The following is a 72,089-nucleotide window of genomic DNA, read 5'->3' on the forward strand; positions in this document are numbered from 1 at the left end:
ACCAAATTCATATTGTCCACCTGCTGTCTACTATTTATACTGTCCGTCTAATTGTCCGCCCGGAAGGGAACATTATTATTAAACGTCCAAGTCACTAGTTGCTGTGTCGGCCCAAAGAATGTTCGGCTGTACACGTTATTATCTAAACTGTTACGGCATATTGAGCTATGTGAAATGTGTGAACAGGAGTTCGATCATGCTGAAGTGGTGTCTGAGATGTCAGGTGTATAATATTTGACTTCGTTAATATTATGACATTAAGTTGGTAGTAAAGTGCGCCCATGGTTGGAGCTGCCGAACGGGGATGTTCAGTAAAAATTTCCTCCGTTCCTTCGTCGGTTGTGGTCTTCGGCACCTGAACTGAACCGGAAGCGATAACACTTCTTTCAGCTGTCGCTCGCTCAGGCGAGAATCACTCTGTTCTTGTTATTGTGCCGTACATATGATGAGTGATGTGAAATTCTTAAACGTTTATTCAATTTCCTGTGACTAAAATACAAGTGTTTCTCTTAATTGGTGTGACGAAGTGTCAAGTAACTGTGTCTAACACTTACAGTACAATCTACTTCAACTATTGGTTTATTGACAGTTCTGTTATGAAAGATGAACAATGGAAATCTGATAATGGTTTATATTGTAAACGAATTTGATATGAGGCTGACAGACAGAATCCTAATTGTATTCTCTTGATTTTTTTGATGTCCATAGGTTATAGTATATATGTCAAGGCACCTTGCGCTGATTGTAATATTTTGGTTAACTACAACGACAGTAAGAATTGAAGTATTGTTAATAAACCATATCAAGAAATGATTTTTTTTTCAAAAGTACTTAAGACAAATCAAGGTAAATATAAATATATACATATATTCAAGGTAAAGCTTTATTAACCCATTTAGGACCAAATTATTATTTTTCTGATTTCTTTCACTTTATGAAGCTAATTTAGTTTATTATTGCGTAAGTATCATGAAAATATAACATGTTGATTTTTCCTGTGCATCAGATGTGACTTACGCCCTGTCCTATAAATAGGACGCTGGTCCTTTCTGATATACTAGAGAGGACATATTTTTAACTAATTGCAATTGCATTCTATTGTTTTAGTGAAGCAATTCAAATTTTGATCGCTAAGTGCCTCAAGGCATTGAGTGATCACGGCCGGTCTATCCAAGCACGAAGTCTTCCTGATTATATATATATCTTCACGTTAATAATTTGGGTAAATATCACCCATTGCCTGTTATATCAATATGTAGCAAATTGAGATGGTCGATACCTCTCATCTGGTTGCTATAACGTGAGGAGCTCAATTCTAATATTTTCATGATGTAGTGGGCTCCACCTCTTCGTTAGCGAAACAGAATGTATGCTTTCAAAATTCGTGCCAATTACAACACGTCGATTGTCATGCCATTTGGCAATATGATTTTACCTCCTAGTCGTATTCATGTGAACTCCGTGCATATTTACTCAACTCTTTTGAATCAGTCAGTGGATACTGAGAAACACAATTGCTTTGCAGAGTAACGGTTGGTCTGAATCCCAATTCACGAAGTTGAATTAGCAGATCTCTACTTGCGAAGAAATGCTCAAAAAAAAGCACAAGATTTTTCGGATCATCTATGATGTGTGGTATATTGAGAACCACTCTGGAATCTAAAGAAAAATTTTCTCTATCATTATGTATATTGTCACGAGCACTCTCCTTTTATCTTCATATCATTTCCGTAACAGATATCAAATTTTTATAACAAGTTTTATAACCGCACAACAGAAAATGATGATCGTTCTTTATCTCCACACCATAAAGAACCGTCTCTCTCATTATAGCTTTATTGCATTGTGTCTCTGTTGAAAATACAATAGAATATCTCTGTGATTTGTTTACAACATTTCTCTTTCAGTTCGCTCAAGTTTCTGTCAGTTTGTACACGAAATTGGGGAAGGTTTGTGTATGATGCGTCCATTTTTCTCCAAATTTGAACATTATTATAGAGCAATTTTCTTTTTCTACCTCTTATTTCTGTACTGTAGCTATACTAAAGCTTAAATATAAATTGCATTCAATTGAGAAAAGCAAAAAATTGATGTTTTCAGGTGTTGAACAATGAATAAGCGTAAGAACGCGGAAAAATAAAGGGCGTTGGTCTATCTATATAATCGCTTTTATTACTTGGTAATATATTGCTTTGGACCAGCGTCCTATTTATATGACACTAATATGTCAACATCTATAGCACCGAAAGTTATAACAAAACTAAAATAACTTCCCTACAGTCTGATTGCCGCATACCTATTGCTACCTGACACATATAAACCAAATGCATTGTTTGCATTAAAAAAAAAAATAACGTTCCCCGTACCATACCCAAATAAAGTAATTCACACAGGTAATTTTAAGCGTCCATCTTTTACAGAGGGGAAGGAAAAAATATATCAAAAAATTACAGTGAATTAGGACAGGTCTCCAATTGATCCCTGTAATTAGCAGAACTCGAAATCTTTATTCTTCTTTGTTATAAAAAATAAAATATCAAGTGTCCTAAAAATAGGACGCTGGCTCCAAATGAGTTAAAAAGGGATTAATTGATTGGAGCTAGTACTCTTTCCTCTAATCTGCATCCGCTGGAGGTAAGTTTCTGGTTCTTCATTTTCTCTTTTTCTTTTTCCATTCTTTCGTTTTATTTTTCCGTTGCGCGAAGAATTCCCTTCTTGGTTCCTTTCGAGGTTGCTAGGACGTCGAATCAGGGATCAAGAAGGTGAGTTCAAGGGAGGCGGTCGTTACGTATTGGCAATAGTCAGGCCTTCCCTTGAACTAGGCTTTAGATTGTAGTAGTGGTTACAGACGTTAAACTGAAAGATTTTATTTCGATTTCGTCCCTCTTACATTCTTCAATTTATCGATTTATTCGTCTCACTCTCGAAAGCGACACAGAGAATATGGAGTAACAAAATAAATAAATAAATAAATAAATATGGAGAACACTGAGAGAGTCATCACTAAATTAAATGTCTGTGAAACATTTTGTATGAGAGGAAATATAATTAAATTAAATGACATTTTCATTTATTGAAATATTTAATTTATTGAAACATAGTGTTGTACATACAACAACTTGGTTATTTGCTGTTGTGTTGCTGATGATCCAGTGTAACATCAATCCTTGTGGCCTTTCTTCTTTCCCTTGCCTTTGCCTTGACCTTTGCCCTTGCCTTTGCCTGGAAATAAAAGGAAATATTACAAAGTTCATTATTGGTCTCACAAAGAAATAGTCAAGAGGTAACTTACATTAAGAACTTCCGCTACACACTATCTTCCAGGTTTACAAATAGTATGAGTTTCACTGTAAGGATTTAATTCACAGAAAAGTTGGTATAACAGTAATTAGACTGATTAAAACTTTCAGAAAATCTTATGAAAGTATAAAAGAAAATTATCATAGAATTTGTAGGAAATAACGTGTATGAACAATAATGAACTAAGAATATTTTCGAAAACATCTAAACGAAAGGTAATAAAAATTTTTGATGGTGTTCATAGGAAATAGTGAGCATAAAAAATAAGTTAAGAAAAAAGTCCTGAAAAATCTTATGCAATTGTAATAAAATATTTCTTGTATTTATGGAAAACAACATAAATGAATAACAAATTCACGATTTTTACTTTAAAAAATCTTATACAAATGTAATAAAATATTTCCCAGATTTATAGTAGGTAACATGCACGAATAATAAATTCAGTTTTTTTTTTTTTTTTTTTTTTTTTGCAGAATAATCTTACAGAAATATTACAAAATGTTTCAAGGAGTTTATGGGAAACAAAGTATATATATATATATATATATATATATATATATATATGAAGATTTGAGAAAGTTGTCGAGAAAAATCTTAGGCAAAAGAAACATTTTACGTGAAATTTGTAGAAAAACAAGAAATATAAATCAGAATTAAGATTTTTATTTCGTCAAAAAGCTTATGGAAATGTTATACATTTTCTCATGGAATTTGTAGAAAACTAAATATGTTAATAATGAAATCAGATTTTTAAAAGATAAGTCTTCTTTATATGTAATAAATTACTTCATGAAGTCTATATGAAATGAATGAAGTATATTAATAACAATTTCAGATTTTGGGGAGAAAAAATATGGAAATGTAGAGAAAGAACCCCACATATTTCTTATAGAAAAGGGGTTTTCGTTAAATTGTTTAAATGTGCGATATTTGATTTTTCATTTCCTTGTAAACATAATTTATAATAGGCAGAACCTCTGAAAAGCCTTGATTAAGGGACTAAATGGCGTTTCCTACCAACCAATTTTCTAAACTTCTAAATCATAAAATTCGCATATCTCTTTTAAACCATGTACTATATGCTAATTTCTGTACATATTTGCACTTAATTTCATTTGAGTTAATTAATAACAGTTAATGAATAATAATGTATGTACCTAGGTATCAAAAAACATTCTCAATATACTCTACCTACCAAGATAACGTAGTTTATATTTCATCTATACCAGATTCGTCCCCAATGACTCTATAACCATTCGGGGTCATCACAATCATTGCTGGGGCTGCGGTGGCTCAGTGATAGAGCGTTCACCTCTGGTGCTTGAGGTCCAGGGTTCATACCCTGCTCAAACAAAGTCAACTTTGTGGTGGACAAACACCTGTGTGGGTTTTTTCTCGGGGTTCTCCCGTTTCCACCCACTTTCTTCATTCCACCACTTCATTCATCTCTCATCATCACCGTCTCCTTTAGCCTTGCCGGCATAAGAGTGGGACGTAAAACTAAAAAATTTCATTTCATTTTTCACAATCATTGCTGAACATTTCGATGTGCTATCGATAGATAAATCAAAACAAGGTTGGTACAGTAACTTACTTACAGTCACTATATGTCAGTGGCCTTCTACATTGTTCATGGGTATTTCTCCCATATGTTTGATTTTACAGGTATCCATCGGTCTTTTGTCTTTATTCGTTGTTGGTTTACGATTGAGTTTCTTTACTTCTGGACACTAGTGTACTAAGAAGTCCATGTTTGGATCATCTAGTTACCTAGTAACTAATTATGCAACTATTTGATTAATTAAGTGTCTCAAATAACGCCAATATTTTTTAATGAAGTGACATTTAAGTACAAACGACCATATTGAAATTTTATAGAAAGATCGCTTGCTAGGAAACCGTATTTTGTGCAATCAGGGCTTTTCGAGGGATAGTGCCCATTACGACTTCTGTTCAAAAAGATGTGAAGAATCGAAATATTGTACAGTACGTGACAAAAGTCTTTTTCCGTTTGATTAAATTAGTTTCGTAAATGACTTTAGAATGGAAGAACAATTTGAGCACAGTTCTCAGTAAATTAAAAAAGAACGTAATTTTCTGTACGTTATCACTACAGTTATTACCAAAATACTAGCCATACCACCGTTATTGCCCCCCCCCCAAAAAAAAATACCAAACGGGAAAGCATTTTAACGGAAGCTCCCTTTTCCATAAGAGTCATCAATCAACGTGAATGAAGAATTAACTCAGAAATTTCTCGAAAAGAAATCTTATGAAAATAATATCTAAACTTTCTTATGAAATATGAAAACAAAGTGTATAAGTAATGAATTAAGACATTTTTGAAGAAAAATCTTATGGAAATGTAATAAAATTTAATTTATTAACTTAATTTATAAATGAAAACGTCGTGAATAAAAACAATGTCATTTTATCATCGGATATACTTGAATACGTTTGTCTACAGTTTAACAATTCACAGAAAATGCCACTGATATTGATAAAAAATAAGTTAAACTCTAGGTTAATAATTGAGGTCTCTCTGTTGCAATTTACACCGAGGTTGTTGTTAGTTGGCGGCGATGGTATTAATCTTCTGCTGTGGGTCTATTCAGAGCGGATTTAAACACTTGGAGCCCCGTTAGTTAGAAAACAAATGAGTGTATTCACGAAATTATGCGCAATGGATGAATGGATGGCGACCACATATATACGACGGCAGGGGTTATAATGAGCAGTGGCCTGACCATGTTCATGGATACCAAGAAGGTAATCTAATCAAGGATGTTATAAAATAGAGGATCTGCCCATACCACAAAATCGTGAAGCCATACGTCACAGCTTCGCCACACCTACTCTGCCCACTCCGAACCACTAAGATCGCAATGTTTCGAGCCAACAATCATGGTGGAAACGAGAGTAGCCAATCAGACTTGCCGGTTTAGACGATGAATCTAACGGTGAATATGCGTAACGTGGTAGAGCTGGAGTCTCGCCTAAGAGTTCATGGAGAATCGGATGAGCGTCCGGTATGCTTCATTGAATGTAACAAGAACAAAGACTGTATAGATGTGGTAAGAGTGTTGGTATAGATGTGCGACGATAGACATCTTGTGATGACATCAATGGTGGTCATGAATAAGCAATGTATAACACATGCGTTCCAGGACTTGTAGTTTATCATAAAACATCTGTGGAGCCGATAACCAAGCAATATGTCTATCCGTAAAAGCAGGACCAACAAATACATTATATGTATAGAGAATAACTTTGATGGTTATACTGGGAGGTACTACGAGGTATGATTGATGCTTTAAGGAGACCTCAAGAATAATTCTACACATGGAGAGTTTTGAAACATTTCTGCATACAATGTAAAGATATAACACGAGATAACACGAGAAGAAAATTCTTTCATTTCGGTAGAAAGTATCATCGTTTGTATATTTAACTTATGAATTAACTCAAAAGCTAGGAATCTTCTCTGAACATATTAAGTTGAAGTAGTTGAATTGTTTAAAGTGCTTGCTTACGAGCGACAGACATGTTAGTTACGAATTCGAATCCTATACCCGAGAATAAGTTGGTTTATAAATCATTTCCAATTGTTTAGTAAAAATTAGCTGGAATACCCGTTGTTTGCGTGGGTAGGCTTGGTTCGTGAAAAGTAATCCAAAAATATATTTGAACTCTATTTACCCTCTTAAGAAGCGTATTCGAATCAAAGTGAAATGATAAAAATAAAATCAACTTGACCTAAATTCTCAATAATCATCAACTTAAGTATTCTGCCATTATTGGAAGGTCACTTGCTGCATCTGAGAAGCTCCCATGCACCACGGTCTTCCTCTAACCTCTTCGTCTTGACGTAACATTTCTTTGTTTTGATATCGTCCGTTAATTGCAGTCTCCTTCGCACCCTAACTATTTTTGCTGCCACCACCTAGGAGGTCCCTCATGATATATTTCCTTCTTAGTCAATGTCCCAACCAGTTTCTCTTCCTCGTCTTAATAATATCGAAAATTGATCTTTTCTCACCAACCTTTTCATTCGTTCTGAGCTCAACCCAACTAATTCTTTCCATTCTTCTCCACACCCACATTTTGAAAGCTTCCAGTAGTTGTTCATCATTTTTGCGTAACGTTCATGTTTCTGATCCATACAGCACAATACTCCACACGAAGCATTTTATGAGTCTTTTTTTTTTTAAGTCTTTATTCAAGGTTCCACAAAATAGTATTTTCTTCCTCTTAAAGGCTTCTTTCGCGATTCCTATCCTTGCTTTTATTTCACATTCACACTTCATATAAGCACTAATAATACTACCCACGTATCGAAAACTAGTCACCTGTTCTATTTTCTCCCCTCCTACTTCTAAACGTGACACCTACCCCTTCCTTTCAATCACCACGGCTTTTGTCTTTATAACATTTATTTTCGTCCCATATTCTTCACAACCCTTCCTCAAGTTTTCTAACAATTTATTGATTTCCTCTTCAGATTCTGCAATAAGTGTCATGTTCGAAAATTCATTCCAAAAGTAAAGCAACCGTCATTCTATTGAAAATATAATGAAATCCTCTTCTGCTTCTTAGAATAAATATTTTAATCAAAATAAAATTATAGAAACATAGATCGACCATGTTAAAAAAAATTAATTTTAAACGTTTTAGCCTTTTCTTTACTTTAGTCATTTTATGATTACAAAAACGGAAATTATAACATACAAATCGCTCGCCTTCCTTTTTAGAAGCGGAATTTTCGAAAACGATTAGACACACTTCAAATAGCACTTAATAAGGAGCTTATACACCAAATTTATCAGCCTAACTTTGAAGGTCCGTGATGTCTATTTTTGAAACTAATCTGGAACCCCTCTCCCCTTTAAGATATACATTTTAATTCAGGTAACATCAGTTTAAAAATCCAGCTCGCGTCATGTGCTAACTACATTTAAAAAATTTATTTCAAACGGTTCAGCCATTTTTCTTTCGAAATGATGTAACAGAAAACGTAGATTCCATTTCTATACAAGTGTTCAATACAATACCGACAACGTTTGAGATGCACTAATGCTTCTTTTCGGAGTTATAAGCTGCCGAAAACATAAAAAAATGAACTTTAGAGATCCACAACTCCAAAATTATGGAGCCTCTAAGGTTGGGTCAAGACTTCACATAGGAACGAAGTGCCCTATCCAAAAATCCATATTTCAAAATCCTGAAGCACTCACGAGATATTTTTTATAGAGAGAGTTTGGATACAGTCATAATTTGAATTACTCACAAACTACCTATATAACAGTTGTTGTGGAAGTACCGCAGGATTCTGAAACATAGATATTTGGATAGTGCACACACTAGTTTCTGAGCGAAGTCTTGAGCAGACTACGGTAGGTCCCATAGTATTGGAGCTATGGACTTCTAAACTTCATTTTTTATATTGTCGGCAGCCTATAACTCTGAAAGGAAACATTCGTTCGCCCAGTTTGGTATATATTTTTTTGTCTTGTCTTGGTGTCAGGAATCATGTCCCAAACGTTGTCGGTGTTGTTTTGAAACACTCTGTATATATGACAAAATCAAGATAATGTATTTTCATGTAGAATTTTAAACATAACAGTTAAAATTACAAGTGTAATTACAAAAGTAAATTGTAATTATGTATTTATCGTCTATTTGTAAAAAAAATGCCCTCTCAAGTTTCGAAGCTCTATAGTGTTTGGTTGGCTGATATGATACGAACTTATACGACTATTAAAGAATACATATTGATAAGTAATATTCCTTTATGTTTGTTAAATTCAGAATACTTTACCTTTTCCCTTCCCTTTACGTTCATTGCTTTCTTCGCTACTACCACTTTCATCACTTCCTTCTTCTTCAACTTCTATTTCTTCTTCTTCTCCTGTTTCTTCTTCGCCTCCTTTCTCTTCCACTTCTATTACTTCTTCATCTCCCTGTCCTTCTTCCGTTTCTCCTATTACTTCTTCACCTCCTTGTTCTTCTGCTTCTCCTGTCTCTTCTTGATCTCCTTGTTCTTCTATTACTTCATCTTCTTGTCCTTCTGCATGTTCTATTACTTCTTCACCTTCTTGTTCTTCTGCTTCTCCTATTACTTCTTCACCTTCTTGTCCTTCTCCTTCTTCTATTACTTCTTCACCTCCTTGCTCTTCTTCCACTTGTTCTATTCCTTCTTCATCTCCTTGTCCTTCTGCTTCTCCTGTTTCTTCTTGACCTCCTTGTTCTTCTATTACTTCATCTTCTTGTCCTGCATTTTCTACTACTTCTTCACCTTCTTGTTCTTTTGCTTCTCCTATTACTTCTTCACCTCCTTGTTCTTGTTCTATTCCTTCTTCACCTCCTTGTCCTTCTGCTTCTCCTGTTTCTTCTTGACCTCCTTAGTAGATGTACCCCACTTGGGACGGCATAGTCAGCGAAATTTGATCCTGTTTTCCTGGAATTGGGAGGCAAGTTTCGACAAGCCTTTAGTTGCTATGGTCATAGCCTTTTACGGCTACCACAGAAGTGCGTGGGAAAATTTTGGTTTATTTGACCCCCCGTCACCCCCTACTCCTCCTGGAAAGCCAAAGAGCATAAGCGATTAAGCCCCTTGGTCCTATTCCCACGAGATGTCTGGAGAATATGAACTGAAAGCATGATATTCAAATGATCGAAGCTTCTCAGGAGATTGTATGAAATTGGTCTTAGTTGCTAAGGTAGATATTATATGTCATGATTTTTTTTAAAGCGTGAGATGAGACACATTATATGAGTCTCAGAACGAAACACATACCCATGCAAAATCGTGTTGATTAGTCCCTTGGTCCTATTCCCACAAAGTGTCTGTAGAAGCCGTGATATTCAAATGATCAAAGCTTCTCACGAAATTGACTTAGTTGCTAAGGTAAATATTGTATTTCACAATTTTTTTAAAGACATGAGAAAAGAAACCATATATGAGCCCCATAACGAAACACATACCTATACACTCCTCCCCCAGACCCCTGCGAATGGATTCTAATAACGGTAGCTTCTCATAGCATATCATATTGTAGAATGTGAAATGTGTTATATGAATATTCACATGATGTCTGTTATGACAAGTAATTAAAATCACTTATGTAGAGAAATTAAAGATCAGATTATGCCAAATGAATTTGCTGCTAAGTCGTGACGAGAAATTGCAATATAATATATTCCCATAGCAGAAAAAACTACGTTAACGAAATTTAGAATTGAAATACAGTCCCATATAGATACCTGTGTAAACAAAATGAAACATGACTTTCTCAAGTCTTGATGTGAAAGATATTATCTTTTGTATTGAAATCGTAACGACATATGTTTTCGATTATGGTCGGCATGATCGAACTTGTTGAAACATGTTTCTCTAAGACAAACACGTGTGTGTGTGTGTGTGTGTGTGTGTGTGTGTGTGTGTGTGTGTGTGTGTGTGTGTGTGTGTGTGTGTGTGTGTGTATACAGAGAACATTTGTGATTCAGAGTTAGAAGAGTAAAGTGTGTGTCGATCCTCTTCCACGTAAAAACTTTCACTTCATATTTGTAATAGTGAGTGAGTGTGTGTGTGTCTTTGTACGTGGTTGGTCCGTTGGATGCCTAAAGCTGAGAATAAGTGTTATCATCAGACGGTTTTATTAAAATAGGTAAGTAAAAAAATATATTATTAAAAATATTACGGTCTATGATTATTCCTGAAAGAATAAAACAATATGTTAGGTTTTCATTTAACTATAAATGTACTTCAGACAATGTATTTACTTCGCGTTTCCGTGTTCGATAGAGAAAGCTAGTTTGTATTATACTGAACGTTGATTTCTGAGAAAAAAAGATAAGATGAAATTCTTGAATGTTTTCTGACGCACATTGCAACTAGATAGCAGTTGACGACATATATGTGAATGTCTGTTTTGCTAGTCTCTTTCAAGTGAACTTCTATGATGGTTCTGAGAAAAATGATAAGAATGTTTTCTGGCTCGCATTGCAATTGACGCAAGAAGTGTCTGTAGACTTGGTATTTTAATTTTGATAATATGATGTATACGTCTGTCTTTCTGTCTGTAAATGAAATCTTTTAAACAATGAAGAGTTTTACGTCCAACAATAAAGCCAACAAGGTCTGTCTGTCTTTCTATGTCGGCTATGCTAATGGAGGCGATGGTAATGAGTTGAGTTGATTTTAGTTCAGCGTCCCTTTCAGCAGCGAGGCTATATGAGACGTGGACCTACTGATTAACGTGGAATCTGAACCACTAAGTTTTACGTCTTACAGTTATGTCGGCTATGCTAATGCAGGCGGTGATGATGAGTTGTTGAGTTGAGTTGATTTTAGTTTAGCGTCCCTTTCAGCAGCGAGACTATATGAGACGTGGACCTAATGATTAACGTGGAATCAGAATCACATGAGCTCCAGCCGGGACGATGGTAATGAGAAATGAATGAATGAAATGTTGCATTAAATTCACGTACACGGTGTTTGTCCACCGAGTTTTACGTCCTACGGTTACGTCTACTAGGCTAATGAAGGAGAGGTGATAATGAAAAAATGAATGAAATGATGTAATGAAGAAAGTGGAAGGAAACTGGTGAACTCCGAAGGGAAATCCAGCATACGATGTTTGTCCATCACAAAGTTCATAGGGCACGAACTGGGATCGAATCAGGGACCCAAGCACTTGAGGTGAACGCTCTACCACTGAGCCCACCGTGCCCTCTGGAACGTAAAAATGAAATGATAAGGACGGTTTTCCGGGGACAGTCAATAGCATCTTTTCGTTAAGTTGTAAAGGAAGCAGGGAATTTGTGGTCGCTAAAATTAATGACAAGTATATAGAAAAAAAAGACGTGATTTGAACACGGGCCCTCATGCACCAGAGGTAAACACTCTACCACTGAGGCACTGAAGTTAATTTCATAATTTTCTAATGTTAATAAGAGTGAAATCTAACGTTAAATACACATACATAAGTCAACGAACTGAGAGAGTTTTTGTATCTGCACTGTCTACTTGCAAAGAGCAGAAAAATAAGATAACAGAACATGTTTTGTATTTCAATGTTGTTCTCCAGCTATCGCGTCAACATTATCTTAGGTCATGGTTTCAGACAACACGAAGCGAAGATATGTATGTGTGTGTGTGTGTGTGTTTTAGGTAATATTAAAACAGTGTTTGAGATCTAAAACTTGTCAAAACTAGTGTTGCTTATACATCTCGGATGCTGTTACCTATGTACACATGATGTTGATTGATTTTTGAGTTTAACGTTCCGTTCAGCAGCGAGGCTATATGCACCACAAAGTTCACACGGCAAGAGTTAGGATCGAACCAGGGGCCCCCAATCACCGGAGGTGAACGCTTTACCACTAATCCACAGCACCCCACGATTTCAACATGGGGGCACAAATCTTCAAGTTAAAACAATTGTCTATTCTCAAATAAGAGAACATTTCTCCATTTCTTTAAGTTGATCTAGGAAGTTGAACTTTATACAGTTTTCTCCATATTATAGTCTAAGCTGTATGTGATATTACTTTAAAAGGACGAAAGTAGTTAAAATATTCCCTATTATTATCATCAATTTCTTCTAAAATGCTCAGAATCCCGTCATAGAATTCGTATACTAGCTATGTACACAGGCGTGCATTAAGAATTTTTTTGTTGGGAGAGGTCCAAGCTTTGGGCGACGGGGCTCAAACACTACAAGCCTCTGTGTAGTATTGAACGCGTATTATTTTGCACTCGAAAAGACAATAAGTACTTGTAAAATACTTTCATCTATATTTTCATAGCGTCCCTTTCAGCAGCGAGGCTATATGAGACGTGGACACTAAATCACCAAGGACCCCTATCGCATCACAAGTGAACGCTTTACCAATGATTCACCGAGTCCCCTAGTACTTGTAAAAATTCTTTCATCTATATTGTCATAGCGTCCCTTTCAGAAGCGAGGCTATATGAGACGTGGACACTAAATCACCAAGGTCCCCTATCGCATCACAAGTGAACGCTTTACCATTGATTCACCGAGTCCCCTTAGATCAAAGTACGGTACTCATGTAATAATATTATCTAACATAAAGTTTACTTGTCGAGGGGCTCCCTGGGGGGTAATATTCATACACGTAAAATATTTTAAAATAAACAATATTAGTACCGATTCCATAGTTTTCGAAGGTGCTGTATTCAATAAAGACACTTTGAAAATAGTAACATGACATCTAACGGGTAAAAATAGTGATGAGCTCACGGGGTCTCCCTAGGGGGTAATATTCATACACGTAAAATATTTTAAAATAAACAATATTAGTACCGATTCCATAGTTTTCGAAGGTGTTGTATTCAATAAAGACACTTTGAAAATAGTAACATGACATCTAAGGGGTAAAAAAAAAGTGATGAGCTCACGGGGGTGATATTCATACACGTAAAAATAATTTAAAATAAACAGTATTAGTTTCGATTCCATAGTTTTCGAAGATGATGTATTTAATAAAGACACTTTGAAATCAGTAACATGACATTTAAGGGGTAAAAAGTGTTAAACTCCCGGGGGTGATATTCATACACGTAAAATAAACAACATTAGTATCGATTCTATAGTTTTCAAAGGTGTTGTATTCAATAAAGTCACTTTGAAATCAGTAACATGACATCTAAGGGGTAAAAAGTTGTGGGCTCCCGGGGGTGGTATTCTTACACGTAAAAATAATATAAAATAAACAATATTAGTATCGATTCCATAGTTTTCCTAGTGTTGATTCCATATCGTGACAGGATTCCAATCTGTGACTTCCCGTGCACTAAAGATGAACGCTGTATCACGTAAGAAAAAGAGATGAAATCTTTTAGTTTAAAATGTCTTCCCTCCCTCATTCACACGTTAAGGGGAGCATATGAATAAGACAAGTAAGACACATGTAGGAACGGTTTTCCAGGGAAAGTCAATAGCATATTTTCGTTAAGTTGTAAAGAAGATAGCATTGAATTTGTGGTCGCTAAAATTAATGACAGTATAAAAGAAAGACGTGTAGAGAGGAGGAGGAGGAAATACGGATTTCGCGTTCACTAAAATTAACGATAAAATTCTAAAACAGAATAAGTATAAAAGGCCGTGTAATCTACATATCTTCATTAGTCAATACATTTGAAAGAGATTGTGAGCATACATTTGTTTCACTCCTCATCCCATGGAATAGGAAGAAAAGTTAAAAATATTTAAAAGGTATGATGAGCGATTATTTCATTGACATCATAAAGTTCTGTCTTATATAGTATATATTTATATATCTAATATATATATATATATTGATTTATAAGTAACAAAATTCATTTCTTTTTTATTTTAGGTTGCATACAAATAAAGATAAGTGTAATCCTTTTTCCTATTCCCGTTGATATTATTATTATTATTCCTTTTTAATTACTTATATATTACATTTTACTTATTCGTATATTCTTTTAAACACTTATATATCCTTTCAAAATATTTATATACATATATATATATTCCATTTAAATAAGATTTATATATCCTATTATATATCATATTCATATACCGTTTACACATATTGCATTACGTATATACATCTGAGGAAGAAAAATGGCAAAAGAGAGTACGCAAGATTTACTGAAGGAGATTACGGTCTTCATTAATGACATTGAAGAAGAAGAAGAAGAGGTAGTGGGCGTAAATAATGAAACGCAAGTTCTTTTAAGTGAAATAAATGCCATAATCGGGATAGAAGAAGAAGAAGAAGAAGAAGAAATGCAAGAAGAAGAAGAAGAAGAAGAAGAAGAAGACGCAAAAGAAGAAATGGAAATAGATCATCATGAAAAAATGCAAGAAGAAGAAGACGGAGAAGAACAAATGAAAATAGAAGAAAGAATAGAAGAAGCAGCAACAGCAACAGCATCAGCAACAGAAGAAGAAGAAGAAGAAGAAAGAGAAAGAGAAACTAATGAAATTCAAATTCCAGTAGAAAAAGAAGAAGAATATGATGAAGAAGAACTATTACAAATATTGAACAGTGCTAGCAATAGAACGATAACAGAAGAAGCATCAGGCCGTATTAAAGAAATTATAAAGTGGTTACAAGAAGGAACAGAAGAAGACGTCGAAGAAAGGAGAAATGAAGAAGAAGAGCTGCTAAATTTCACGTTTTCCCAAATAATAGGAGAGGATTACAACAATGAAGAGATGAAGATAGAAGAAGAAGATGATAAGTTTTACACGAATGAACTAGAAAATTGGATTAACAATTTGTTTCCCGATCCCAGAAAAGAAGAAGAAGAAGTAATATATCCCTCAATTATGGAAATATTAGCAGAGGCTAGTGCAGAACACGAAGAAATGGAAGTCGATTTAGACGACATAGAAAAAAGAATGGACGAATTGCTAGCCGTATTTCAAGCACAACGAAATTCAAATATACAAGTAGGATTCGGAAATAACAACCGTAATGATGGACACAATAGATTTCATATAATAGAAGAACGAAGAAGACAATACAGAAGATACAATATGGAGGGTAGAATGCTACGATTCCGTCTAGCCCCCGTGTGTGCAGATGAAAACCCTTTTACGGCAATTGAAGCAAGTCTACGGGCACTAATAGATTATTTGCTACGTAATGTGGACCAGCATGATTACGTAGGAATAACAATCACAAATGAGAGAGAAGGACACCGTCCATTTTGGTTGTCATTCAGAGAAGCAAGAAATCTCTCAGCAGAAGTTCTATGGATAAGTTATGAGAAAGTACTGCAAAGTAATGCGGCTTTTCTTATAAATGAAGATTGCATCGTGAATTTTCATCATGTACGTATGCCAAGAGGACAAGGACGTTTGAAACAACATGTTATGAATACTGATGAATATGTACAGGCAAAACGTGGTATTATCACAATTAAGAATAAAGGCACAAGCTGTTTAGCACATGCAATCGTCGTTGCCATAGGACTGAAAAAATACAAGGGAAGAAATCAAACTGAATACATTAGATATGTAAAACATCAAAGTAAATATATCATAGAAAAAGAAGCAGAAGATCTGTGTGAAGCTGCCGATGTAGATCTTAGTCATGGTGGTGGAATTCCTGAAATTCGTAAATTTCAGGAATATTTAAAGGATTATAAAATCACAGTGTATAGGGGTTTTTCAGGAAGTGATGTTATGTTTGAAGCTCCACCAAGTGATAACGAGAGAACTGCTTTAAATTTACTGTTCATAAATAACCACTACAACGTCATTGAAAGCTTGACAGCATGTTTTAGCTGTAAGTTTTATTGCGAAAGCTGTCATAAGAAATATGAAAAGAAGCATGCACATTTGAAACATTGTACAGCTGTATGTTTTCGTTGTCATCAGAAGCCACCATGTAACTTTAAAGAAACCCATATTACTTGCAATGATTGTAATCGAGAATTTTATGGCCAGACATGCTATGACTATCACAAGTCAGCGCCGTATCAAAATGGAAAGCCTTTATGTTCCATTGTGAAATGCTGTACCCTGTGTTTGAAAATTTATGTAGTGAAAGAGAAAGGTTCTCACGTATGTGGAGAAACTTATTGCAATATTTGCTATGATATAGTACCACCCAATCATGAATGTTACATGAAAGTGAATGAAAGAAGAAAATCGAAAAAAGCCAATGAAAAAATTATGATGGAGAAGAAATCTATGATTGTGTTTTATGATATTGAATGCACACAAGATACGAAAATAGAAGAGGAGGACGCAAACATATATGAACACATACCTAATGTTTTGGTTAGTCAACATGTATGTTATCAGTGTTATGAAGATAACAACATCAAGAATGATTGTGTCATTTGTGGAAAGCGAGAAAATATTTTTGACGGAGAAAATGTAATAGAAGATTTTCTAAAACATCTTCAACAACGTCGACCAAACATTAAATCAGTAATCTGTGTTGCCCATAATTCAAAGGGATATGACGCACATTTCATCATTAAGACCATGGTTGAGAAGATGAATTGGACTCCAGAAGTAATCATGAATGGAGCAAAAATTCTCTCTCTTAAAATAGGAAACGTAACCTTCATCGATTCACTAAGCTTTCTTCCTATGCCCTTAAGTAAATTAAGTGGTGCATTTGGGCTTCAATCGTGCAAAGGATATTTCCCACACTTCTTTAATCGACGTGAGAACCAAACCTATGAAGGGCCGCTTCCAGACATTAAATATTATGGAGCAGATACTATGAAAGTAGACGAAAGACGTAAGTTTCTCCAATGGTATACCGAACATCAAAACGACATCTTTAAAATGAAAGAAGAACTCATCAAGTATTGTGTACAGGATGTCGAGGTATTACGTCAAGCCTGTATTTCCTTTATGAATACATTTGAATCTGAAACTAATGTCAATCCCTTACTTGAATGTATTACAATTGCCAGTGCATGTAATTTAGTGTATCGTAGAAATTACTTAAAGGAAAATACAATTGGTATCATACCAAAGAACGGATATCGATGGAGAGATGTACAATCAGTTGAAGCAGTACAATGGATAGCTTGGGAAGAAAAAAACAGAAACATCCAAATTACCAATGCTGCACGTAGTAAGGAAAAACGAATAGCATCAATGAAAGTAGATGGTGTATGGACAGATCCCAATACAGGAAAAATACACGTCTGGGAGTATGAAGGCGATTTCACACATGGTTGTATCTACTGCTACCCTAACGACAGAGATAAACCCATCTATAATAATGTTACAGATACCATGGAATTTCGATATGAAGCAACAAAGAAGAAAATCCAAAAATTAAAAGATTTTGGTTGTGAAGTGCATGAAATATGGGGTTGTGAATTTAAAAAACAATTGGCAGGAAATGAAGAGATGAAGAAGTATGTTAGTAATCATCCGTATACAAAGAAAACACCATTAAATCCTCGTGATGCTTTTTATGGAGGACGTGTGAATGCCATACGTTTGTATCATAAAGCACAAGAATCTGAAGGAGAAACCATAAAATACAAAGATGTTATTTCATTGTACCCATTTATCTCTAAGACTAAGAAGTTTCCAATTCGTCATCCTATTATCTATCTGCCTGGAGATTCAAATATTCCAACCATTGAAGAAGTAGAAGGATTAGTTAAGCTCAGTATTTTGCCTCCAAAACAACTGTTTCATCCTGTCCTCCCTTATAAATCAAATGATAGATTGATGTTTCCACTCTGCCGTTCATGTTGTGATGAATTAAACCAAGCACCTTGTAATCACAACGATGAAGACCGAGTGCTACATGGAACATGGGTAGCAGATGAAGTAAGAAAGGCATTAGAAAAAGGATACAAAATAATAGATATTCATGAAATATGGGCATATGACGTTGTTCAATATGATGAAAAAACAAAAAGTGGCGGCTTATTTGCAGAATACATAAACACCTTCCTGAAAGCAAAAACAGAAGCTAGTGGATGGCCATCATGGTGTGAAACAGATGAATTAAAGAAGAAGTACATTCAGCAATTTTATGAAAAGGAAGGAATACGTCTAGATGAGAACAAAATTAAACATAATCCAGCACTTAGAAGTTTAGCTAAATTAATGCTAAATTCATTTTGGGGAAAATTTGGTCAACGTGAGAACATGGGTCATGTCAGCATTATTAATGAACCCAAGGAATTATATGAGAAATTAACATCTCATGATATAGATGTTCATCAAATATTTCCAGTAAATGATGACATGTTATATGTGTATTGGCAATACACCGATGACGTTCCTGTTTCACTACCAACAGTAAATGTTGTCATAGCCGCATACACAACAGCACAAGCAAGATTAGAATTGTACAAATATTTAGATCAACTACAAGAAAGAGTATTATATTTTGATACTGATTCCGTCATTTATACGCAAAAACCTGGTGAAAGTACAATTCCAACTGGTGACTTTTTAGGCGATTTAACAAATGAAGTCCTCGAATATGGTAAAGAAGCCTATATTTCAGAATATGTATCGGCGGGCCCGAAGAATTACAGCTTACGTATTTTTGATCCCAGCACGAAGAAGGAGTTTCAAGTATGCAAGATACGAGGCTTTTCATTAAACTATGAATCTTCAAAACACCTAAATTTTGATGTAATGAAGAAAATGATAGTAGATAATGAAGAGGTTGCAGAAGAAGAGGAAGAATCTCGTCCCACGGAAGTAAAAATTACCAATGAGAAAAAAATTTGCCGCAGGAAAGACCATACTATCGTCAGTATGCCCGAAACAAAAATTTATAAGATAAATTATATTAAACGACGTAGAATACCAAATTCATATGATACTCTTCCATATGGCTACACTACTTCCAACAAAAGAAGAAGAGAAATGTAATAAGGCCCTTTATAAATATACGTATGAAGAAAGAATGATCATATTCTTTAACATGGACACGACGTGGAAACATCCCTTTTCATGTATTGTTGCCGGACCAAGTGGATGTGGAAAAACTTCCTTTGTAATACGATTCCTGTCCAATTTATCACGTATGGTTAATACATCGTTTCGTCATATTTATTGGTACTATGCAGAATGGCAAAATGCATACAGAGAAATTTCGACAAAAGTACAATTTATTGAAGGATTACCTCGAACAAAAGACTTTTTACCTGAAACTGGACCACATCTTATTATTATTGATGATCAAATGTGTGAAGTGAACCGCAATATAGTTGATTTCTTTACAAAGGGTTCTCATCATAGAAATCTTAGTGTACTATTTATTACACAAAACATATTTCATCAGGGAAAAGGAAGCAGAGATATGAGCTTAAATTGTTCTTATCTCGTATTATTTAAAAATCCAAGAGATAAATCACAAATTAAACATTTGAGTTATCAATTAACTCCTGAGAATCCAAAATTTCTTCAAGAAAGTTTCAACGACGCAACAAAGTTACCATATGGATATTTCTTTATTGATTTAAAACAGGATACGCCAGATGAACTTCGTTTTCAAACAAATATTTTTCCTGATGATATTTATCATTACGTTTATGTTCCATCGAAATAGAAAAAGAAGAAGATGTGTTTATAATGTTTGTTTTAAACTGTGTTTCTTCATTCTGACAATATGTCTCCAAGAGTAAAACACGGAGATCTTCTTCGTACGCTGAGCAAAGCAAATCCTAAATTACGTAAAGCTATACTGGCCAATGCAGACTCTTCAGTGATTCGAAGTATTTGCGAATGTTGTTATAATGTATTAAAAGGGAATGTACCTCTTACAAAGACACAGAAAGCAAGATTAAAGCGATACAAGAGGACGCTTCGATATCTTGTGAAGAAAGGAAACTCCATCCAAAAGAAGAAGAAGCATTTATTAGTACAGCAGCAGGGTGGATTCCTACCGGCATTATTAGCTCCTATTTTAACTGGTGCATTATCAAGTTTACTATTCCGTTAGTACAATGGAACACGCAAAGAAGATGATTTTAGTTCCACCTGAAGTTCTGAATCGTATACAAACACCAGCATCATCATCATCATCAGCCCTGGAGAAACGTGAATCTAGTTTGGACCAAGAAATGCAAGAGATTTTACAGTTATCATCGCTTAGTGATGAAGAAAAGTGGAATCAGTATAATAATATTCTTCAAAAATATTTACATTTAATACGAAAACAAGAAGAACCTGTGACACTTTCAATTACGTCAACTAAATCAGAGAAGCCTGAAGTAGAAGAAGAAATATTATTATCTATACCCAAAATGTTTCGTAAAAGAGCTGAATTACTACTACATAGAATGAAACATGATGATAATATCACGTGGGATAATAAAGGAACTGTTTACATCAGAGGTGATAAACTAGAAGGATCTCACATTGTAGATTTAATTTCTGATGTGTCGCGACCCCGGAAACACACAAATCCACCGGGATGGGAGAAATTTTGTAATTATTTATCTTCTAATAACACACCTCAAGAACTTATTGGAAATCCAAAACGTTTGTCATATATTTTACGACGAACTAAAGCATCACCAACAGCATCATCGTCAAGGGAAAAAGTACCTCTGAAATCGTTTGCAGAAGACGACGAAGAAGCAGAAGAAGAAGAAGAAGAAAAGGAAAAAGTAATATCTCCTATAAGGAAAAGGAAACGTGCCTGTAAACGCCCAGTATGGTCAAGGTGGAAACCGTAAACAAACAGTTAAGCAAGATTTACTACAACCCTTCACATCCTGCCTCGTTTTCAACTGTTAAAAAATTGTGGATAGCTACAAAGAAGAAAATTCCTATACATTGTATAAGAAGATGGTTACTGCAACAAACAACATATACGTTACACAAACCTGTACGTCGTCGTTTTAAAAGAGATTTCTATGTAGTGAATAACATTGATGATGAGTGGGAAAGTGATATTAATGATCTTCAATCTCTTCATAAATTTAATGATGGATATCGTTATATTCTGACAGTGATAGATGTGTTCAGTCGATATGCATGGGCTGTGCCATTAAAATCTAAAAGTACAAATGATGTCTTAAAAGCATTGCAAATTGTGTTCAAAGACAGAAAACCAATTACATTTCGAACAGATAAAGGAAGTGAGTTTACTAATAAAACAATACAGAAGTACTTAGTGCACAACAAAATAAAACATATTACAACTAAAAATCCTGATATAAAAGCTAGTATTGTAGAACGTTTTAACAGAACTCTAAAAGAAAAAATGTGGAAGTATTTTACAAAGTATCAAACGTATAATTATTTAAATGTATTACCTCTTCTTGTGAAATCATACAATGAAGGTTATCATTCAAGTATAAAGATGTCACCTGCAAATGTTTCTCAAAATAACCTATTACAAGTATGGCATAATCAATATGATAATAAAATAAAGAAGAAGAAGAAGAAGAATCCAAATTTCTCAAAATATCTTAAGATTGGTGATACAGTACGAATTAGTAAAACTAAACGTACATTTGATAAAGGATATATGCAAAATTGGACTTGGGAAATATTTAAAGTGAAGAAGATAATTCCAAGAGATCCACCTGTTTATGAAATTGAAGATTTAAACAAGGAACCACTGGATGGATTATTTTACAGAGAGGAATTACAACCTGTGACGTTATCAAAGACATTTTACATAGATAAAATCATACGTACAAGAAGAAAAGGCAGCAGAAAAGAATATCTTGTTCATTGGAAAGGATATCCTTCTTCTTTCGATTCCTGGATACCTGCATCATCCGTAAAGAAGATCGAGAAGTACAATGGAACCTGATGGAGATTTTTACGTTACGCTTCCCAGTAATAGTTCTATGGAATATTTTCCTGACAACACCTTAACATCATACACTACGAAACTTCATCAAAGAATGGAATTCCATGAAAAGTGGGAAGTGGCTATTGTTGAAATTCATTATCCTCATTCAATATTAAATATTAATGACGAAAATAATAAAATTTTTTACAAACCTGCAAAAAGTGATGAATGGAAATTTATAACTATTCCTGTACGTTATTACACTGACATATCAGAATTGATAAAGATAATAAATACGTACAACAGATTCACAAATTTACATATTTCTTATACTCGTGAGAGTAATACCTGTTTTATACGACGTCTTCATAAAGACATAGATGTAGACGTTGCATTATCACCAAGTGTTAGTGCGATTTTGGGGTTTGATCCAAGCGTTGATTTAAAGGATATGCAACAAGGCCAAAGCATTCCAAATTTACGTTTAGGACTTCCATCTACAATGTATGTGTATTGTGATATAATTCAATCTGTATTTGTTGGAGATACAGTAGCACCATTATTACGTATCATAAATATGAATCCTGTGAATCATACATTTGGAAGTAGTGTTATAGAAATTTTTAATCCTCCACATTATGTGCCTATAGAGAAGATGCATTTTGAACACATCAAAATAGATATAAGAGATAGTACAGGCTCTCCACTGGCATTCACTTTCGGAACTGTATGCGTTAAACTACATTTTCGACCAGTGCGTCAACATCGACAAATATGAATAATCCATATTTACAATATTATCAAAAACAAGCTCTTTCTGGAACTGGAAACGTTTATGTTGGCTCCCCTTATCAAGTTGGACATGGTATTGGAAGTTTCCTTGGAGGATTATTTCGTTCTGTCATGCCACTAGTAAAACAAGGAGCTAAAACAGTAGGAAAGGAATTATTAAAATCTGGAGCAAACGTTATTACTGATGTCATCATCGACAATCAACCTATTAACGAATCCTTTCATCAACGAATGGGTGAAGCGAGATCCGTCTTGCAAGACAAAGCAAAAAATAAACTGAAATCTATGCTAGGATCTGGATATCAACGAAGGAAAAGAAGAATTACACATCATTCCATCTTTAACCCTTCACCATTACACATCATCAAGCGCAAGAAGAAGAAGGGCAAGAGGAAACGTACACAGAAAACAAAGAAAAATCAGTCTTATAAGAAGAGGAAGTTATCACACGATATCTTTGATTAAATCATCACCATTATGGCTTTCTTACATCATCAATCCTGCGAGTGTGTAAAAAGTGAACTAGATATTTTTTCTACAAAACCAACGCAAACCAGTATATTGGATAATCATGTCGTTACATACAAACCAATCAGTTCACTAGCTGATAATGCTCCTATAGAGTTTGTCATCCCAGGAACAAGTGACGAATACATAGATCTACCACATACTCTTCTTTACATTGAAGCTCAAATCGTTAAGCCTGATGGATCAGCATTTGGTGAAAGTGATAAAGCTGTGGCTCCTATTAATGACTTTTTAAATTCTATGTTCAGTGAAGTGGAAGTGTATTTAAATAACAAACTGATTTCATTTCCATCTCATAATCATCCATATCGATCATACATTGAAAAACTGTTAAATTATGATGATTCTGCTAAAAATACTCATCTTCAATGTGCATTCTGGTTTCAAGATACTGCTGGACATATGGATGCAACATCTAGTGGTAATAAAGGATTTCAACAACGTTATGAATTAACAAAAAAAAGTGCAAAATTCGACATGCTTGGACATCTTCATTGTGATATTTTTAATCAAGATAAATTTTTAATCCAAGGAGTAGAATTACGTCTCAAGTTAATTCCTGCAAAGCCAAACTTTTGTCTCATCGCTAGTGATGCGTCTGTTGAGGCTAAAGTGAACATTTTAGACGCTGCTTTACATATTAAAAAGATTAATGTTAGTCCTACAATAAAACTAGCACATAACAAGCTTCTACAATCAACAACAGCCAAATATCCTCTCACAAGAGTGCAAATGAAGTCATTCGTCATTCCAAAGGATCTTCAATCAAAAACAATTGATAATTTATTTATGGGAGTATTACCAACTCGAGTGATTGTGGCGTTTACACAAAATGATGCCTATACAGGAACAATAACTTCAAATCCATTTCATTTCAAACATTTTGACATCAATTTCTTCTCTCTATACATTGATGGAAAACCTGTACCTTCAAAACCATTACAACCAATTTTCGAAAACAACCTCTATGTTTCCTCATATCATACCTTATTCTGTGGATCAGGCATTCACTTTTCCAATCATGGCAACAATATTCCTCGCCTTGACTTTCCTCAAGGATACACTATCTTTGTTTTCGACATTACTCAAGATGGAGAAGCCAGCGCTGTGCAGCATTGGAATCTTATACGTCATGGGTGTGTTCGTCTGGAAGTTCATTTTACGAAGCCTCTACCAGCACCTATCTCCTGCATTGTGTATGGAGAATTCCAATCTCTCTTAGAAGTGGATCATCAGAGGAACATCATCATGGATTTTTAAAGGTACGTTATTTAAATATCATATCATATATGTACATGTCTGCATTTTTATACATGATGTCCTCTACACTAGATTTATTGAATGCTTTGCAAACAAATTCTTTATTTCACAATCATTTCGTTGGCGTATATGCAGCCAATGAATTACCAGCACATGTTCCACTACCTGCAGCTATCATCATAAATACAGATCCCTCGAACAAACTTGGCACACACTGGATTTCCGTATATATTCATACTGATGGCCGTGCCCATTACTTCGATACATTTGGATTTCCTCCATATGTAATGCATCATATTCAATTTCTACGTAGAAATTCCACTTCTTATACATTTAATAATAAACAAATTCAAAGTGTAAAATCATCTCTATGTGGGCATTATTCATATCTTTTCCTATGCTTCAAAGCTAAAGGAAAGTCCTTAAATGAATTTCATTACACTTTCTCATCAACTCCAGAAAAAAATGATCGTCGTTTGCTGTATTTACTTTTACAGGTAACCATGTCTTCATTCTTCTTCTTCGTTTGTTTTGATTACTTTCTTTTCATATTATTGCAGGTAGCCATTTCTTCTTCTTCTTCTTCTTTATTATAATGTGTTTGTATGTATTATTATTTGTTCATGATTATAGATAAAATAAATTTTAAGTTTGTTTTTCAATTTTTTTTCATTTCAGAGAGTAAAAGATCGTCATCGTGTGTATGGACATCATCTTCAATGTAAAGATTGACTTCTATCTACGTTTCATCATCAACATCAACAGCAGTAGTATCATCAGTGAACAGTATATGGCAGTTATGAAGTTATCAACACATGTACAATGGAAACAAAATCTAACGTTCTTTTAAAATGTACTATACCTACCGTCGTTTTAATTGTGTAAATATTTTCATCAACAATAAACACTTTGTATTATTTTTTCTCTTTGAAAACAAATGTTTTATTTCTTATTTTCTCCGTTTCCTAATAAATAAATATGTTTTATGATCAGTTATGTAATTAAATACACATATCATAAAACATATTTTTAAGTCATTGAATTAAAGAATTTAAAAAAAAGATTCTAAAACTGATTTTTAATTCAATGATGTAATCATATAGCTACATAATAATAATAATGAATTCAAATACTTAATCAGTTATTCTTTCGTAAATTAAATCAAGTATGTGAATTCAATATTATTATTATTATGATAGGACTTTTGTTTTTTAAAATTTTAATATTTATTATTTTAGTCCCTTTTTAAAAATTAAAAAAAGTCCTATCATACTTAAGACAATGTTGTATAATAATAATAATTTCAAATACTAATTTTTATTTTAACATTCATTTCAAGAATTTGAATTCATTATTATTATTATTATACGTATCACTTATAATATACGAGGAAAAAAATATGTTAGGATTTTTTTCTTATAAAAAACTTTAAAATCCTATCATATTGAGGTGTATGAAACGAACACAAAACACACACACAAATAAAACATTTCACTTTTCACTATATATATTTTTTATTACATTTAATATTACGTTCTTTAGCATACATGAAAAAAACAAATCAATTTCTCCTTCTTTATGAAGAGTCGTTCACTTCATTGATACCCTCCGAAGGCTGAGTTTCGGTTTCCCCCCACCATGGCTGTGTCGATACACTATCAAATAAATCAGCCATAATTGAATCTATGAGTTTTTGTTTGCAAAATACTTTCATTTCCAATTTTAATCGTTCACCATCAATGTTCACATCACTGTTCTTATCAAGAGAGACACTTGGAAAACTAATGTTCATACCATTAATAATACTCTGTTCATCTACACAGGTATGGATTCCGGCAAGTCCTCTGCATGTAAGACACTGCAATTGTACATGATTACGAATAGTATCTGTACACAAGTCAAAATATTCACGTAGCACAACACTACAAACTTTACTGTTTTTCACAGCATGTTCAATACACGGTAATATTTCCAAGAAATAAAGCCAATCACTTGAAGTTAAGTACACAGTGTTTCGAGGAGCATGAAGTGTTCCTTTCTTCTCTAACATCACTAATTTTTCACCCATTAGTTTTCGTACCACCAGTTCGTTTTTTCGACCAAGAGATTTTATAAATGTAATTTCCACTTGAGAATTTAAATAGTCCGTAACAAATGGGGTTAAATGTACAAGTTTCTCCCACTCTGCCAAATTTAACTCCACTCCAAACACAAGTCCTTTGCCAACACGAATCACTGGTTCAAATGTATCACTATCCAGTCCGATACAAATTAATTTGGTTTTCATTGAATTAAGTCCATATTCAACATTTAACAAGTACTCTTTCTTGGTATCCATAGTTGACGCACAAGCACTCAAAGACATGTTACTCCAGTCGCTGGTCAGCACAGAATAACGACACTATGCATACAGATGACTGCGCATGCATGAAGAGGAGGGGCGAAGAGGAAAATTCATGTTTCATCTTGTTTGTACATGGTATCATACACTTACGATGAGTAAACCAGTTCAGTAAATTCAAGATCGTACATGTTACGTCCAGATACATTAATCTTCATTCCTTTATATATTAAACAGACATTCCCACTTTGTAAATACGTTAATAATGCACCATTATCTGCTTCCAATTTTTCAGTACAACGTCCAGGTAAAATCACTTTTTCACCTCCTTCAAATGTCACACAGGCCTTCCTACCATATACCGTTGTAATTATCTCACAGTTTACAATACGAAATGGTACTCCAATCTCCAAATCTCGCATTTTTGTAAAGGGTACCATTGATGGCTTATTAAGCTTATCTAATAAACTCATTGACGATGACATCTTTAAATTTTTGACGTTTCTTCCTTTGCAACAGCTGCTAACAGAATGATCTACACAAGCACATACGTTCCGCTTACGCTCTTCGCAGGAGGGGTGAGGGGTTTGGGGATTCAAATTATTAACCAATAAACGACAAGAACACGAAAATTCATGTTTTATCTTGTTTTCTACATCTAGCGGGCGTCCAAGACTATGAGCATAGCAACAGCAAACCAACATTTTCCCACGGGCTTCTGTGGTAACCGTAAAAGGCTATGAACATAGCAACTAAAGAGGAGTAGGGGGTGACGGGGGGTCAAATAAACCAAAATTTTCCCACGCACTTCTGTGGTAGCCGTAAAAGGCTATGACCATAGCAACTAAAGGCTTGTCGAAACTTGCCTCCCAATTCCAGGAAAACAGGATCAAATTTCGCTGACTCAGCCGTCCCAAGTGGGGTACATCTACTTCCTTGTTCTTCTTGCACTTCTTCTATCACTTCTTCATCTCCTTGTCCTTCTTCTATTCCTTCATCACCTTGTCCTTCCTGTTCTTCTATTCCTTCTTCACCTTCGTTACCATCAGTTTGTTGATCAGTTGTATCTGATTCTTCAGCAGCTGGTGCTGCTGATTCTTCAGGTTGTTCTTCATCTGTTTGTCGTATGTACTGGAATAAAAAAAAAGTGGCGATAATGTAACATAAGATACATCAAACCCAGTTTATATTATCAGTAGAGACGGGATGTTTAGGCATTAAAAACCTGGGAAATAGGCAGGCAAATAGGCACTTAAAATTTAGAAAATAGGCACTAAAATGTAACTCAAAATAATGAAGATAGATACTCAATACTATTAAAAATCAATTTAAGTCATATGTATCTATAGATAAGGAGTTTAAAGAATATAGAAACATAACTATTTGTTAATATCTTCTTTTATTGTATATCTATAAAGGAAGCTTGATATGTATTCCATGTATATTTGGTAAATACATTCTCTACAGCACTTTATCACTACACATAAGAGTCCAAATATTATACACTTATTAGTAGACATAGCAGTCCAAAGTTATACAGCACTCTATTGATACAGATAGCAGTCCAAATTTTACATCTTATCACTACAAAAAACACTTATATTTCTCGAAAGAGAGAGGATCTTTCTTGAAATACTAACATATATTTTTCCCCAATAAAATCTTATTTTGAAGAAAATGCATAGGATAGGTAACATTAGGCACTAAAGCAGTTATTTAGTCAGGAATGGGGGAAATAAGCAAAATAGGCAAAATAAAATTGGCTTAAATTAAAACTATAACCCACCATATAAACTTTAAAACGTTATTTTTAATCATATATTTAATATTAAAGAATCGACATTTTGCCTAACATCCGATCTCGAATTATCAGGAATAAAATAATTGATACGATGAAAAAAAACCGTAACAAAATCAAAGTTTAGTTAAGGTTATATTTCTTGCTTTTTAACGTAGTTTTTTGAAAGCCTTCTTCTGACTAAACTGAAAATAATTTTTGGTACTTATTGAATTATTAACTTCGATTTGAAAGCTTTTTTTTTTTTTTTTCGTGATTCGCATTATCCAGATTTTAAGTAGCAAGTAGCTTCTCCGAGCACGACGGAACTCCTTTATACATAGATTACAAAGATGAGGCACTGCTGTTAACAAATTTCGCAACGATTTTTTTTTTTTTTCAGAGACATCTTCACTTCACAATTTTTGTATAGAATACTAAACAGATATTTTCCTGAAGGTATCAGTAATCATACGAGTAACTATGGCACCTTAACAGTGTTCTTATTTGGTTCTATTTTGTTTGAAATATGAAGTCCATTTTCAGAATTAAACCTATATAAGAATAGAGACTATGGAAACTTAAGATCCTAAACATACTAAAAATAATACAAAATATAAAATTTTTCTTTAGCTTGTTTTTCATGTAAGTGAAAGGTGATAATGAAATGCAACTTACGACCACAATCACAGATAATCTTATTCTACAATAGAAAATATTATAAAGCTGAAGAATTTTCAGTGTTGCCATCCGTAGAAATTACAGTGTTGCAAGCATAACATTTCCTCCAAAATCTAAGTTAAGGCAGAGACTAAAGGAACGAACTCAACTGTATTTGATTACGTATCATGTTGTCTTGAAATCTTGTAAACTACGTTTTAAATAATAGTTGTATTTAGTTTGTAATAAACAAAATAGCTTTAACACACAGTTATTAAAATTTAACAAAATAAATAATGTTATTTAAAAAGTAGTTCACAGGATAACAATACACCATGATACATAATCAAAGCCAGTTGAGTTTGTTCCTCTAGTTACTGTCTTAATGTTATTCTGGTAACACTGTAATTTCTGTGAATGGCAACACTGAAAATTTTTTAGGTTCATGGTTCTGGTAAGTTGTATTTCATTATCTCCTTTCATTTATGAAAGACAAGCAAAAGAAAAATGGTAAATTTTGTATTATTTTTAGTAGCTATTTCAGGCTCTTAGCGAAGAATCTGAACCTAGAGTTACGAGATTATCTACTTTTACCATGTAGCTCCCGTTTTATAGACTTCTTGAGTTGAGTTGATTTAGAGTTTAACGTCCCGTTCAGCAGCGAGGCTATATGTGACGTGGACCTACTGATTAACGTGGACTCTGAACCACTTGAGCTCCTGCTGGGAATCGAACCCGGGTCTCCCGCGCCAAAGACACGTACGCTAACCGCTTAGCCACGAAGGAGCTCTAAAGACTTCTTATCTCTTTTTCGTTTCATTATCGCTATTGTTTTTAACCATTCGTTTGTCTGGCTGCAGTTTAATGCTTGATTTCCTTCGACTACAAGAAATTGGAGAAAATATAAATAATTAATATAGAATCTTTCCTTGTGTGAACAAATTTCTTTTAAGGCCCATACGTTCCTATATCTCTTCTTCCCTTCCATACGTTGCCAACTTGCAATGATAAAGGCCAGTTCATTGTTGAATGAACGTCTCAGGGTTGCCAACCGTCCCGATTCTGTCGGGATTGCACCGACTTCAGACTTATTTGTCCTGCGTCCCGACCGGACACTCGTTGTGAGGCATATTGTCCCGATTTATCGATTTTGAAAGATAATTAATATTTTACTGGGCCTTTTTACAAATGAATAACTTGTTCTTTTACACACACACTTTTATGTATAGAATCAATTCAACAAATCTGTGCTTTGACTCATGAAAAAATAGTTAGCAGCTCGTCTTTAATATACGTATAGTTATTCACTACTTGCTTTAAGTTGATAGTCCAGCCGATTATGATGATGGTATAATCGATACAGAGCTAAAATATTGTTTTTGCAACCTCTACAAGTCTACACGAAAGCAACTACTACCGCAGTGGCAGTAACACTAGCGCTCACTTCAGCAGGTGGCCGCCATGCTAACTATATATCATTTGTTTGTGATAAAAACCGAACATTCTACATAGTTTTCTTTTTAAACGTTCTTTATGTTAAATAAATTACAGTTATTTTGATTTGGATTTGTTGTATGACGATAGTAAAAGAACAATACTTGATTTTAGTAGTAGTTATGCATTCATTTGTGATAAGAAAAATCTATATACTCGTAATTTTTCTTTAAACTTTGTTTATATTAAATAAATTGCAGTTGTTTTGGTGTGAATTTGTTGCATATATTAGGCTTATACATAGTGATGAGTACTGGGTGGTAAAATGAAAAAAAAAAATGTGCTGCATTCATTCAGGATCGTGTTATTCAGCTGATTATTACAATTGTTTTCAGTGATTCGCCGCACGCGGAGTCGTCTCCGTGTAGAGGGGGTATACAACACCGATTGTTCGTCCCGATTTTTTCTTAAGAGTTGACAACCCAGGAACGACTTAATCTTCAAATTACTGTTTGATATAAATAGTACTTTGTTCGGTTCTATACAAGGGCGCCGATTTCTCTGTAAATTTGGGGGGCCCATTCAGATGCAGAAGGTATATATATGAGGATTTTAAGACAAATTGCATTCAAATTATGCCAAATATTGTATATTCATAAATATAATAGGGGGCCCACATGAGCTTTGGCGGGGGGGGCTTCCTCCCCAGGATCGGCGACCTTGGTTTTATAGTACACCTGTATTCATTACATCAATACAAATACACACATTTTACTTTCAACTGAATGAAATTTCGTAGCTTGTGTAAAGGGCTTTCAAAACAAATGTATACACATTTTAAATAGAGTAGCTGCAGCATTATTGTGAATACCATATGTGCAACACGTGCATTTGAACGGGGAGGCCAAAATCTGGCATATGTAGGCCTATATTATTTTTAAGAAAATGTTTTTTGTTGGAAACAGACCTCACGATGGTGGTATTTAAATTTACTAAGTTGACTTTCTATCTGAATACTATTCATAAATCATGTTTAGGTCGCATTAGTTTAAGGTCACATGGACAGTGCTAAAGCAAATTGTCAAACAAATCCCAGCATGAATTGCTTGATTGTTATCAAATAGGGTAACTGTCCCAATAATTGACAGTGTACCAGTAATTGACACAGTCGTCTTTTTTTCACCACAACAAGACTGCGGGACTAGATGCCAGCAAATGCTGCCGCCTGTTATTCCTTTGTGGTGTTGTCAATCGTACACTACTGTTAATATTTATCACTAGGTGGTAGTACTCCAAAGGAAGCAGAACATCGATGGACAGTGAGAAGTCAACTGATTTTTCAGCTTTCTAGTAACGGTTACACTTAAGGAAAGTTGTTTTTGTTTCCAGCACATATCAAATAGACCATAATAAAGACTGACGAGTTAAAGATATTTTGATGTAACTGAAGGACTAATAGATCAGAACCAAAAATTTTAGCTTCTTGAAAGTTAAACCGAGTTTTCAGGGGGGATGTCAATTATTGGTCACAGGTTAGCTGCAATCACCAGTAATTGACACCCCTGTCAATTACTGGTGATTTGCCTAAGCTCAATGAATATCAGTAGAAATTTGTATGCTGTGCATTTCAGTGAAGTTAAGTTTACTGGTAGAGTTAAAAACATTATTTCTTCTAAAATCCCAGTAGTTGACAGGGGGTGTCAATTACTAGGCTACTGCAGAAAAATTGTACAATTTACACACCTTTGTTATTATTGTGATTTGTCATCATTCGAAAGGTCCTGGGCTGACACCTTTGTGATTAACAGAAAACCGAACTTGCTTTTAAAAAAATTCTTGAAGTGGTAAATATCTCCTTGGTACGGAGTTAAGTGGACCTAGGCCTTTTCCCTTATATTTCTGTCTTTCTGAGCGTTCAATATAACTTTAAGCAAGTGTCTTCCCTTAATCTACAGTACTCTTACTTGGCACGTTGCCACTGGTAGAGTAGGCTACAGTAGCCGATTAGTTAAAAAAAAAAAAGAAAAGAAAAAAGAAATATATTTATGGACACTGTGAATTCTTTACACTGATGAAGCTAAAGAAAGATTCTGCTTTGTTTCTTTACAAGCAGAATCACATTTATGGACCAAAGTAAAATCTCGTCTAATAGGGCTAATGTCAACTCAGAGTGCATCTTTAACTAGTGATCATATGAATGCAACGCAGCTGCAAGCTGGCCACACCTACAAGCGAGAGGGCACAGTCTTCCCTAGATATTGGTGATAGCCCAGAGAAAAACGAGAAAACAGAAGTGGCACAAGTGTTAGAAATACCGTCCGTGCTATCAAATTCGTCCCTTCAGATTCCGTCAGGTGGTGAAAACATTAACTCTTCTTTAAATGAAATTTTAAAAAACCGTGGGAAGTTTTACGTTCCACGATTATGTCGGTTAGGCTAAAGGAGACGGTGATGATGAGAAATGAGTGAAATGAAGAAAGTGGGAGGAAACGGGAGAACTCCAAGAAAACCCACGAGCACGGTGTTTGTCCACCACAAAGTCTACACGGCGCGAGCTCGGATTTGAACCAGGGACCCCAGCCACCGGAGGTGAACGCTCTACTACTGAGACACCCCGCAACAGAGTCTGGGAATGGACGGTGATATTCCAACCACATCACATCAACTATAAACGTGTAAAATTGAAAAAAAAACATGTGTTTATTATGATGAACAGTTTTATATCGGTTGCATTACTGCTATTGATAAAGACAGTGTTCGTCAAATTTCTTAGAGAGGTCACGGAAGACAAATTTGTGTGGCTAAAAGTCACTGATATTGATAAGGTGGACATAAAATTCATGTTTTACGGATTGATTTCTCTAATTGGATAATGTCGTTGTGCACAAGATCAAAATCTTATACCGACAGATGAAACTATCCTAAAGGTTTTCCGGCATCATTAGGCCATTAATTGTTGTGTTATGCGATGCTGTTACATTAGGACCGAGGACATTTCAAATAAGATAATATTTCACTGATAGTATTAGAAAATATTTTACTTTTCAATTATACAATTATTAGTACTTAATTTTCTTGTCATATGCCAACTGGAAACAAGACTATGCTACGAATATTTGTATTATTTTAGTATTAACATCCCTTGTATGCAAAAATAATATCTAAAAACTGTTATAAATCAGCTTGGTCAGGTGGTAGAAAATTATGTAGTTCATTCGAAGTATGATATTAAGAGATGTCAATTACTGGGTCACGATGTGTCAATTACTGGTGATTCTCTCAAATCACAGTTTCAATTTCTGGTACAATAAACAACTTTTAGTATATATATTTTAAAAAATAATAATTATCAGTCTATATTTTTTCCGGTGGTGAGTATGAATGAAGGAAGGATGCCTTCGTACCTACACAAGAGTTAAGTAAGTTAGACTCATTTGAAGGGTAAAAAAACATGCAATTTGTCAAATACTGCTCTTACACTGTCAATTATTGGGACAGTTACCCTACAAGAACTCAATTCTCGAACAGTAGCAAACACCTGCTCCATTTAGTTAGTTATCACAGCACTGATATGAAAACTAATCTTGTCTTTGTCACAAACAAGTTCCTTATCATTGAAGATGGAAACAATTAGGGATGCACGCGAGACGAGACGAGACGAGAAATGGAAAAGTCTCGTCTCGTCTCGCAGCCTCAAATGTTGGGTCTCGTCTCGCGTCTCGCATTAAATTTTGAGTCTCATCTCGCGTCTCGCGTGAGACTTTCTCGCATGGTCTCGCAGTCTCGCATATATTCTGGGTCAAAATTTTGCAATGTGTTATTCTATGGCTGTTAATGAATGATGATGTGATATTCTGTCCGAAGGCAGGTATTTGACCTAAAAGTCCCTTGGCAAGGTGAATCCATGGTGGTTTGCCATTGCTTTCCATAGGATGAACGTTCATAACATCCTAAGGAGACGGAACCTAGAGTTCAACATGGTATCCGAACTTGTGTCCCCTCCGCTCCAAAGTAAAAGAAAAGTTGTGCTGGAATTTGATTGCTGGACCATTAATTTTCGTCAAATTAATAGCATAATTTACAGCAAAACCAGAATAAATTGATGCTGGATCCAACATTGTTTTCCAGCTTAGAGGTCTCCAGCAATATTTGGCTCTTCTAAAATATCGTCGCCACTATCAACATTTACACGTTTCGTTCGTTTCCTTGAAGGGTGATTTTCCATTATAAAGATGTTTTTATACTACTAAAAGCGCTTGTAGACAACAAAAGAACTCCTCACAACACAATACGACCCAATCCTTTCGGTTCGTTCGCGCTTGTAGCAATGTTGCATTATCGCATTTTATCAACTTTCGCTTTCAATTTATATAGTGTTGCCAGATCTAGAAAATAAAATTACTGACAGATATAGGGCCATTCCTACCATCTCCCACCAAACCTATAGGGCCATCCTACCAAACCAGTGTTTGAATTAAACTTCCGAACTAGAGGGGGATGTTTTTGATAAATATATAGAAAGAAAATACTTATTCCATGTAAAAATATCATGCTATTTCTGCGAGCCGGGCCGGGGATAAACTTTGACGAGAGGGGATTTCCCGGCCATCCCCTAACATTAATCGCTAGTAGTAATGTGAAAAAGACAGAAACAACAGAAATATCACATTTCGCAGCAATAGGGAGTCTTATTCGCTTTTCAGACCAAAAACAGAAGTTCATGTATTCGTGCGCGCCCGCGTGTATGTGTTTGTGACGCAAAATAAAGTCCTAAATCGATGCTGTAATAAATTTCCAATTTACAAAGCTTTTGTTTTTTAGAAACTAAAGAAGGCTTTAATTCTGAAAATCAACCTTGAATAATAATAAATCTCTTAAAATGTCTATTGCCCCAATCACTTTTTTGTTCCTGGAGGCATTAACGCTCAACTTAGAAAACTCAATAAATGTAAAATCACTAAATATACCATTAAATGTAATTCATAAATGTTGCGAGACTTGTCTAGCGTCTCGTCTCGCATGGTTTAGTCTCGTCTCGCGTCTCGCATAAAATTTTAAGTCTCGTCTCGTGTCTCATCTCGCAAATGCGAGACGAGACGAGACTTCTCGCGTCTCGTGTGCATCCCTAGAAACAATTATCTTTAAATTTTTGTTAACAAAAGTAGAAGAAAAATAAAGAATTGAAGACAAAAGAGGTAATTGCATTGGAATTGCAAACATATATTGAGATTAAAGCTCAATTTTGAAATTCTATTTTAAAAAATACAATCTTTCCTCTGCAGGTGTGTTTGCTTTATCTTTCGCTAACATAATAGATTATTATTATTATTTAAAAAAAAACAGACACAACGAGATTGTATTTGTAGTGTTTAGGCTTTTATGAATGCGAATGTTCGCTCTTTCCCTCCCCTTCGTTGTTCATGATGAGGTAGCATACTTAAAATCGTGAATTTTAAGATTTGTTCTTTCTGGACATTAAAGTACAAATTATTATTATTATTATTATTATTATTATTATTATTATTATTATTATTACCTTACCCTTAATAGTTTCGCATCGTCGAAGAAGGGCGAACCTGAAATTAAAACATAAAAGTTGGTAATCATCATTGAAATATTGGAATTCAAACTTTCATTGTAACCAGCTGTATTTCAAACACCCTATATAACTATTGCGCCCAAAAGTTCAACCCTCAGAACACTATTAGTTAACCTCAGTAGCAGAGTTAGTGTTTTACAGAAAGATCATAGAGTTTCGAACGAACAGGAAAACAGTTTCTAGAGGACAATCTGAGAGTTAGGAAAGTAGACTCAGAGACTTCGGATAAGTTTTGAGGTTGTCTCGTCTCGAAAATATACTCTATTGGAAGAGCAGTATCTTGACTCGAATTTTGTCAGGAAAATTCTGTCTCTTTTCGTCTCGTGCGCCTTCCTAGTTCGAGAAAACTGTCAAAGAGGGTTTCGGGAGGAAAGTCAGAGATTTTTCAGAGAACAATCAGAGGGCTTTGGGTGGAAAGTCAGAGTGTTTACAGAGTAAAATCAGAAAATTTCGGAGAGGAGAGTCAGTGAGATTTGGGAGCAGAGTTTGAGTTTCAAGAAGAAAGTCAGGAGTTTCGGGAGTAATCAGAGATGAGAGGGAGTTTCGAGATGAGAGCCAAATTGTTTCTAAAGGACAGTCAGAGAGTTACGGAAGGAAAGTAAGAGTTTCGACAAGACTGTCAGAGGATTTCAGAAGGAGAGTCAGAGTTTCGAAAAGACAGTAGAGAGTTTCCTGAGGAAAATTAGAAAGCTTCGAGAGGAGAGTAAAATAGTTTCGAGAGAACTAAACGAGATTCATAAAGGAGAGATTCATAATTTAGGTGTGAGACTACTTTCTGACCAGAAAGTTCCAGTGCATCTAAGGAAGAGTTTCACAGAACAATGACAGATCATGTAGTTGTGGTGTCAAAGGAAGGAATTTTACTATGACGCAGTGTGGGTACTATTCCCAGAATGTAAGTTACAGTGGAACCATTTGTGGGTCTGTCCTGACCCCTGGATATCTCAAAGCCAAGGAATCTACTGAGGGAGCCTGTCAGCTTCCCTGTACTTGAAAAGTTGTTCAGTGCTCCTTAGCCAATTACAACATGGTTGTCTGTTACCTAGTAATGGAATCTAATAAATTACGAAGCCATATATTTCAAGGCTGGATATTACTGTATTTGAAGTTTCTTTCTAAGTTCCAATATTCTCCTTTCCCTATTTTACCTCCCATTTTTGTGTCTGTCTTTTCTTACAGACGTGTTGTATTTTAGTTTGCATGCTAGGCGTAGATCACTCTACCTTTGCTTACTATGTAAGTATTAGCATTGGGAATATTAGCTTAAGTTCTCTGAGCCAAGATTTCCCCAGTACACATTTTAGTTTTAAAATGAAATATATAAGGGGAGAAAACTAAGTATTTCAATCCAAACCAATAAAAAAATAATTCAACTTTGAATTATTCCAATCAAAAACGCTCTTGCTCACTTCTTTCAGCTACGAAATATATTTCTATCGGTTAGGAAATTAATATCAATATGAACACTCTATCCGATAGATACAAGCCCAATATTTTGTTATACAAAATGCCAGTGGCGTACATATACTAGTTTTATTAAGGGGATGTAAGTACCGAAGTTCACATCTTTTCAGGACCCACGCGTTTTTTTGTATTATTATGATAACGCGGTATCTATTATAATTTCATAATGTCTTGCAGATGGGAAAGAGTTAAAACCCGGTAGCTTCCATCTACCTTCTTTTAGTAAGGCACTGCAAAATTGTCCTGTTTTCTAAATTTATTCTTAACACGCGAGAGCATTTAGAATTAGAATTCCATACTCTACTTCCCTTCGTAAATGTTGTGAGAATGGTAGGTCAGTGGTAGCTGGTGTGGTGTAGTCAAACGGTCTGAGATAATGGGCTGTCGATCGTGAAATGCAACCCATCGAGTGTTCGAGTCCCTCTGTAGATCATAGTCGGATTTTCTTTAACTGGCCTTTAAGTTTTTGTGTTCAATCAGAAGAGCCGCTTGAACTATTCTGAACATAAATACATGAAATTTAATATATAGAAGTGCATTGCATAATCTCTTAAATTGCATAACAATCATAATAGAATAAAATAATTACGTTGGTCCTAACGTTGTAATTGACCGTTTCGCACAGTATTTGTCAACCAATGCAATTGTCAACACACCCTTATAAAACATGTAAATGGGAATGCAAGGATGAATCAGGGCAAAAAGTTGACACAAAAAGTGGCTAAATGGTTAGTGAAATGGCTCCATTTTGGGGTGACAAATCCCTAAAAGTTATTCGTGATATCCGTCTCTCTCTCTCTCTCTCTCTCTCTCTCTATATATATATATATATATATATATATATATATATATATATATATATATATATATATATATATATATATATATATATATATATATATATTAGATCATAGTACCTTGATATTAATTTCCTTTTAGTACAGTATATATGTTTTACTTTATGATCAATTTCATTTCAATGAAATCAAAAATGTTTAGAAAAAAGACACGGAAGTTAAAAGTGTACAAAGAAAAAAAAGTTACACTCACTTCACCGTTTACTCAAACTTTTAGAGATAATCGGTAATGCTTGTAACGTACCCCTTTACGGTACCTTACATTGTTATTGTTTTGCCGTTGTTTTGTTTAAGTGGCCCCCATTTGGTATAGTCATACCATTAGTTCAAATACACGTTTTATTTGTTTTTACGTGTTATTTATTAATGTTAGTAGTTGAAATGTTTCTTTACTATTAATACAAGCCTTCTGCACACTATATTCGTATATAACCAGTATTAATTACGAATGATTCCTAACGTTATATCGGATTCTTTTAAATTTTCTACGTAAAATCTATGATGAATGTGTTAACTTCTTATTATCTAAAACTTACTTATGATATTAACTGCAAACCTTTCGTAGTTGAACAGTAATAATTTGTTTTCTACTGTCGTGTGTTGATGCATCATGGGTAGTGAAAGCAATATGGCGCCGTCCAGCATTTCCACTTCGGAGAGGTGGGGGGCTACCATTGGTTTATTCAACCCGGATGGAAAGGAATAAGTAAGTGATGTGTATAAATATTTTGAATCTTAGCTTGAAGAACTGTTAGTGTAACTTAATATATCGTATTTGTTGATAATCCATTAGATTTTCAAAATTTAAGATGGTAATTATGATAAAGTTTATGCTTTGCAATATGAAATATTGTGGAGTAGCTGGGTTTATAGTGGCCAGGCGTTGTATGACGCTCCACTATAATGTGCTAACGTGAAAGTATGTGACGCAGTAAAGCCTCCAGGAAAATTCGAAATTTAAAAGCCTAAATTGGCATTTTAGGACCAAAGTGTATAAAATTTTTAATTCGAAATAACCTGTGGTGCATTAGGCAAAAGAAATTTTGGAGGTCTTACCTAAATTATCAATAACCTATTTTGAACTAACGCGTCACCATTACCATTATTTCTTCGCCGTGAAAAGTAGAAGGATATGGTAAGTTTGTTGTGTTTCTGGCCGAGACATGTTGGAGCCGGCCCCTGAAACTTGATGGAGAGGTAGGATTCAGGATAGTCTGGACTCGCCACACAACTTACAACAGGTAACGTTAAAGTTTACCTTTTCTTTCATGGGAATTATTCCGAACTGAATTCACCCTAATACATGGTACCATTTGCGTTTTAAACTTTAAAATATTGAAAGACATTAACTGCTGGAAAAATTTCATTCGTAAGTGTTAATAACATGACAGCTATGTGCGAGTAGTGTTTCGTATTGTGTTACGCATCTAACAGCCTCATCGTGATATTTTCGCTAATCTGCTAATATTATTATCAAAATTTCTAGTATGCGTCGATACGACTATAGAATTAGTTTCCAGTTCAAAATTTTACCGACTTAATTAAATGATGTAATTTGAAAGGTTAGGTTAGCTCAGGTATGGTCAACTTGTCGTTTTTCTTTTCAGTAGTGCGATGTATTGATCCGTATAAGTAAATAGTACGCTTATAGTATAATCAGGAAAGTACTAAACACTGTATTTTTTTCATATTCTTTTGTATATATTTCATGCTCATTAATAGTGATAATTCATATAGTGCTTCTTATGTTGTAAAATGTGACCCATGGCATATAAGACGAATTTTATAATATGCTACGAACATATGAGTTATGAAATGATTCCCAAAGTGGAATACTACCGTAGTCTATAAGTAAGGGCACATATGCAATATTTGATGGATGTGCCCGGAACATTTTCATTATTTTCTTTTAATCTCTTTCCTGTACTTTCCTGAATATTAAATGAAGGATAAATGGATCAATGTATAATAATATGTATTAGTGGTAGCCAAGCATCGCATTTTGATAAGTATTGTTTCATTAAAAGATAGTAACCTATTTTGATCTGTTTGACCTCCAAAAGAAGCTGTTAATAATGTATTATTTATATGTTTAACTTTTCTTCCTTGTACTGGAAAGCTACGAATATAAAAATCTTGTTATAATAATAACATGTATAATAAAATATATGTAGTGATAAACGTGAAAATGGAAACAGTGCAAAGTCAAGATGCTTGAAATCGAATGTATTTTGGAACCAGTAATTTAAAAATTTTATATCAACCTTTCTAAATTGTAATTCGATTTTTTTGTGAATCAATAAATAATAACTTCAACTTTGAATCTATGATTCCATTCCAGAAATTTATATTAAATATCTAGATTATTTGATAATAATAAGGTACATTGTGATTTCGTGTCGAACATGTGCTATATAAGGTCTCATTATTGGTCTACCAGTATAGCAAGATCCTTTGATAAATGTTAAATTTCCATTGCCCATGTAAACTAGAAACTAGTATGTATTTATCTTCCACTATTTGGCTTGATATTCTTATATTGATTTTTTTTATTGTTATTATTTTGGCTTGGTATACAAAATCAGGTTAATTTAGCCAAGCTACTGAAACTTTAGAACACGTTGATTTTTTCTTTCTTCTTTTCTTTTAATCCAAGATTTTGATTTGTTTCAAGATTTTTCGTCATTTCCTGGAAGAGGTTGTTTCAAAATTGACGATCCAATCCAGGATTTTGTTTGGTATGTTTTTATTTATTTTTATGGCCCTAAAATAGTGCGTTTCAAAATTGGCTACACCAGCTAGGATTGATTAAATCTTCTTCTTCTTGTAGTGAGAGAAAGGTGTAGTACAAAATTGGCATAGTTCAGCCTAAACATTAAGTTTAAGTAACTGTGCAAAAATTTAGTCGGTTTCATGCTGTATTATTTGTTCATATTAACTGAAACTCTGCAAGCTAAATTAGATTGAAGGTTGAAATTGTTCTACTTTACAGGGCACGACATAACCTATCAGAAACAAAGGCGGAACTCTGGAGCTTTCATACAGTTTATACTAAGGATGTTATAAAATAGAAGATCTGCCCATAGTACAAAATCGTGAAGCCATACGTCACAGTTTTATCACATCTACTTTACCCGCTCCGCACCACTAAGATCACAATGTTTTGAGCAATCATGGCGGAAACAGGAGTAGCCAATCAGACATACCGGCGCAGACGATGGTCTTTTTTTTTGGGGGGGGGCTTCATTGAGTTAGGTGCATTTCGCCAGCCTCCCCACCTTGGACTTTCGAAACAAAACCTATGCCAATCGTTTGTGCCGCAATGTACCTCAAAAATTTTCGTTTGTACCACTTCCGTTACGAAGTTATAAGAGTTTTAAAGCGGGGGGGGCTGGGAAAACGGCAGCCTCCAACCTTGTAATTTCGAAACAAAACCTATGCCAATAGTTTGTCCTATGTTTGTGCCGGAATGTACCGCAAAAATTTTCGTTTGTATCACTTCCGGTACGAAGTTATAACGGTTTTAAAGTGGGGGGATGGAGAAACGGCAGCCTCCAACCTTGGAATTTCGAAACAAAACCTATGCCAATCGTTTGTGCTACGTTCGTGCCGGAATGTACCACAAAACTTTTCGTTTGTACCACTTCCGGTACGAAGTTATAAGAGTTTTAAAGTGGGGGGCTAGGGAAACCTTGGAATTTCGAAACAAAACCTATGCCAATCGTTGGTGCTACGTTTGTGCCGGAATGTACCGCAAATATTTTCGATTATACCACCTTCCTTACAAGAATAAAAGAGTTTAAAAATGGAGGACTGTGGAAACGATAGCATCCCCACCTTGGAATATCGAAAATAAAACTTTGCAAATCGTTTGTGCTACGGTGTGCCGGAATGTATAGCAAAAATTTTCGTTTTTACCACTTCCGGTACAAAGCTATATGGGTTTTCAAGAGGGGCTGTGGAAACGCAGCCCCGCACCTACGAATTTCGAAACGAAACCTATGCCAACCGTTTGCACTACTTTTGAACAGGAACGTACCGCAAAACTTTTTTGTACCACTTCCGGTACAAAGATACGAGAGTTTCAAACTACGGGGCTGCCGTTTTCACAGCCCCCTCGGAAATTCGAAACAAAACCAATGCCAATCGTTTGTACTTTGTTTGTAACGGAATGTACTGCAAAACTTTTGCTTGTACCACTTCTGTTAAAAAGACATAGAAGTTTTAACTAGGGAGCTGCCGTTTCCACAGCCCGCCATCTTGGAATTTTGAAACTAAACCTATGGCAATCGTTTGTATTACGTTATTTGTGGAATGTACCGTAAAAATCTTCGTTTGCACCATTTCCGGTACAAAGATATAAAAGTTTTAAACTAGGAAGCTGCCGTTTCCACAGCCCCCCCCCCCCCATTGAGTTTCCAAACAAAACTTGTCAATCCCATTTATCATGTTAGTACCGGAACGTACAGCACAAAAATTTGCTTGTGTCCCTTCTGGTAAAAAAATAAGGGAGTTTTAATCTATGGGGCTGCCGATTTCACAGGCTCCCACCATTGAATTTCGAAATAAAACATATGCCATAACTAGAAGGATGCAGTCTCCACAGCTCCATACTTTAAAACTTCTATACCTTTTTAACGGAAGCGGTACAAACGAAAATTTTTCCTGTACGTTCCGGCACAAACGATTGGCATAGGTTTTGTTTCGAAATTCCAAAGTTATTGACTGCCGTTTCCCCAGCCCCCACTTTAAAACTCCTACAACTTTGTACCGGAAGTGGTACAAACGAAAATTTTTGCTGTACATTCCGGCACAAACGATTGGCATAGGTTTTGTTTCGAAATTCCAAGGTTGGAGGCTGCCGTTTTCCCAGCCACCACTTTAAGACTCTTATAACTTCGTACCGGAAGTGGTACAAACGAAAATTTTTATTGTACATTTCGGCACAAACGATTGGCATAGGTTTTGTTTCGAAATTCCAAGGTTGGAGGCTGCCGTTTTCCCAGCCACCACTTTAAGACTCTTATAACTTCGTACCGGAAGTGGTACAAACGAAAATTTTTATTGTACATTTCGGCACAAACGATTGGCATAGGGTTTGTTTCGAAATTCCAAGGTTGGAGGCTGCCGTTTCCCCAGACCCTATTTAGAACTCTTATAACGTTGCACCGGAAGTGGTACAAACGAAAATTTTTGCGGTACATTCCGGCACAAACAATTGGCATAGGTTTTGTTTCGAAATTAGAAGGTTGGAGGCTGCCGTTCCTCCACCACCACCCCACTTTTAAACTCTTATAACTTCGTACCGGAAGTGGTACAAACGAATATTATTATTTTCTTGTTACTATTCTGAAAGTCTAATCCCCTAGATTTAGCGACTTTTCCCCCAAATTGGCAACACTGCTTCAAGAACTCAGAGGGGAATCATCATATACAATAAAACCCCTCTCGTCCTCCCAAGGCTGGTCCGTAACTCCGGTTGATCCGACTCGTTGGTGACTCACGTTGCCCATTATCGTTTAATGCCGTTGCGGCATTGTTATTTACTTACTGTTACCGCATATCCACTTTATTGCTCCGTCATCATTTGTATCGTTTCTTTGGTTGTGCGTATTTTCTGTACTGTACTGGGCAGTTTTTACTGCTTACTGTTCGTCTGTTTTTACTGTAGAGAATAAAGCAGTCATTTTTGAGTTCAGAAATTGTTATTTTACTGTAAATCCGTATTTCTCCGTATTTTCTGATAATCTGGCCTTTTTACGTTTCGACCATGCCCCAGTCCCTAAGGTGACGGATTAGTGGGATTCTAGTGTATATGTTGTACAGCGGGGGACACTTCTAAATGGTACAGCCATATGGAGATTTACGGCTAAGGTGTACCATTTAGAAGTGTCCCCCGCTGTACAAGGCCTTATTCGGGATAAGAAGTCAACTGTTTAACATATTAAACTAATGAATCACTCTGGTTTCCGAATTATACACGAAGTAAGTCAGCACTGGGAAAGATTTCGTAATAACGCATTGTGTCATATGGCATAAATCGTCTGATGTCTAGAGACGAAACTTTTTCGCAACAATTTTGATCTTTTGTAGCATTAATTATAATTTTCGCATTTATGTCGCATTTATATTTTTAAAATGTAGCCCAAGTTTTCTTTTTAAAAATTATGGAATTTGTAAACAGTATATTTTTGGTAATAAGGTGTATATCTAATACAAAAAGATATACCTAATATATCTAATAGAAAATGGGTATACAAGGAGGGTATACCTTGACTAGAGTACCAGATTTACGTATAAGCTAAACAAACTATAGCTTAGGGCCCCGCTCGCTTGGGGGCCCCCGAAAATTAAAGAAAAAACTGGTTGTAATGTAATTTCCAAATAACAAGAAAAAGCAAATAAGATAAAACTTACATACAACAACGGTGTTTCGTATTGTTATATACGGGGCTTTTATGAAGCAACTAAGAGGACTCTATTTGGGCCGCGGTGGCTCAGTGGTAGAGCGCTCACCTCTGGTGCTTGGGGTCCCGGGTTCGATCCCAGCCCCCGCCAAGTGAACTTTGTGGTGGACAGAGTGGGTTTTCTCGAGGTTCTCCCGTTTCCTCCCACTTTCTTCATTCCACCATTTCATTCATTAATCATCATCACCGTCTCCTTTAGCCTAACCGGCATAACCGTGGGACGTAAAACTCAAAGATTTCATTTCATTTCATTTCAGGACTCTATTTCTCAGCCCCGCTTGTATTGAGGCCCATGTTATCTGTTGCAAAGTAAACTTTCACTCATCAAACCTAAATCCAACACTGCTTCATTAGGTGCACATTTTAGCTAATGTATTCACTGAAATATGGAAGTTAATGCAAAAACTTGAACACTTCCTCTAAAGTTATCCTTATTTAAAGGATAGCATGCAGCAAGACATTACCAATTCTTCTTTTAAGTTTGTTCACCTGTCGGTTACAATCATAGCATACTTGGAAAAGGATCTCTCGCCACGAACACTAAAGTTTGGCAACCATATTTGGAACGTAACGAGCTGACAGTAAAAGACCTTTGGTTAACTTTTAAACTGTTTAACAATGATACAATGTCAACTTCCTTATCCTCACTGTTGAGAATTTCAATAACCTTATTTTTAAATTCACGGTAAGCAACCAACAGATCATCAACATTTTCACCACAAAACACAGTCAAGGATTTAAACAATAGTTCAGTTTTGTTGATGTCTGCATCATTAGAAAGCGAATCAGTTTCTGGATCAAATAACTCTCAGAACTTTTTCGTAAATACAATGTTTTTTTTTTTTTAAGTTAAATAATATTGGAATTGAGCTTTTTTAGTTATTATTAACAATAATTAAAGAGAATTCCACTTTCTCGTTTCATTCGCATTTATCGCAAGTAGTGTCGAATTTCGCAAAAATTCGCGATAATATAAACATGATTTCTGTCTCTGAAACGAAAAGTTTGAGGTTTCCTGAAACATATACGCATTTGTTTTTTTAACGTTTCACACATATCCCATTAACGAAAAAGTTTCGTCTCTACTGATATCTAATGTATAACGAGTAAGAAGATATAATTACTCATACCTGCATCAATATCCACTGTATCCCTGGTGAATGTAGGAAGAGCCTAAAGAAAACAAACAAAAACATTCAGTGATATTAGTTTTTAAGTAGAACAAAAGAAAAATATTACAATCATACGCTCTATAATCGTCAATAAAGGATTGTCCATCAATAGGTTGGCGCCATATGCATTGCACTATAAAGCAAGTGTATTACAAGTTCCTCGAATTTCAGGGTAAAGACTGAGGTTCTGTATGAAATTTTACACTAAAAACCGGGATCCCTATGAAAATGTACAGAATATACATAATTATAATCTGGTTTCTGCTAAAATAACGGAATTATTTATATAATAAGTTAGGACATTAGTTGAGTACCAATGATTAATAAGAGCGGTATTTTTTTTAATATCTTACGAATGGTATCAACTTATGTTTTGGAGAAAAACCGGAGCATTTGTAGCTGTAAACAATTTTTGGTGGGACAGATTATGTATGCAAATGCGAGAGTGTCTGGGTAAATAGGAAGCATATATCTTAACCACGCTTGACCCTAGCCATAGGAGCTAAATACACGGTTTTGATTGGTTGTAGCAGATTGTAGGCATGCTACCGCACGGCCTAGTAATGAAAATCGCTCTTGGCGTGGGTTCAAACCCAGCCTAAGGAGTTTTCTATTTTTTTTTAATTTTCAATACACTTTTATCATTAAAGTAAGATAAAGATAATAATCATTTGCCCTTCTGCTAATATATAGTGCATAAAAGGTGATTTACTTACGAAACTTAGCTGAGCTATCGTTGGCAACCTAAAGGAGTTAGAAGCTCGTTTGGTTCCACCTTGACCCCCCACAATAATACCACATGACATTACGTCACAGTTGAGGGCTATAATTTCGATGTCAATCAGCATTGCCAACCTAATCAGAAGATATTATCGTACGTAGCACTTAAAATTATCGTTTTTGTCCTAAAATTATCGTACATTTTGTTCCCAGTCTCGATATCAAGCTATTATTATTATTATTATTATTATTATTATTATTATTATTATTATTATTATTGAGACGAAAATAACATGAACGTTTACAGCTAAATCTTTATTTAAGAAGCTGCATCGAAAAAATCTGACTTTCCTTCAATATTCAATATGTTTTGTTGTGAAAACTTATCTACATTAAGTAGCTAGTAATTACATCGGTTTCTTGTGTGCGTGGTAGTGGTCCACGATTTGATTACAGGTGGGATTACGTTTCTGCAGTACAAATATTAGTAGTGGTTTGTAGCAAACTTACAGTATATTCCATCTCATACAGTATCGGTGTTCAAAGTATATGTTAAACTGCAATGATCCAATTAATCGATTACCTAATAATAATAAAGTTTTGTAAGCAGCTGAATTGTTTTTATGATTTTAAAGTACGATAAACGTAAAATATAGCTAACAGTGTATCATAAAAGTTTTAAATTACTACCCGATTTACTTCAATTTGCCTGCGTCACTTTCCTTCTCGAGGCGTTGGTCATCTTTGTAATGTTTTAAGTAATTTTGTCACATACTTGTATGTTCAAAAATTCATATACTGTTTTACGCAATAAATGAATTTCTTTCGAATTTCAAATACCTCCAGAATTATCTTTGCTTCTTACCAGGAATTGTTAAATTATCGTATATTTTCCTATTATCGTACACCAGCTATCATACGTCGTACAGGGGTCAAAATTATCGTATGATTCGATAATTATCGTACATGTTGGCAACGCTGTCAATCTACCCTCACCGGCTTCCTTATGACCAACTTCAAGCAGTTGACTAGGGTAGCGCGTGAAAAAAAAAACGCTTCTGGTAAGCCTGTAAACGTGTGCACAAATACATGATACTTGCGCTCCCAGTACTCCCTTAAGGGTCTTCACTACAGCGAAATTAAACTACCGCTAACTTTAGAGCTTTTCTGTAATATCTTCAAACCAAATAAAAATATTCGAAAAGCAGAAACTTAGTGAACTATACAATACGATTATGAATGTAATACTTTTACCACAATTCACCTATCTGCTTTTGGTATGCCGCTATTTACAGAACCCGCAAAAAATGCTAAATCTGTCTACAGTTGCAAATCGAAAGCAGATAGATGAGTTGTGATAACGGTATCACATGCAAAATTATATTGTCTAGTTCACTAAGTTTTTGCTTTTCGAATATTTTTTATTTGTTTTGAAGATATTACAGAAAAACTCTAAAATTAGCGGTAGCTTAATTTCGCTGTAGTGAAGATCCTTAAGCCAATAACACAACGGAAGCACAACAGCAGCTAATTTGTCTCAACAAACACAGTAACTGATCAAATACATATTACTTACGGAAACAAAGCAAATATTTAAGACGTAGAAGTAGATCGTAATTCCAAAACACATCTTCATTGTCGATGCCATGTTAACTAAAACGAACAGTGCTACAGCTACAAATTTCGATTTATACTCGTAAATAGAGAAATACCAACTCTAGTTACGTCTTTATATACGCAAAGAATACATAATCTTTTTTGTGGGTTTTGGCGCTTCCGGTCTTTACACAATAAATTTCGATTATGTTTTACTTTATGGTGAGAACGGAAAAAAGATACCAAAGTTTAAAGTTACACATGTATTGCATGACACCTTCATATAATATAATAACTCGGATGTAAATAATTCTCACTAAAAAATGAATGTAAAAAAGACGGGTCATAGCTTCAGACTGACGACTGAAAGGGCTTATGAATACAGAAGTAGGCGTTTCATAAAACATGACCTTGCGATGTATGAATAAAGAATTCTATTGAAAAGAGAGTTCACATAACCTATCTCAATAAATCAAACTTGAAATGAGTATAAAAAAATCTAATTTTTAATTTTGTAGAAAAACAGATTCTTAAATTATGTAACGTGTCCGATAAAAAAAAAAGTTATTACAGAAAAACGTGTGGGAAATACGATTTTTTGTTGGAAGCTTTGTCAAACACGTTACAAAATTCAGGATTTTGTTGAATTAATAGATTGTAAGAAAATTCTTATCATTGACTTTTATCCTTGTAGTGGGTGCGGAGTTTGATTTCCTTCTGATTGAGTAGGAACTCGTGTGTACTATTTACTTTCAGCTACACTAAAACAATATAAATAAAATAATAAATCTTAAAGCATACATAGACTTACATAAGTGGCTAAAAGTGGAAACCATCAATATCATTGCACACACTATACAAGGTGACGTGCAAATTTTAGGATTTAGGATTTCTGGGCTTTCGGCATCTAAGACCATTTAGCCCTTCACGATTTGAGAGATGACGTCCCTCGGCAAGCACACTATTCGGGGAAAGGGAAGGAAGAAAGGATTGGAGAAGGAAGGAAGCGGCCTGGGACCTATAAGTTAGGTACCATCCCGGCATTTGCCTGGAAAACCCAGGAAAACCTCATTCAGGGTGGCTGGCCTGAAAAAGCGTTTTACACTTTTTCAACCGAGTGCCCCCACCGGGAATCGAACCCGGGACTGTTCGCACCGAAAGCAAGAGCGTTAGCGACTACGCTACACGAGGCCACTATTGTGACTTCTTCTGATTTAATGGGGGCTTCCTAGGTTAAACTCAGAAAAAATCAAGATTAAATCAGGCGAGAGTGCAGGCTACAAAATTAGGTCTTTTTTTCACCTATCTATTTCTCCTGAAACGTTAATTGAGATGACCATGAGCAATATGAGAGGGTGTGGTAGTACACCATCATCTTGAAATCGAGTCAATCCATACGAATTCGTCCAGAACAGGTTGCTCAACCATCTCCGAAAATTATGAAAATTGACGTGTGATGAACTTTGTGTACGAGAAGGTCAATAACATCATTCACGTTATCGTATGTACAAATGCTCCTGAATGGCGTCATCTTTGTTGTTAATGGAGTCTCATTTTATGCATTTGCAAGCGTATCCAAAAACTACAATTACTCAGGATGTATGAATCAGACGAACATGAAACAAAAAAGAATGTTTACAGGAGAGACTAAAGTACTCGGAGAATAGCTTCTAAATAAAAATGCAGAGATGCAAACCAATCCATGAAATCACCAGAAAAAGTACAGAAAATTGCACTTTTAATGGGGTTGTATGTTGAAATGGCATAAAGTGGGGGAGGGGGTCATAAGTTTTGTGCTGAATACTATTGCATGTAAAAGGTCTACAAAAATATCCACAGCTATGATACTATTGGTGCCGTAGATTTATGGTGTCCAAAAGTTGGAGTTTGTAATTTTGATGGCATTTTTGAGGCGTAATATCTCAGGAGGACAAAGTGCTGAAAATTGTTGCTTGTGCCACAAAGTAATTCTGTATGTGAATAAACTATTGCAAAAATAAATAAATAAATAAGTCTAGTATTATATGGAGAAAAAGTGAGGATATGGTAAAAAGGCGTAAAAAGTACGTGCGTGACGTTAGTCGTAGCCAGGAAAAATTTAAATGTTTGAAGTTGTTTCATGCTAGATCTCAAAAAACTATTCATGGTTCAGCAATTAGTCCCGTTTTCGTTTGTGTTTCAGTTGTGCAAAAACTTGCGAGTAGTGTTTGTTCCATCTTTCTAACTCCATGTTCATTTCCACGTCTATATGGGAGAGGTATAATAGTTAGCTCCCTATTTCACCCACGACATCCATTGTCGAACTGGACCGCGGTATTAAGGTACTCAATGTATCAGCAAAGTATTAATGTGTTCACAAGCTTGATTATGTAGCATAGATAGACGTAACGCAACCTTGTAAACACATTAACTTCTGTTGGTGGGATTGGATTTCAATGACACCCGGCAACACTGCTGTTAATTTCTATGAGGCTACTTAAAGCAAGAGATATACAAGAACCATCGTCGAACTATACAAGACCTGGAAACGAACATTCGCAGTGCCATTGAGAACATTAACACTTCTACTCTTCGTAAAGTTGCTGCCAACATGGTGAAACGTATGAACCAGTGTTTGAATCAAAACAGGGTGCACTTCCAGTATCTGCGTAAAGCTGAGAACTCATTTCGTGATAATAGCAATGTTGCTGGGTGTATGTAAGTAAAAGTTTTATCATGATAATTTCGAAGTTTCTCTTTCATTGTTTTCAGGAATTGCTTAATGTAGGCAGATCCTTAACACATCTTTTGATATACTGAAACATCAGCAGTGTTGCCAATTCAAAGTGTTAATGTATGAAAACTACAAGTTCCCTAGTTCCCCCTTAGAGAGCCTCGTCCGATTACTTATCATTGGAAATGAAAAATTCTTTTCTCCAATGCTTCATAGTTTCCAAGCTACTCCAACTAAACAAACTAAAAATTAATGGCAGAATATCCACAAGTATGAGTTATGAGTCAATTTACGTGTTTTGTAAAAAAAAAAAAAAAAAAAAAAAAAAAATGATTTACACCATCGGTTACATCTGGCACTCTGAGGTTCCTAGTGTTCCTCAATCGTTGCTTTCTAGTTTAAAAATATGTGCATGAACAAAGCTTCATTTTGGCATAACCATTATTTGTGTATCGCTTCAGGTTCAAACGTTCTACTATCTCAAACTCCGGGTTGCATTGTATATTGGACACCCTGTACAGTACATGTCTTCCCATCTGCGCCTAAGTTTTCCTAATGGTCGTCTTCAGATTGGACTTCCAATTGAAACTTTGAAAGCGTTTCTATTTTCTTCCATTCTGAATACATGACCTAACCACTTGAGTCTCCTAGATCTAATGACCCATAACAATGTTCGGTGAAAGGTATAAATTATGTAGTTCCTCGTTAAGAAATTTCCGTCATTTCCCATTCCCGTTCCTCTTGGGTCCAAATATTCATCTCAGGATCTTTTCTCAGATACTTTCAGTCTATGTTCTTCCCTTAGAGTAAGCGATCAACTTTCGCAACCATATAGAACAACAGGCATGATTACCATTTCATATATTTTAAGGTTCAAATTCTTCGACAGGATTCGAAACGACAACTTCTTTTAAACTGAATAATAACATTAACCATTTAAAAAAAAACAGTGTGAAATCTTAATATTAAAGAAATTATCTCCCTTTCCGCCTTAGAAGCCTAATTTTCGCAAATGCTAAAATAAATATTCCTTTTCATTTTTAAAAAGAACTTGTGTACGTACGAATTTTCACGTCTCCAACTTAGGTAAATCTTCACATTGGACATTATCTTAATAAATAAATGGTATTTTGATGTAATAAAAACGGCATCTTTTCCTTTTTGGAGCAGAATGTTCGAAAATGCTGAAACACGTATTACTTCATTTTTATTTTAAGAGCTTATACACTGATTGAATTATCTCCTTCAACTTAAGTGAATCCCTACATTCAGCACTTTGTGGATAAATAAAGAGAAATTTGAATATTATAGAAGTTGTTTCTCCTCTGCCCTTTAGAGGCAGATGTTCGAAAACACTGAAACATGTATTTTCTTATTTTCAATTAAGAGTGTATATACTGAACGGGCGTCAATTCCCCGCTTCTCTGGATTAAAATAAGAAAAATTAATAATGTGTTTCGTTTGTCATTAATTTTTTACCATTACTAAAGCGCTTTTTGGTATCGGTCATTTTCGATCATTTTTATATATCTTCCCGTTCCCCAAATTGCGAGGCTGAATTTGGGTCACTGACACTGTTTATCTGAGCGACCGAAAAAAACTATGGATTCGGCACTAATATCGATCATTTTCGATTATTTTTTTATATATCTTTCGCTTCCCTCCCTCCAGGGCTGAATTTGGATTTAAACGGCATCGGAAGTTTCACTGTTGATTTCAGCAAGCCCAAAAACTATGGATTCGACACTAATATTGGTCATTTTTGATCATCTTTGTTCATATATCTCCCCCTCCCCTAAGTTTTACCGTCAAAGTGAAATGAAAAAACCCATTCCAAGCCCGAATCTCATCTATGTCGAAAATCTGATTGAGATGGGCTGTGTGGTATAAGAGATATCAAGTGACAGACATAGTCACTTTCACTTTTATTTATTCAGATTTCACATCTTTAACTTAATTGAATTTTCGCATTGGGACTTTGTCAATAAAGATATAGATATTTGTATAATATAGATATTATCTGTTTTTCCCCTTAGAAACGTAATATTCGAAAACAATTTAAAAACGAGTTCCATTATTTTTATTTAAGAGTTTATATATCGAATATTAGATCTCCACATGAACTTCTTTAAGCTTTTTCTGAAAAAATAATAGGAAATTTTAATTTCATAAAAAAAAAATTATATCCCTTTCACAGCGAAATTTTCACAGACGCTGAAACGCATATTTCTTCATTTTAATTTAAGAGTTAATACACCGAATTTCAAATTTTTAACTTAAGCAAATTTTTACATTTGGGTATTTTCTCAATTATAAAGGAAATTCAAATATGCTGAAACACGTATTCCGTTATTGGTATTTAAGAGTTTATAATATCTAATTTCACATCTTCACATTCTGCTCTTGGTGAGTAAAGGAAGGGTAATATTATAGAAATTGCTCTGTTTTTACCGTTAGGAGCAGAATTTTCCGTAACGCTGAAATACGTGTTTCCTTATTTTTAATTGAAATTTATGTACTGAATTTCAGACCTTGAACTTAAGCAAGTCCTCACATTCAGCACTTTTTAATTAATCAAAGCGATATTTGAGTATTTTAGAAATGTCTCCATTTCCCTTCCTAGGAGCTGAACTTTCGAGAGCGCTGAAACATGATTTATCTTATTTTTAATAGTAAGAGTGTATGTCGCGTTTGATGTCTTCAATTTCAGGGGATTCATAAAATACTACAGGTATTCTTGAAAAAAAAACGCACACCCTTTACCCTCCATAGAATACGTATGTGCAGCGTTTCTTTGTTTTTTGTTTTTCTTTTTGTTTTTTCATAAAGGTGCCAGTACGCTGTACCTCAGGTTCATAATGATTAAAGGGTTACATACTTTTCAAGGTAATAATAATAAAATATTGCACAATTTTCTCCCATTGTTCAGACTTGAACCCCTAAACTTTTGTGTGGAACGGCATTTCATAAAAAGATAATTGACCCAAATATTTCTAGCCCTTGAATACAACTAACTGACTTCTAGAAGCAACAAAGATTTGCAACTCTTTCTCTAGAAAGAAACAAAAGTAAACAATAAAAACTCCGATTTTCATTTACTATTTGGTGCCGTAAACTAAGGTTACTTGGAAAATATGGAGCTACTTGAAAAACTTACATTTTTTGTGTTATATGGTATAATAATGAGAAACTATAACAGATACATCGTTTTCTTCCAGACCAATGAAAAGTAGACACTTGAAAGAAACAATATGGATGGTCATAAGTTTTGGGTCTTATTTATAGGCTGGTCTAAATATTCCCACAGCAATTGATACTTTTTTTGTGTGTTTTCTTTTACTTTTCTGTAACTTGTTCCTGGGTTTCCGTATCGGAAAGTGATTTTTACCTGGTTGTGCTAAATATCATTGCCTTCAGAAGTTTCCTAATGAGACAAATTGTTTTTACATTTCGACTTCCTTTCTGGGACAATCTGTGGCATTTTTTTAAAAAATTTCCTTCCGCTTCTCTACTAAAAATAATTATATTGATCACGGGATAGACAACGATAACATTATTGAAGTTTTCCTAAACCTACCTACAACTGCAGAGAACAATTTGTTTTTTCATATCCCCTTGCAACAAAGAATTTCAATATGTGAATTTTTGTTTTTATCTTACTGTATTACATTATTATTATTATAACAGTACCGTATGATATTTTTGCAAAGGGTTAACGTAAATGTACACTTGTAATAACGGTATCAGGTAATTTTTAAACCAATGTAAGGCAGTGCTTTAGTGTCTTAAAGAAGTCTCAAGAGCTTATGCGTGTATTAGCATTTGCCAAACTTTCCCTTGTATTGTTTGAAAAACTATCGTTTATAAAAGCATATTGCAAATACATTTTTTTAGTGGTTCTGTAGGCCTTCAGGAAGATAAGCTTACCACTGTAATTAGTTTAGATTGGTTCAACAATTTATTGTGTTTAACTAAAAGGTTGTCATTATTATTAAAAACAGCCTAGGAACACATTGCTATGAAAGAAACATAGACATGTTACAAATCAATCTTCTCAGGAAAGTGTGATCTTCCAAGTGGTTCTTTCCAGATAGTCCCATCTTTCACACAGCTCTTACTACGATGAAAAGACATGTATTTGTTTAGTAGTCCCAAAAGCGCGGCTACTTCGAAGCAGCACATCTTGGCTCCTGGAAGGCTTCAGTCTGAGTAAAATTTTGTTATGACTGCAGGAAAAGGTAAGATGGTCTAAGTTCTAGAAACATCAAAAGAAGATGAAAAATTAATTGCAATAAATAACAAGAGGTAGTATGAAAACGAAAAAAACTTTCCAAGTAACCCCAGCTTATGGCATTTTCAAAGTTTCTCGTCAACCCCTTTTTTAAGACACAAGAGGGTATATTCAGTTCTCATTAAACAGGTGTCGGTATACCATACCGTTGCATACCGCCAGAAAGAAACACTGTGTATTTTTACCCCTTACTTCGTTTAAAAGACGCATTCTTCCCAAATTTAACGTTTCTATCTATAGTAGATTGGCCTGGGTGTTGATGAATCAGTCACTTCTACTCTTTAACACAGTTTAATAGTAATAATAGTAGTAATAGTGTTTCGATGTGAAAACATTTATCCTTATCCTGACGTTATTGGCCGTACTGAACGACAAAATGTGATTTAAAAGTTGTGATTTCGTATGTAGGAAGAGATATGTTTCAATGTCATATGTCCTTCATTCGCTTTACTTCCTGTCATATTTCATCACATGATTCTACAGTCAAATGCTTTACAGAAATTGCGACAAAGTAACTATACAAATTGACAATACGTCATATGATTTTTTCTTAATACATAGTCTCTATTATCAAAACTGATGGACCAACTTGTAACATTACATATGGTTTATTTAATACAATCAATCATAACACTTCACTCAAATATGGTGTATAGTGTTATAGTAATTTTTATGGTTAGCTCATACCACAGTGACAGGAAAATTATTTCAAAATTGCATTCTTTCAAACTAGTACACATTGCATATTATTTAGAGATGATTTCCATGAGCTGAATTTGTTTTCCGGTATATTTTTTTCTAAATTGATCAACCTCAGCATAAAATAGAAAACATTATGGACGTTGCAAATTTGCGATAAGCTTGCGTGAATAACCATACTAGGTTCATCCGGAATGTTTATTATTATTTTTAAAATACTTACATTGAGTCTTCCCTTTGTCACTAGGTGCCATGTTCCAAGGTTGCCATGACATTGCAAAGTTAAGGATTTATATATCAAATTTGTTTTAGTAAACCTCCTATTTCTGATTGTAATTTTGTATGAACATGTCGCTTCTTTGGTTAATAGTGTTTCTAGTAGGATTTTATGACCCTTGTACATCAGACAATAGTCCAGAGTGTGGAATTCATGAGTTTGACTGTAGGGATGGTACCTGCATTCCGTTAGCTCTTGCTTGTGATGGTAATCGTGACTGCCAAGATGGACGTGATGAATCGGCGGGTGGTTGCAACAGTTTGGAAATATGTCCAGAAAAACAATTTGCGTGTAAAACTGGCTTGTGCTTGTCTTCAAATCTTCAGTGTGATGGTCATCAGGATTGTAGTGATAATAGTGATGAAGACTATGAAATTTGCAGACAAAAACTTTGTACCAATGATTCCTTTTTGTGTTCGTCTGATGGTAATTGCATTGAAGCTGAAAGAGTTTGTAATGGTATCCGTGATTGTTCCGATGGTTCTGATGAGAGAAGCTGTACTTTCATATATGTTACATGCTCAGAAGAAACCCAGTTTAATTGCAATGGCTCTAAATGTATTCCAAATTCTTGGGTTTGTGATGGTATACCTGATTGTGCAGATGACCTGGACGAGCAAGACTGCCAATATAACATTTCTTGTCCTTCAACTTCTTTCACGTGTACACAAAATGATAAGTGTATCCCTTTAAATTGGATCTGTGATGGGGAAGCAGATTGTGTGGATGAGTCTGATGAAAATAATTGTACATGTAACCCAGAATACCAACAACTATGCGAAGTAACTGGTCGTTGTATCCCTAAATATCGCATTTGTGATGGTGAAATAAACTGTCCTGATGGATCAGATGAGGAAAATTGTACTTGTTCGGACTCGGAGTTCAAGTGTCGAAATAATACTAAGTGTATTCCTTCTTCTTTTGTGTGTGACAGTACCCCTGATTGTACGGATTCATCGGACGAAGTAAATTGCACGTGTGATCCAGAAGTGCAATTTGTTTGCAATGAAGGTAATATTTGTATACCAAAATACCGCGTTTGCAATGGTGAACCGAATTGCCCTGACGGTTCAGACGAAGCTAATTGTACATGTACAGATGATACATATAGTTGTCCCAATCAAACAAAGTGCATTCCTATATCTTGGATTTGTGATGGTGATTTTGATTGCTCGCATAAGTCTGATGAACTAAATTGCACAGTCCCGTGCAACCCAGATACTCAATATACTTGTAATATAAGTGGACGATGTATTTCGAAAAACCGTGTATGTGATGGACAAATTGATTGTCCGTACGGTTCAGATGAATTTAATTGTACATGTGATCCTGAAATACATTTTCAATGTGCAATAAGTGGTAGGTGCATTCATAAATATCACGTTTGTGATGGTTTAGTGAATTGTCCAGATGGATCCGATGAAGTGAATTGTTCAGTAAATGCATGCGATGCACATTCTGAATTTCAATGTAAAAACACAAGTGCTTGTATTTCATCCCATTGGGTTTGTGATGGTGATTTGGATTGTAAGGACGGTTCTGATGAAGAAAATTGTGTTTGTGATCCAGAAACACAATTTCTTTGTAATGAAAGTGGAAGATGCCTTCCGAATTATCGTGTTTGTGATGGAATAACTCATTGTTCCGATGGATCTGATGAAGAAAATTGTACTTGTTCCAATATTCAGTTTTCTTGTAAAAACGAAGCTCAATGCATTCCCTCTTATTCTGTTTGTGATGGATTATTAGATTGTTCAGACGGATCGGATGAGGAAAATTGTACCTGTGAAGCACCTAAATTCTTGTGTGGAAATGGAAGTCGCTGCATACCTCCTTCCTGGATTTGTGATGGTTTTAAGGATTGTTCAGATGGGTCGGATGAACTTGATTGTGTTTGTAATGAAACATCTCAGTTCAGGTGCAATGACACGGGACGGTGTATACCATTGAACTGGGTTTGTGATCGAGCACATGATTGCTCAGATGGATCAGATGAACTAAACTGTACCTGTAAAGAATTGTCTCAATTCAGGTGTAATGACACTGGTATGTGTATTCCATTGCATTGGGTTTGTGACAATGCATATGACTGTTCGGATGGATCGGATGAATTCAATTGTACCTGTGACGAGCCCTCTAAATTTCCTTGCAGGAACGGAAGTAAATGCATACTATCTTCATGGGTTTGTGATGGGGCTCCGGATTGTCCGGATGGATCAGATGAAGAAAACTGTACCTGTGATCAATCTTACCAGTTCAGATGCAATGACACTGGTAAGTGTATTTCATCATATAATCGTTGTAATGGGTATGCTGATTGCTTAGACGGTTCAGATGAAGAAAATTGTACATGTTCTGAAGAACAATTCCAATGCAAAGATGAAACTAAATGTATTCCTTCTCGCTGGGTTTGCGACACTGATTTTGACTGTACAGATAGATCAGATGAAGAGAATTGCACCTGCGACCCCGCAATACATTTCACTTGTAATGATTCTGGAAGATGCATTCGACAATATCATGTTTGTAATGGATATGAGGACTGTTCGGATGGTTCAGATGAAGAAAACTGTACTTGCAGTAGTTTTCAGTTTATCTGTAGAAATAGCAGTAAGTGTATATCGTCCAGCTGGGTATGTGATGGCACTCTAGATTGTTTTGATGGTTCGGACGAAGAAAATTGTACTTGTAGTGGATATTACCAGTATAAATGTAATGAAAGTGAGAAATGTATTCCTACATTCCAAGTTTGTAATGGTAATTATGATTGTCCCGATGGATCCGATGAAATAAATTGTACTTGTTCTGAGACAGAATTTCAGTGTGCAAATGGAACAAGATGTATTCCAAAGAGGTGGGTTTGTGATAATGATCTCGATTGCTCAGACGGGTCGGATGAAGAGAACTGTACCTGTGACCCAGTTACACATTTTGCTTGTAATGATTCTCATGGGTGCATTCCAAGATACTTTATATGCGACGGAATTCAAAATTGTGCAGATGGTTCAGATGAAGAAGATTGCTCAGATGCACCATGTCAAGACGAATCATATATTAGATGTAAAGATGGATATCGATGCATTCCATCTCACTGGGTCTGTGATGGTGATTTTGACTGTTCGGACAAATCCGATGAACTGAATTGCACGTGTAATCCTGATACTCAGTTTACATGCAATGAATCTGGGATGTGTATTCCGCTTTACCGTGTGTGTAATGGAGATCCGAATTGTCCAAATGGATCTGACGAAGAAAATTGTCCTGAAGTCACATGTTCACCGAACACAGAATTTAAATGTGGAAATGACAGTAACCGCAGGTGCATACCAAGTATGTGGGTATGTGATGGAGATACAGATTGTTCGGATGCATCTGATGAGGAAAATTGTACATGTAACTCTACCACACAGTTCTCTTGTAGTCAAAGTGGACGTTGCATCAGAATATCCCGAGCTTGTAATGGAGTAAGAGATTGTCCACTGGGAGAAGATGAAGAAAACTGTCCTGAAGTTGTTTGTTCCTCCGATACAGAGTTCAGCTGTAACGGTACATTATGCATTTCAAATGCCTATGTATGTAATGGATACTTCGATTGTCCAAACAAAGCCGATGAATTTAATTGTGCAAACACTACTCAAATTAGTGATCAGTAAATGTAATATTGTGCCTTTTTTTATTTTCAATTGTATTGGCAATTCCGTGCTCTAAATGTAAAACTTACAAGTTAGAAAATACTAAAATGTGTATTTCAAAATCTTTATATTTCTCAAATGTGGAACAGAGTAAATAAAATCTTCTAAGAGAATGTGAAGGAAAGTATTGTGTTTAGATATTTGGATATCAAAATGAAATGAATTTTTCAAGTTATACCTCCAGTGTATATGGCTAGCGAACTGAATCATTCAAATCAAATTTAAGAATAGCTTCCGAGCAAGTTAAGAGGTTTATTGTGCAAGATCACGGGTTCAATTTCACGGGAAAACGAGCCTGCATTACCATACAGATTATAATTGTACATACAACCTAAAATAAAACAAATGATTATAAATAATTTATACACAAGTTTAATTATACTTAAATTCGGAGTTAAGACAATATTCCTATAAAACAGCTGGGTAATTTTCAATATATGCATTTGTTTCACTGTGTTTTCGCAGATTTCAATTGCTTCATCTATGCGCAGTAGTGCTCTCAAACGGGTCGTATTGACCCGACCCGACCCGACTCCGATCGGGTCAGCTCGGGTCGGGTCAGTCGGGTCAACTCGGGTCGGGTTGTCGGGCAGGCTACTCGGGTCGGGTCAGCTCGGGTCGGGTTGTCGGGTCGGGTCAACCGGATCAGCTCAGGTCGTGTTGTCGGGTCAGGTCAATCATGTCGGATCATGGTTCGGGTCAGTCGGGTCAGTTAATGCGGGTCACGGGTCGGGTCGGTCTTCAACCCGACCCGACCTGACCCGTTGAGAGCACTAATGCGCAGTTTCCAGTTGAATGCGTAAATTTCAGTATGATATTGTCTCTGATATTTCTGGTTATTTTGTCCCTATTTTGGAGAAGGTGTTCCTCAGAATACTAAAAGAGGGAAATGAGTCAGATTAGATTTCATGTGCTGAGCAGTAAATAAGACAGTGCTGAGAGAAACATTCCAGTATAAAATGAGTACATTAGTCTAGAACTTTGTTAATAATTAAGTACTGCGGTAGTTTTATGTCGAAAGAGACGTTCTGCAGAACATCAGACAAAATTTTATGCGTGTACTAGTGTTATATGAGGCACGCAATTTTTTAAGTTGTTTCCACAAACAAAGGAAATGCTTTTGCGTAAAACTATTTAATATTCAATGAAAAGATACTCACTGATTTTGAACATATTCATTAGAATGGGAAAGTATTGGGTTAGAGTTTAGCATCCGTTTCAACAGCGAACTATAAGAAGTTGGACTTACATACAGCTTCACGTGAGATTGGAACCACATGAGGTTCAGCCGGAAATCGAATCTCCCGTAAAAATGAAATGAAATTGTTAGTTCAAAATCCACAATTATGCCATTCAGACTACAGGAGACAGATGATTAATAAAAACAAAAGATTGCGAAGTTAATTTTTTTGTAGTTTCCCGCTGGGAATCAAACCCGCGACCACGTGCATCACGGAGCTCGCACTTGCTACTAGATCCGCGGGGAAGGGCTTAGAGTATCCAGCGGTCGAAACCACGTACGTTAATCATAGAACCACAAGAAAGCTTGTAGACAGGAAACTAATACCGAGAAAATATTAAAATTATTTTCACTTTTCAAATCAGTTACGTAAAATATTGATTCATCTTGTTTCGCTTCTAGTTCTGGCAAGTTAATCAAATGAAATCCCGGGGAGGCGCGGTGGCTCAGTGGTAGAGCTTTCACCTCTGGCGCTTGGGGTCCCGGGTTCGATCCCAGCCTCCGCCAAGTGAACTTTGTGGTGGACAAACACCGTGCTCGTGGGTTTTCTCGGGGTTCTCCCGTTTCCTCCCACTTTCTTCATTTCACCATTTCACTCATCTCTCATAATCACCGTCTCCTTTAGCCTAACCGGCATAACCGTGGGACGTAAAACTTCAAGATTTCATTTCATTTCATTTCAAATGAAATCCTATTTATTTCAATATTAGAAATTTTGAGCCAAGGTGGTCCAGTGGAATATTACTCACCTCTGACGGGAGGTCCCTGGTTCGATCCCAGCTACCACCAATGGGGCTTTGTGGTACAAGCACATCCTGTAGCTCGGTTTTCTCGGAGTTTTCTCCAACTTTCGCCATTCCACTTTTACCATAAATCCCATCATCACCTTGTCTCGGAGCGTTAAACTCAGAAAAGAATAGAAATGTTTAATATTTGAAAAAAGTTTATTTTTTGTTTGAATGAGTCTTGTTTCGTTTTGGGAACTAGATAATAAAGTTGTTCACAATTAAATTCGAGGATGTTTTGAGTTTCATACTCTAAAATGGTTCTATATCAGACCAAAGTAACTCATGATGGTGACGTAGTCAAGGGGGGACGAGTGGAATATGTTCCCTCAAAATGGTAGTCAAAAAGAAAAGTGCAAAGGGGTTAAAAAGAAAGAAAAAAACTGAGGGAAGAGAAAAGAAGAGAAATAAAATAAAAATAATAATCCTAATCAAATCTACTCTTGAATTTAGTATTGTAATAGTAGAGTAAAATTTAATATCTAAAGGACGAAATTTCTCCAAACTAGATGAAGTTGTTACTCAGGATTAAATAGATACTTAATCGGCAAGAGGACACAATTGTATTTCTTGGCGCTATTACTCTGGGCAAATCGACTACCCAAGGGATAACATTTACTCTGCCAGCTTTGGTCGAGAAAACTCAAAGTCCACGAGTAAAGTGTGAATTCATGCAAGCGAAGACAATAGTGGGGAGGTTGAGACAGTTAGTGTTTGCTAATGATCCGAATGGAGATGACTATTTATGATGGAATTCGGCGAGTAATGTGAATCATAGAAAGAGTAAATTTGTTTGAGGGTTAGGTTGACGCTGAATTCTAGTATTGTTTTGTTGAATAAAGATAGTAACTTGTATCGACTTAGCATAGGCGGAGTTAGGAATTGTCTCCTGGGGGCGTAGACCTTTTGTCTGCTGGGGGGGGGGGGGCACGGTAAATACAAATGAGAATTGAAGAATCTTATAGATGGCATTTTCATTTTTTGTCGAAAAGTTGGGGGCAATGCTTCCCTATGACCCCCCGTAATTCCGCCTATGCGACTCAGCATCATTAAGCATAAGTTAAAATTTTCCTCTGACATATAATGTATTTCTTGTTTTCTTTGGTGCTATTTCAGTGTAATAGGAGGAAATCTATACTTCGATATTATTTTATTAGGTCTATACATTAAAGTTTGAATCTTGAACGTCGAATGTAAGGATTCCTTCCTGTTTCGCCTTTTCCTGTTTCGCCTTACATCCTTAAGCCATATTAGGAAACATGTTGATAAGCATCTTATCTTAAGGCGAAACAGGAATTCCTGTTTCGCCTTAATGTATGATGCAACACGAAGCAAAATTTCTCAAAGGGGAATTTTCTGCTCACATTGGGGATTTCTACAAACGAAGAAACGCAAACTAGAAGATACTCAGTATATTTTCAGAATGACATATATAAATAAATCTAATTTACACTGCACATTATTATCGCAAATGTCCAAACACTTGAAAGCTTATGATTCTAAATTAACATAATGTGAGATTACATTTACATATGATATGGTATCAATTTCACCTTCTTGTAGTCTTGTCTTTAATACTTGAATCTTCCTATTCAAACGCTTCCATTTAAGCTTCTTCTTCGCAACATTCCCAACTTCAAGTAGACGCATTTGCGACTCATTTTCACGTTGTTCTTGTTTCAGAAGATTTACAAAAGAAAATATGTCCAGATGGTCCCTTGACGCAGCCCTCTGCAGCTTGGAGTGCCATCCTTCTGCATGGTTTGTTGTTCGTTCCTCGTCATTATCGAAGTGTTCCATAATATGCTGCAAAAATAAAAACGGACATAAATAGGGAAATACAATAAAATGAATGAATGAATGAATGAAAATAATAAAGTCCTGTTTTATTCTACTCTGCACAAAAAATCGATTGGTAGATCAAGAAATTTCTAAAGTGTTATTCAAGCGTGTTATAGTCCGTAAGAAAATCTAAAGATTCAGCAAATAACAATTAAGTATAACCATAAATATAATTAAAAACCATATAACTACTTCTTCATATACAATTGAAATGAACAATATGTGACAAAATAACTAAAATCTAATTAAAATCAACTAGAAGAACTTAAATACTTACACTTGCGGCGGGAAGAGAGCATTATTATCATCTAACCAAGTGTCCACCAGGTAATCGAGAAACTCTTGTTCCTTTGGAAGATTCATAGCATCCTCTTGTAGTTGCAGAAACACAACGTCTAACTGAGAAATTGGCACTAGTGGTAGCGCTGTTGCTTTTCGAATCCATTTCCTCGGCTCAGAATTCTCTCGATACACGGTCGATAAACCCAAAGTTTGTACTTTCCTCCACAAAGCTTGAGCAAAATGGAAGAAACAGCCTCTGATGGTTGCATTGGGAAACACACGAGTTGCTGCACTAATTGCAGCTCTTTCGAAATCTATCTCTATTTCACATGGCTTTAGCTGTAAAGCATTCTTCTGAGCTTGTTCCTTCAGGATTTGCAATAGTCTAACATAAACAGTACCCCATTGTTAACAAGTTAGCAATAATGTAATATCTCTCCAACATATATTACTTCTTCAAGCTCTTGTATTTCAGTTGAATGCTTATCAAAATACGATTGTATCCAAATCCCTCATCAATCATTAGAAATTGCCTTCCATCCACAGTTTTGCTCCAAACTCCTTCCAAATTTACTTCGCTCATTGTTTGCGGCAATGCTGGACGAGGTGAAGCCCTCATGTTGTACAGAGCAGTCTTTACACCATCAAAAGTTGGGAAAACAGAAGCAGTAACTATGTCCAAATTTCCCTGAGCAAGTTCTTCTCTGTAACGCAAAGTTAATAAATAAATAAATCAGATAAAATACAACCGTTTGTATAATATAAATTAAGAAGCGGTTTGCATACGTTAAATAGAACCACTTGCGTTGTCAGCTTTTAAATATTAGATAGGGCATGCTTCATTTCACATGCACAAGTTTTTTGTTGTTTTTTTAATCGCACGCTATGGTTTGATTCGATTCAATTTGATAGAAGAAATTTAATTATTTGTTGTAACTCTTGCAGTAAAAAGAAAGTAATTCATAAGCATGCAAAAGCAAGTGCATAGGGGTGAACACAGAAGGGTTGGGCGATATCTCTCCTAGACCCCCGAAATAGAAAAAGACGTTCAAAATATTTGATGATAATACGAGGAAGAGCAACACTTTAAGAAAACGATATGGTCTGAAATTAAAGAGTACGGAACACAACACTAAATTTTCTCGCTACAATTTCTTAAAGTAAATCGTGTTAGGCTGGATATATTTATATTAAACATTTATTTGGGAAATAAGAATAAAATAATGTATTTGTGGGTAACTTCATTTGAAGAAAATTTAGTCCGAAAGTAAACAAACCTCTTAGGTAGTATATTTTCAATGTGAGTAACTTATGCCATATGTTAGAGTAATTTATCAAATAATAGTTTATGAAATATGGACAAAATCGCCTGAGTCGTTTTTGAGAAAGATCGTCAAAACCAGCAGTAATATCTCTGGCCCTACCGGTAAAATACCATCAGTTGACACTTTTAGACGTGACATAGAAAATTATTGGTGGGATATGTCCCACCCGTCCCCCTCTAACGACACTCATGAATAGAATATGCACTGCAATTATTCCATTTTTCATACAATTAATATATAAAAATATCAGAACATACCTATATATTTTTTGGTTCCTCAGTAGATCTTTTCTTCATCTTGTCCACTACTGTCCTCGCTTCGATATGTGCAGTTTAAGGTTCATGATTATGCATACCAGACACAGATTCCACTTCATCTTCAAGTAACACTACAGTGGCTTTACAACCCTCGTTGCATTTCCAGTAAGTCTTCGTGTTTCGTTTATAGTTAATGCGATACAAATAATTATCGTAAGAGAGGAGCTTTCCACCCCGTTTACTGTTTACAAATGACACATACATAACGTCATCTATCAGTCGTCAGACTCCTAATAACCACTACTAGACACTGTGAAAGTCAACAAGAAACTAAGAAAAATTGACATATAGGCCTGATAGGACCAATCAGAATCCGCCTCTTGTAATTTTACGAAGTGTACATTTTAATGATATAGTTTCGTGAATAAACTCCCTCCCCCTGATTGTTTATGTTCCTAGTAATATTCTCTCCTGAAACTAATCTCGTTAAATGATTGGCTTCCACATACTGACTGAACCAATCACAGCCTCCATACTGTTACCTTAGGAAAATGAACATTTTAATAAGACACACTAAATATATTGTACAGACTCATTATAGTAACAAAAATTTATAATGAATTTTTATATATGGGCAATGCCCATAAAGTAGTTTCAACTTTTTTCTTTTCCTTTGTATTTTAAAGTATTTTTGTATTGTTATTAGTGTTGTAAAATTTCCGGAAATGTTGAATCCGTTGGTAAAAACAGTTTTTTTCGGTTTCTTTCCTAAAAAATTGAAAAAAATTGAAAAAATAACAAATATCTTTGTATTAGGTTAATTTTACTAGTAATGGAACAGATTTTTTTCCCTCAAATACGTAAAAATGTAAGTTGAGAAACTTCAATATTGCGAATATTGAAAAAAAAAAAAAAAAAGCAATCGAAAATAAAACTGTTGTAACTATTGTTAAAAATTAATAGTCTGCACGCATTTCCTTTATATGCTTTTTAGTTGTTTATTCGCGGTTGTGCATTAATTACAGGACCTTAACAGCTGCATATACTGTACATATAACATTATGAAGCTTTTCTGTTGCAGCAAATAGGGATCTTGAATGAAACTGAGTTCTTAATGTGCTCTTTGATCTTTTGAAATTTTGATAATTTTAACCAAATTATTTCTTAAAAGACACAGCAGTAGGCAAATTTCACTAATACTCAAGAGCTAAAACATACAACTACTATTATTTAATATTCTCTTATATACTTTTATATAAACTCTATGCACAAAATTTTGTATGTAAACAAATACCTGTTTTGTAGTGTGACAAATTATATAAAAATGAAAGTGACTATATTTGTAACTTAACAACTTTTGAACCACCAGACCGATCTCAATAAAATTTTCAACATAGATGGGATTCGGGCCTAAGATAGTTTTTATCATTTCACTTTGAAGGGGGATATATATTGAAAATGACCGATATTAGTGTCGAATCCATAGTTTCCGGGACCGCTGAGATGAACAGAGATACTTTCGATGCCGTTCAAATCCAAATTCAGATCCACAACTTTAGGGAGGAAAAGATGTGTAAAAATGATTGAAAATGGCCGATATTACTAGTGTCAAATCCATAATTTTCGGGGTTGCTGAGATGAACAGTGACACTTTCGATCCTGTTCAAATCCAAATTCATTACCGCAAGTTGGGGGAAGGATATATATATATATATATATATATCAATTGATGGAAAATGGCCGATATTAGTGTCGAATCCATAATTTTTGGGGTCGCTGAGATGAAGAGTAACACTTCCGATGGCGCTTAAATATAAATTCAGCGCCGTAACTTCATTGAGGGGGAAGGATCAATACATAAAAAGGATCAAATATGACCGATATTAGTGTCGAATCCATAGTTTTTGGAGTCGCTGAGATGAACAGTAACACTTTCGATGCCCTTTAATTCCAAATTCAGCGCCGCACCTAGGGGGAGGGAGAAGGGATAAATACATAAAAATGATCGAAAATGGCCGATATTAGTGTCGAATTCATAGTTTGGGGGTCGCTGAGATGAACAGTGACACTTCCGATGCCGTTTAAATCAAAATTCATCCCTCGTCAGGACTCCTGAAGGGGGAGAGTGACATGTAAAGTAATTGAAAATAATATACTAGTGTCGAATTCATAGTTTTTGGGATTCCAGTTCATTGGTGACAGTTTTGGTTTCTTTTATGTCAAAAATTAAATGTATTCTCCCTGTGCGAAGAATGGGTATTTTGCTAGTATTTAATAATAACGAACGGAAGTTTCACACGTTATTTTTTTTTAAATATATTTCTCGCTGCTCAAATTTACACTTGTGCGGTGTATAAGTATGTGTAAATAAGATCATTCCTCTTTCTGAGTTGTTTGAAAAATATACAAATAATGAAGAGGGATTTTTCACCAGAAATCAGAAAACTAAAAAATAAAATTAAAACCTGCTGCTTTTGTACTTTTCCCGCTAGCGAAATACATTTTATATACGCTGCAGACACGTTACAGCAAATAAGATTAACATCAGTAGAAGAAATAGTTTTTAAATTAAATTTTCCGGTTTTTGCCGACATTTCCGAAAGATTTTTTAATGAGTTCAAAATTTCCGGCTCCGTAATATATATATATATATATATATATATATATATATATATATATATATATATATATATATATATATAGGGATGGGCAAAACCGGTTTTTATAAAAACCGAAACCCGAAAAACCGACATTTCGGTTTTCTCCAAAACCGGTTCGGCTTTTCACCGAAACCGGTTTCGGTTTTCTCCAAAACCGGTTCGGTTTTCTCCAAAACCGGTTCGGTTTTCACCGAAACTGGTTTCGGTGAAAACTTTTCGAAAACACACAAAACTATTTCTGTGGAAATGGATTCGGTTTCCGAAGAACAACGAAACACCATTCTGGTCAGAAATAGAACAAATTTTGAAAAAAAAAACAGAATCGGTTTTGAAGAAAACCGAAACCGGACCAGGTAAAAAACCGAACCGGTTTTGGAGAAAACCGATAACCGGTTTCGGTGAAAAACCGAACCGGTTTTGGAGAAAACCGAAACCGGTTTCGAAGAAAACCGAAACCGGTTTCGGTAAAAAAAAAACGAAACCGGTTTTTAGAAAATTTTCAAGAACCGGTTTCGGTTTTTCTAAAAACCGAAAACCGAAAAACCGGTTTTTGTGCCCACCACTAATATATATATATATATATATATATATATATATATATATATATATATATATATATATATATATATATATATATATATATATATATATGATATTTTTTATTTATATTTATTTATCCATAATATATATTTGATTTTAACATACCGTTATTAACTAAAATGATTCTGGCCCCGTTATTATAACACTCTCTGCCATAAAGCAGGAACTTCGTAAGATTCCTTAAGATTTAAATGGATCTCTTCATAAATTAATTTTATTTTAGTAGTCATTCTATCACGGTGCTAACATTAAAGGAGTGGTGCACATATATTTGTTGACACAAATTTCCCCTATTCTAATACAAGAAACATAAGCACTCAATGATCTTAACTGTAAACTAGTAAATATAAAATAGTTTTCATTTTAAAAGCATAATGTAAGAAAATATTCGAAAATTTCATTTTTTTTTTCAAATTTTCGGTTTTTTTCAAGCTCGGGGAAAAAATGGCAAAAAACGATTAAAAAAAAAATAATTTAGCTATTTTCTCCGTCGAATTTTTTATATATATGCTTCTGTACATTTGTAATTTCCAGTATACTATTGTAATTTTTCTTCTTTTTTTCAATGAATTTCAAATAGCTTTGTGAGGTGAATTACCTCTCTCTTAGATTGTAATCCTAGTAACATTCTTCTTTGAAACTAATTTCGTTAAATGATTGGCTTTCTATAGTGGTTGGACCAATTACGGCCTGTCTTCTGTAAGCTTAAGATAATATACATTAATAACAATTTTGTGAGGTGAACACGGGGCGGGGACAAAATCCAGGAACTGTATACAGTAACTATGATATTATTTAACTGTGAAAGTAACTGATATTATTAGGATGCCCATATGATTCTTTCCCTTGGATTTTGTACTGCACTTCGGTGAAGTTCAGCTCTGTTTGATTTTTCATGTTTTTAGTAACATTCTTCCTTGAAACTAATCCCGCTGAATCAATAGCTGCAGCTTTCTATACTGTGTAGACCAATCATAACCCGCCTTTTGTAACTTTAAGATCATTTTCGTTTTAGTAATAATTTTGTTGAATGAATTATCCCCTTAAAAATACCCTTATTAAATGAAATTTCCCTTCAAAGTGTAAGGCGAAACAGGAAAAGGCAAAACAGGAATTCCTATTACGCCTTAAATCAAAATTTGATCTTGTTATGTTGGTAAAGATGCCAGGGGGCAGAAAAAGCTGGAAAACTTGTGTAAGGCAAAACAGGAAAAGGCGAAACAGGAAGACACCAATGTGAGTACGTGATCTTTGATTTTTTTTTTTTTTTAATTAGTTACTGAGTTATTCACTTCCAAATATTAAGTATGATAATATTTAACAGAATTCCTTAGAAAAGCACTTCACATTAAAAGCAAACTTGTACCCACTTTTGAAAACTGTACCAGACGAGGTTGTGTTTAATGTTGAATGCTTTGAACAGTAAGTACATGTGTGCGTATTTGAGTTTCAAACACTGATAAGGACACCGATTCAAGTGTGACACGACATTGTGGACGAGTTTATGCGCAAACGAAATGCTTTTGTGTACAAATAAACTCATTAGAGGGAAAATCCCTCGATCTTAACCGTTCCGGAGATATAAAGGGGCAAGGGGAAAGCTGATGCGCTGATATTTTGTGGATTTTCCACTAAGGTGCGAGTAAATATTTAAAATTGCGTTCAAACGTTAGAAAAGATGCACCAGAGCGAATAAAAGTGATGTTGAATGTTGAGGTGAGTGGAATAGCTTTTACACGGGTCGGAAAAACACGGGGCTATGAGGAATAACAAACGCCATTGACATGAACAACAAGATTGTATGATATTGCTTGAAAATATATCATGTCTGTAGTTGGTAGAAAATGAGAAAAGGGGATATGAAACTGTATTAATTATATTGCGAAAGGAAAAGAGACGTTATAATATGAAAAAAAAAAAATACAAGGTCATATTCTGTACTAAACGCTATAGAAAAACAAATCAAATAATATGAAACATAAACCCATATTGTTGCAAACTAAGTACGACAGTATGTAGTTGTGTGACATATACTAAAACGGTGTACATATACTATAACTGTATGAATCAATAAACAGAAATAGTATCTTCCACTTAAAAAACGAAACCTTGCACGCCTGACACGGAGGGGCTAGGGTGGGCCGGGCATCCCCTAAATTTTCACTGGCCCCCATAAAGTTTTCACGGTAGGCTTGC

At 35.1% G+C, this 72,089-nt stretch overlaps 1 protein-coding gene across 1 annotated transcript; it reads right to left on the reverse strand.

The window, feature by feature from the left end:
* Positions 1 to 3,104: 3,104 nt before the first annotated feature.
* On the reverse strand, positions 3,105 to 49,316 carry LOC145691599 (uncharacterized). The gene is made up of 6 exons (XM_081767002.1): positions 49,211 to 49,316; positions 46,873 to 46,915; positions 36,897 to 36,931; positions 28,417 to 28,615; positions 9,119 to 9,697; positions 3,105 to 3,222 (listed from the first exon to the last, which is right to left on the reverse strand). The coding sequence occupies exons 1-6, from the start codon at positions 49,280 to 49,282 to the stop codon at positions 3,161 to 3,163; spliced, it is 990 nt and encodes a 329-aa protein (XP_081623128.1). The 5' UTR covers positions 49,283 to 49,316; the 3' UTR covers positions 3,105 to 3,160.
* Positions 49,317 to 72,089: the final 22,773 nt, after the last annotated feature.

The sequence above is a fragment of the Thermobia domestica genome, chromosome 8, assembly GCF_964235325.1.
Source record: "Thermobia domestica chromosome 8, izTheDome1.hap1.1, whole genome shotgun sequence".
Lineage (NCBI taxonomy): Eukaryota > Metazoa > Arthropoda > Insecta > Zygentoma > Lepismatidae > Thermobia > Thermobia domestica.

Bases quoted from the DNA above. Each gene is read 5' to 3' on its own strand.
- LOC145691599 (XM_081767002.1), bottom strand. From the start codon at position 49,282: ATGGCATCGACAATGAAGATGTGTTTTGGAATTACGATCTACTTCTAC. The intron at 28,616-36,896 runs GTAAGGTAATAA...TTTTTATTCCAG, and splicing joins ACGATGCGAAACTATTAAGG to TACATACGACAAACAGATGA. The intron at 3,223-9,118 runs GTAAAGTATTCT...TTTTATTTCCAG, and splicing joins ACGTAAAGGGAAGGGAAAAG to GCAAAGGCAAGGGCAAAGGT.